Below are 72,089 nucleotides of genomic sequence, written 5' to 3'. Positions count from 1 at the left end.
ATATTCGAACAGGTAGTATGATATTAATTAAGTATGATCCTAGTTTAATTCTGTATTTAAATCCATAATATGATTGGTCAATTTTGATTAATTTATATATCGAAAAGCTCATGATGGTAACAACACATCCATGGGCTTGGATTTAGGGGGATTGATTTCTTTTCCACATTAAAAACAGTTTTAGTTATAAATTATGATAGTGATTCGGTTAGCCTTCAGCCAAATTGGTTATAGTTCAATTAGAGCTTCATCTAATTCAAAATTGTGTCCAAATTGCCTTGGCAATTGCACATATTGCTCAAGGAAAAAGTGGTTAATATTCTTCTTTCTCGAAAAGAAAATAAAAAACCTCAATTGAAAAGAAAATAGAATGGCTTTACTGATAAGGATATGGTGAGATATGGATAGAAATCTTATAAATTAGAAAACATATTTTCTTTTATACCAAGAAAAAAAGAAATTGTTGGGAATATTGACTCAAATCTCATAAGAGATTTGTTAGAGATTTGTTTGAGATTTGTCAGATATTGCTTGATGGACAAGAAGACTTGCAAGAGAAGAATTCTAAAAGGAAAGGGATTCTTAATAGGTAAGTTTGACTTACAGGAGAAGAATTCTAAGAGGAGAGGGATTCTTAATGGGCAAGTTTGTATGGTTATAAATAGGTGAAGTCTCTACAGAGTTAGGTATGAGAAAAAGATGTAAGAGAGTTGTAGGGTTTTGTGGGATAGACACCCCATAAGAGTATTGGGGCTCTACGTCTTATGAGTGTGTATGTTTGTTTGTGAGTGGACTAGAGGAGATTGAGAGGGTCCACATAGGTATGGTGTATGGGAGCATATGGGTATGTGTTTGGTTATGTTGAAAGGGTGCACAAGAGTTTGAGTTTGTGTTTGTTTGGGTTGAGAATACTTCATAGGACTAGAAGAGATTGAGAGTGTCTTATGAGTATTGATTGTTGAGTGAGGTTGATGATTTGATGTAAGTTTGTAATTCTCTACAACTAGTGGATCTTGTTTCTCATCAATGGATGTAGGTCAGTTGGACTGAACCACGTTAAATTGTTGTTTCTTATGTGTTTGATTTATTGTTTGATTTCGCTTCCGCTGGTGTGATTGGATTGGAGGCTTTTACCCCAACAAGTGATATCAGAGCTGAAGGTTCGAAACGTGAGAAGAGTTGAAGATTCAAGATGTGGGAAGAGCCGAAGGTTCGATATGTGAAAGAGCTGAAAGTTCGAGATGTGAGAAGTGCATGGTTTGAGACATGGGAAGAAGCAAGTTCAGAAAGCTCGATTCAAGAGAAAAGTTCGAGTTTAAGTTTTGAAGATTGAGGATTGGTTTGTATGAAGCGTAAAGACACAAGAGAAGAGAAGATGATTGTGAGACTTCCATTGTAGGTGGAGCCAAGCATGTCTAGCATGAAGACAGATGATTGATGAAATTTGAGTCAAGGTGGAGATTGTTGAGAATATTGACTCAAATCTCATAAGAGATTTGTTAGAGATTTGTTTGAGATTTGTCAGATATTGCTTGATGAACAAGAAGACTTGCAAGAGAAGAATTCTAAAAGGAAAGGGATTCTTAATAGGTAAGTTTGACTTACAGGAGAAGAATTCTAAGAGGAGAGGGATTCTTAATGGGCAAGTTTGTATGGTTATAAATAGGTGAAGTCTCTACAGAGTTAGGTATGAGAAAAAGATGTAAGAGAGTTGTAGGGTTTTGTGGGATAGACACCCCATAAGAGTATTGGGGCTCTACGTCTTATGAGTGTGTATGTTTGTTTGTGAGTGGACTAGAGGAGATTGAGAGGGTCCACATAGGTATGGTGTATGGGAGCATATGGGTATGTGTTTGGTTATGTTGAAAGGGTGCACAAGAGTTTGAGTTTATGTTTGTTTGGGTTGAGAATACTTCATAGGACTAGAAGAGATTGAGAGTGTCTTATGAGTATTGATTGTTGAGTGAGGTTGATGATTTGATGTAAGTTTGTAATTCTCTACAACTAGTGGATCTTGTTTCTCATCCATGGATGTAGGTCAGTTGGACTGAACCACGTTAAATTGTTGTTTCTTATGTGTTTGATTTATTGTTTGATTTCACTTCCGCTGGTGTGATTGGATTGGAGGCTTTTACCCCAACAAGTGATATCAGAGCTGAAGATTCGAAACGTGAGAAGAGTTGAAGATTCAAGATGTGGGAAGAGCCGAAGGTTCGATATGTGAAAGAGCTGAAAGTTCGAGATGTGAGAAGTGCATGGTTTGAGACATGGGAAGAAGCAAGTTCAGAAAGCTCGATTCAAGAGAAAAGTTCGAGTTTAAGTTTTGAAGATTGAGGATTGGTTTGTATGAAGCGTAAAGACACAAGAGAAGAGAAGATGATTGTGAGACTTCCATTGTAGGTGGAGCCAAGCATGTCTAGCATGAAGACAGATGATTGATGAAATTTGAGTCAAGGTGGAGATTGTTGAGAATATTGACTCAAATCTCATAAGAGATTTGTTAGAGATTTTTTTGAGATTTGTCAGATATTGCTTGATGGACAAGAAGACTTGCAAGAGAAGAATTCTAAAAGGAAAGGGATTCTTAATAGGTAAGTTTGACTTACAGGAGAAGAATTCTAAGAGGAGAGGGATTCTTAATGGGCAAGTTTGTATGGTTATAAATAGGTGAAGTCTCTACAGAGTTAGGTATGAGAAAAAGATGTAAGAGAGTTGTAGGGTTTTGTGGGATAGACACCCCATAGGAGTATTGGGGCTCTACGTCTTATGAGTGTGTATGTTTGTTTGTGAGTGGACTAGAGGAGATTGAGAGGGTCCACATAGGTATGGTGTATGGGAGCATATGGGTATGTGTTTGGTTATGTTGAAAGGGTGCACAATAGTTTGAGTTTGTGTTTGTTTGGGTTGAGAATACTTCATAGGACTAGAAGAGATTGAGAGTGTCTTATGAGTATTGATTGTTGAGTGAGGTTGATGATTTGATGTAAGTTTGTAATTCTCTACAACTAGTGGATCTTGTTTCTCATCCATGGATGTAGGTCAGTTGGACTGAACCACGTTAAATTGTTGTTTCTTATGTGTTTGATTTATTGTTTGATTTCGCTTCCGCTGGTGTGATTGGATTGGAGGCTTTTACCCCAACAAGTGGTATCAGAGTTGAAGGTTCGAAACGTGAGAAGAGTTGAAGATTCAAGATGTGAAAAGAGCCGAAGGTTCGATATGTGAAAGAGCTGAAAGTTCAAGATGTGAGAAGTGCATAGTTTGAGACATGGGAAGAAGCAAGTTCAGAAAGCTCGATTCAAGAGAAGAGTTCGAGTTTAAGTTTTGAAGATTGAGGATTGGTTTGTATGAAGCGTGAAGACACAAGAGAAAAGAAGATGATTGTGAGACTTCCATTGTAAGTGGAGCCAAGCATGTCTAGCATGAAGACAGATGATTGATGAAATTTGAGTCAAGGTGGAGATTGTTGGGAATATTGACTCAAATCTCATAAGAGATTTATTAGAGATTTGTTTGAGATTTGTCAGATATTGCTTGATGGACAAGAAGACTTGCAAGAGAAAAATTCTAAAAGGAAAGGGATTCTTAATAGGTAAGTTTGACTTACAGGAGAAGAATTCTAAGAGGAGAGGGATTCTTAATGGGCAAGTTTGTATGGTTATAAATAGGTGAAGTCTCTACAGAGTTAGGTATGAGAAAAAGATGTAAGAGAGTTGTAGGATTTTGTGGGATAGACACCCCATAGGAGTATTGGAGCTCTACGTCTTATGAGTGTGTATATTTGTTTGTGAGTGGACTAGAGGAGATTGAGAGGGTCCACATAGATATGGTGTATGGGAGCATATGGGTATGTGTTTGGTTATGTTGAAAGGGTGCACAAGAGTTTGGGTTTGTGTTTGTTTGGGTTGAGAATACTTCATAGGACTAGAGGAGATTGAGAGTGTCTTATGAGTATTGATTGTTGAGTGAGGTTGATGATTTGATGTAAGTTTGTAATTCTCTACAACTAGTAAATCTTGTTTCTCATCCATGGATGTAGGTCAGTTGGACTGAACCACGTTAAATTGTTGTCTCTTATGTGTTTGATTTATTGTTTGATTTCGCTTCCGCTGATGTGATTGGATTGGAGGCTTTTAGCCCAACAAATGGTATCAGAACTGTGGTATTCCCCAATAAATGGTATCAAAGCTGTGGTGTTCCCCAACAGAAATGAGAATACAAATTGGCGCAACGACCTTTATTTTCAAGTGTTCTTTTAAGCAAAAAAGAAAATAAAACTACTGCTAATATATGATTAATATAGATGATAACTCTTCATGAATTCAAAATAACTAGAAATTGTTATCATATATATATGTATGTATATATAGAAGAACGAAAATTTGTAGAAATGTTCAACTAGTATGTAATATAATTGTTGGCGAAAATTATACATAGCACTAAACTTTGATTGTACATCATCTCAAAGATTTACAAATTCACAGACAATATCCAACAAAAAATTTGGTCCTCCTCCACTATCTCAATTGAAAAGGGAGAAGAAACAAAAAAGGGAAGAAAAAATGTTGGTGTTTGACTCAAATATTCACCAATAAGGAGTTGCACTCTCAGATTTACTTAGAAGCTCCTCCAAATAATCAGCTCCTAAATCCTTAAACACCAGGATAATTTCCATCCCCATTTCCTTCTTTCTCGATCTTCATGTTCCCTGATCTTTTTGCTCTTCATGGAGTACCTTTTCTCAATTGTCAAAGTAGGAGAACAACTTTCTTCAAATCCATAGTTCATTTCTTGAAGTGAATCATAAACTGTATCCATTGGAAAATTGATTATCACCATCGGACCTCGCATTGCGAGTGTAGCTTGATCATACGCTAGCTGTAGCCTCATCTATATCCAAGGTTCCAGGCCAAAGTCTAACACCATTCCTTATGGAATCCCTTATCTCAACTGCATATTTTCCCCATGGCCTCTTCCTAACTCCTCTATACGAAACCTCCTTTCCTGTCTCATCTTCATTTGCATTCAACTTCACTTAATGATCCTTTCTAAAACTATTAACGGATGTGGTATCAAAAGTGTTTTCCTATGCTAGATTTAGGACTCCCAAAGGAACATTTCTTGGGAGTCATTTCCATTGAAAGGAAGGGTTTGGTTATGGAGATAATTGAATGATTCTGGTGAGAATTTTTTTGAGAAATATAGGAAGAAGAGGATTCAAGAGACAATTGGAGATTTGGGTAATGAAAAAATGAAGAGTCCATGCATGAAAATCAAGTAATTCTTATAATGGAAACGATTATTCTTCTTCGATCTTTTAATTAATTCACTTTGATTTTGCTTTTTGGTTTTGGTCATGGGAAATGAAATTTGAAGCCTAGTGATATATATATATATATATATAGTAATTACAAGCTAGGGAGGGAAATGCTACATTATTCAAATATTTATTTTAAAAATGTAAAAAAAAAAAAAGAAGAAGGAACAAATTAAAGAAACGATGGAAAGAGAGTAAAATTGTATGAAGATGTTATTAGCGTCCAACATCATTATTTGGTCGCAGAATCGACAGGTGAGTCAAAAGGAATACTCGTCGGGGCATGACGGCCAGGTCAAGTCAAAATTCTCTTTCATCACCCGTGATGTTTCGCTTTTATGTCCTACCTATAACTCATATTTTTAGCTAATTAAAATTGTAAATCATTATGCTTAGAGTGATCAATTACAATGTTAATTACCTTATATTGATGAACATGATTTGATTAATATAGTCGGGTTATAGTTAAAGTTTGTCATAATTTTATTTTTTATGCAAGAAAGATTATAATTTGAGAATTAAAAAAAGAATTATAGATGCATAAATTTAAATTTTAATCTAATCTAAAGTACTTTTTAAAATATTTATATAAATCAATTAGACTAGACTTTGAATTTATAAAAAGATTACTTTATATATATATACACTTTTCATTTAAATTATATGATATAATCATATTATTGAAAGGGGTTAATTTTAATTTTTCAAGTGTCACTAATAAGTGAATGCTGATGAAATAAAAATTTACCTATCTAATAATAATGTATAATATAGAATAAATAATCAATATATTTTTAAAAATATTATTTTATGGTGTGATTTTAATAAAACAAAAAAATATATTTTTTCATTGAATAATTATTTCATATAATCCTTCTTTTATTAATTATGTCAAAATTTATCGTAAATGAGTTTCTTAAAATAGCATAATTGATGTTATACTAATTTTTTGAATAGAAAATAAGATGTTATACTAATTGTTAATACATACATTGGTCATTATTTTAAATGTTTTTATCCATTACTAGAATTTCATCCCACTATTTTAGGTAAGTTACTTTTCATTGTTTTTAATATATTTATAATTATTTTTAATAAAAAAATAATAATAATTTTAACTCACTTGTTGAATCTTATAAATATATCAAAATTAAAAAATAATAATAATTTTTAACTCACATGTTACGCTTTTGTTGTTGGCTCTTTTGCTATGACATGAACTTTTATTTTTTATTTTCAAATTTATAAATTATTTGTTCAAATCTATGACGTTTTTCCAATTTAGTTTAAATTATAAACATTTTAAAACTTGTAGAAAAAAGAAAAAGAAAAATACAACTATATTTTTTTATGATGACTTACGTTTGATTTTTAATTTTTTGAATTTTTTTCTTTTTATATTTCTTTATTTATTATTATTTCAATTAAAAAATTTCAAAATTACATAAATTTGGATAAAAAAGACTATTTTGCTTGATTCATTCATGGGTTAGTAATGTGAAGTGAATTGACAAAATCAGGTTGATCAGATTCTTCCAGCTTTTATATATATATTTTTTCTCGTAAACCGACATTCTCCAATTTCTATATAATTGCAATAAAAGCTTTCAATTCCTTTGGATTTATAAAAAATTGTATTTTTTGAAATTTTACTTTTGAACAACAAATCAAAATCATAACGAAGACTAGAATAAGAAATATTTCAAATTAGAGGATTTATAAAAAAATTTTACCTTCAAGCCATATTGAATAAAAACTTGAACATAGGTCTACGAGTCAAATACATTAACACACACAATTTTATTTCATTTCAATAAATTATAACATGGAATACTACATCCATAAACCGAATACATGGATTAAATAAAAAGCTTGCAAATCAAGTTATTACATTACCAAACACACCGAAATGAGCTTCAATTACAAATAATTACATACCAATAGTAGCCCAAAACACGTATAGCTTATCACCAATTTGCTCCAGTTTTTGATAATAAGCAAACCTCCAAGACCTGACGAAAACCAGGGGAGCCACTACCCCCCAAAACCCCATCACAAATCCAAGTACTACGCTTACATAAAGCCAATTCACATTAGACCTTTTCTTTCCTCCACTCCTACCTCCATTTGTAACATCAGGTGTTTCGCCATTTCTGCTGCAATTTTTAGTGACTGGAGGTCCACAAAGATGATTGCCAATGTACGAAAACCTGTCAAAGCTTTGCAGCTGGGTGCCTGATGGGATTTGTCCTGTCAAGTTGTTGTAGGACAAGTTCAAGTGATTCAAGAAATTCAAATTGGAGAAACTTGAAGGGATTTCACCATGGAGTTGGTTCATCGATAAGTCAAGAGATTCCAACACCTCCATATTGCCAATGTTCTCTGGTATCTTTCCTGTTAGGAGATTCCCTGACAAATTTAATGACCGCAGTCCTATGAGATTACCAAGTTCTTCGGGGATCTCTCCTCTGAGACTGTTAACTGAAAGGTCTATGCCGACTACAAGTCCTAGTATGGTACTGTAATCATCCTCTCTTCCTTTCATCACCAATAATGCACCCAAAAGAAACAGGTTATTAGACTCGAATGACCAGGTACTGTTTCCCACGTGTATCTTGAGGGGTTTTATGGCCATGGCACTTAGGTTACTAAAACATTTTGGAATTGCTCCTGAAATGTTGTTATAACCAAGATCCAAGAACTGAAGAGAATTATGAGCACAAATTTGATCAGGAATATAGGCTTGGAAGTTATTTGAACGGAGGTTTAGAACCACAAGGTTTAAGAGGTTGTCTCCAATCCATGCTGGAATACTTCCCGTCAATTGATTTTCACTAAGATCAAGAATAAGCATGTCAACCAAATTCTGCAGTGTAGATGGTACTTCTCCAAGTAGGTTATTGTTACGAAGGTTCAATGACAGAACACGGCGCAAAAATCCCAAGGATCTAGGAATTTTCCCAGTTAGATTGTTGTTTCCCAAATTTAAGACTTTCAAAAATTGCCAATTTTCCCAACAATTTGGAATTTCACCAGATAGAAGATTTGATTCAATGTCAAGAATGGTCAAAGGTTCCAATTTAGTTGAGGAATTGCAAAGAAAATTGGAAAGTGTTCCTGAAAATAGATTCTTAGACAAAAATAAAAACATCAAATCTGAGGGTGCCTGTAGCAATGGACCTGTGAATAGGTTGGAACTCAAGTCAACAACCAAACTCCTAGGAAAATATGAAATCTTCCCCACTAGTTGGTTGTTGGAAAGATTTAGATATTCAAATTGAGTCGAAAGGTTCCAAAACCAAGTGGGAATGACACCTGAAATTTCAGCATGGGAGATATCTAAATGAAACAAGTTCTTTTGGAATTGTAGCCACTGAGGAAATTTCGGACCAAGATGACAGTTACCTAATTCAATATTTTCACAGTGGAAAGGAGGAATCCAACTTGGATTTGGTTTAAACGTTAACATGTTGTTAGATGCCCTGAAAATTCTCAATCTTGTGAGATTAGAGAAGTGCATTTCTGATATATTTCCTTCCAACATATTATTGCTAACGTCTAAATGTTCCAAATTCCCAAGTTGTCCTAAACTTTGAGGAAGAGTTGCATTCAATTGATTGTTTGAAACATCAAGCAACTTCAAAGATGATAGCTCCCCTACCGGAAGAGGTCCGGTTAATTGATTGTACGAAACATCAAGAACTTTCAATGATGACAACCTCCCTATTGAGAATGGAATGGGACCAGAAATGGAGTTTTCAGAAAGGGAAAGGTATGCCAGATTTTTAAATTGGCTGAGTTGATCAGGTAAATGGCCAGAAAGTTTGTTAGATTCAATATTTAATGACTCTAATCGATCCAAACTACATCTAGACAAACTCTCTATGATTTCTGATACCTTATGATCAATTCCGTTATTTGACAAATCCATCTCTCTCAGATTACAAAGACTCTCCAAACATTTGGGTTCTATAATTTCAAGCTGGTTATGTGAAACATCAAGATGAGTAAGAGAGCTTAAGTTTCTAATGGCACATGAAAAATTACCTTGCAGGCCGACACTGCTAAGACCAAGGAATTGAAGTTGGTTGAAATTAGACAACCAGCTGAGTGTCGATGAAGAAGAGAATGAATTCCTACTAAGATCAAGAAATTTGAGAGAAGACATATTTTGAAAACCATTGGGAATCACACCTTCAACTTCATTGGAGCTAAGATCAATGGACACAAGACTACGAAGACTGAATATCCATGTAGGCACCGAAGACAATGTATTTGTGGAAAGATCAAGAACAGCAAGAGATTTGTAATTAACACTGATTGGAGATGAATCATTATTTAGATTGCAGCCTGACAAGTGTAACTCTACCAAAGAAGGAAGTTTGTGTGTTGCCTGCAGCCAATCAGTTGCTTTACCAAGATCTGCAGAACTCAAATCAAGATACTGCAGAGAAGAAAGACCAGAAACCCACTGAAGAGTTTTAGCTTCAAATAGGGAATTGTATCCAAGATCAAGGCAATGCAAATTTGAGAGATTTCCAAGCATATGGGGAATTGTTCCTCGAAAATTTGCCCGAGAAAGGTTAAGATATGTCAAACTCTTCATCGAACCAATGAATTCGGGAATTGCCAGACCTCCAAAGTCGTTATTGCTTAAGTCTAGGAAATTGAGACATTTCAACTCGATCAAAGAAGGATTTACTCTGCCCCCTAGCTTTGAGCGAAAGTAAGCATCCCATTCAGCTGACCGAAAATAAGCATCCCACAGAGCAATTGGCTTATCCTCATGAGCATCCCTTTCAACGACTGGCACATCTTCAGCAGGACTTCTTGAAAGAAGCCCCAAGTGCAGCTCTTTGACGTGGCCAGTCAAGTTATTGCAGAAAACACCAAGCCACTCACAGCAATTCTCACCTTCAACCCAAGAAGATAGCCTGTTTGATTGATCAATGAGGTCTTGCTTGAACTTCAAAAGGGCTTGTCTCTCACGTTCAATGCAAAGCGCATTGGAATTCCCATTACAAAAGCCAATATCGATGGCTGCGATGGCAAGAAGAAATCCAAACAAGGAAATTGTAACCGCTCTCATGATTGCATATCGATCCTTGCTACCAACACCGAATATATAAAGTTAAAGAAAAATATTTTCCACCACATCAAGTGCTAGGAATTTTCTTCAAAGGCCTCCAATTTAAAATTCCAGCTTGAATTTTCCTCAAAAGCAATCATACGTATAAATTCGACAAGTGTAGAAAGAATATAAAAAGAACTTGACAAGAACTTTAAGTAAACCAAGTCTATGGAGCAAGTCTCACGGCCAGCTAATTAACTCTTTAGGTTTTAGAAAACAGGAAAAAATGAAAAGTTTAGAAAAAAAATAAAATTACATCAACTTTAGAAAAAAGTTAAATACTCTTTATCTTTATTTTTTTTCTATAGTTATTGCTTTTTTTTGTTAAATCAAATTTTTCTATATATTTTTAGCTAAAATTAAGCAAAATTGTTGAAAAAAGATAATTCAAGTACAACACTGGTTTTATATAAAAATAAAGTTATAATAATTTATGTACATGACTTTAAACATTTAATTTTGTAAATTTTTAATATATCTTTTATAGTTAACACAGTTATTATTTTTTCATTAATTTTTAATATAATTTTAATCACCGTTCATTAGCATCATTTTCTCAATTCATGGCTAAGTCTTAAACACGTAAATGATAAGATGAATGCATAAAAAAGTAACGAACACGGAGCACAAATAAGCCAGCTGATCTAACCCTTGAGGAAGAAAACTTGTGACCGTTGCTTTCAACTTTTGATAGTAGGCTAACCACCATGATTTGATGAAACACAAAGAAAGCTTGTGACCTCCAATTTCCCACTTGAATTTTCCACAAAAAGCATTTTATAGTCCATTAAAATTCAACAATTGTAGAAAGAACAAAAGACTTGATAAAGGAGTCACGTCCACCAAGTCTATGGAGTAAGTTGCACGGCCCAGCAATTAACTCTTTAGGTCTTAGAAAAGAGAAAAAATAAATAAAAAATAAAAATTGAGAAAAAAATAAAATTACAAAAAATTTAGAGAAGTAAAACTCTTTTTCTTTATTATTTTTTTGCTATAGGCTTTTTTTTTTAAAATCAAAATTTGCTATATATGTTTAGCTAAAATTAATGTAAAATAAGTGATGATGGTAATAATTAATGGTTAAAATAAGATATGATAATGTAAACTATATATTTTTTTTTGGTCAGTAAAAGTAAAATTAATGGTAAATAAGTGATGATGTTTATAATTAATTTAATATTATCAAGTTCAACTAATTTAAAAATAATATTTTTATGAATTATAATAAAGAAATTAAAATTTATATTTCGTGTTATCAGGGAGAACTGAAAACCTCCCACCACTAACCCAATCAACACGCACACGTTCTTCATCCTTACCACCTTCATTTGTAACAACTTTTCTGTTGTAGTTTACACTGACCGGAGGTCCACAAAGTTGATTGCCAATGTAAGAGAACTCGTCAAAAGTTTGGAGTTAGGTACTTGATGGGATTCTTCCCCCTCAAAATCAAGAGATTTTAGTATCCTCATTGTCACGCTCCAAACCCGAAGATTTAGAACTTAATAATACCGCATACTTATGAGACGAATCTTATAAGCGTATAAGGTAACAGATATCTAACTAAATTAAAATCTCCAATAATCTTCAAAATAATACTTTACATAATCTCAAGTCTATAAAATTATACTCTTTGTAAATTAGTCGAATATACTAAAGTTTTTATTAATAAATCTTTTAGAATCAATAATAAAATACTCACTTCAAAAGTAATACCAAATTAAAGACAAATTCTAATCTTGTTAATCAAAGTAGTTGTCAAGATTAAGTTTCCTATAACGCAAATATTGAAATTTGAAAAAGTAAAGAAAAATAAAGGAATGAGTAGAATGACTCAGCAAATAACTGATATCCCCTCAGTTGGATTAAGCATGCCACAAAACATTTAGGCCAAAACATTAACTAAGTGATTCAAAAATATTTTGGGTAATCTTGTGTTCAAACACATTTTCACAAATCATATTCTCAAAATCAAATTCTCAGATTACAAAATGAAATAAATATCACAAAATTATAAAATTTATTAGTTTCCTGTAACATACTACGATCACCTTAACCCTTGTAGTGTAGGTTAGAATCAGAAATTTTCCTTTAGTGCAATGAGACAAAAATATATCAGAAACAACTAGATCATTGCACTGACAATCATAATTAACCCGTTAGTGCAATAGGATAGAACAAAAATTATAGTAACCCCTTTAATGCAGTGGGATAGAAGTATATCACTGATGGTACGATGAACAAAAACTACTATTCTCAACCGATGGCATGGTGAACAAAAACCACTATTCTTAATTGGTGGCATGGTTTGAAACCAATATCAATATCACAAAATACATGTCGACATGGCCAACAATTAACCTCTATTGGCAGAGTCAAAATATAGTCATACTATGAGATAAAAACCACAATATATTTTCAGATTAGCCAAAATATACAAATTCAATATTTATAAATTTTTGCAAAACATAATCCATACATAGTAAATTCCATAATCATTCCAAAGCAACATTTCATATTCCAACAAACAATAGTTATATAAATATATTATTATGAAATCATATTTGAAAATCAAAACAATGTCAAACCATATTCCAAACTCATAACAAAGAAATCATATATATATTTTGCATACTCAACCCGATTTACAAAATAAACAAACAAAACTATATATATTATATATTTCAACTCTAAATATATTGAAGCTAACATTTATAGACATAAATTTCAAAGGGATATCAAATTACTTACATGATGTGCTAAACCAAAACTTAAGCGGTAAATCACTCAATTTTTTTAATATCCTAACAATTCAAGAAATATTTAAAAATCAAAATTTAACCCAAAAACATAAATTTAACAAGGTAAACCTTCCACAGATTATTCTAAGCAAATTGGGTTATGTGGCAACCTTTTCGACAATTCGAAACTATTTGAAAATATTTTTTTTAGTATATAAAACAAATTTTCTTTTAATATAGCAAAATGCCTAAAATTGAGTATAAATATGAAATTAAGGATTAAAACATAAAAAAAATCAGTAGGAATTTAAATTTTTACAAATATTTAATTTTTAACATTTAATAGTAATCATTTTTTTTTTATAAATCTAAATATAATTTAATAGTTCTTTAACAATGCCAATAACATGAAATTAATACAATAAAAATATATTAAAATAAGTAAAAATTCATTAAAAATAATATAACTAAAATTCAAGTATTTATAACTAAGTACATCAAATATTGGCTAAAAATAATTTTTAAAATAATTAAAAATGAGAATTTCTAAATTATAAAATTTTCACATTCCATGATCATTTGACTTAATTTGAGCCACAAAATCTTGAATATACTACAGTTCCTAGTGACAAAGAAAAGCATTAATTTAAAGAAAAAATGTAATACTACAGCTTAGAATTTTGTTTTGGCAAAAATGATTTTTAGAAGCCTAAGTTTTGAAGTCTAAAACTTGACAAATTATCACAAACAGCCCAGATTTTTTGAGTTTTTTTATTCATGAAACCTATTTTGGGGCTTTGATTCTCTTAGCCTATAAATAATTTGAACAAACCAGTTATATCACTAGAAAGTTCACATTTTGTACTATCAAAAGCACCTAACTTTTGACCAAATTGGCCATTGGAGTAGGGAATTCTGGTGGCTCAAAATTAGGCATTTGTAATTGCAAGAAACCTCAAAAATCAGAAACTTGAAACATTAAATTCTCCTACATTACTCAACTAACACACATACAATTAGAAAGATCTTGAAGAGACATTTCCATTGGTATCACAATTTTGTAGGATTGTCACCAAAAAATTGTCGGAATATTTTTGAAATTGAAAAAATATAAAAATATAAGTTGGAGTTTGTAGAAAATTACATAAAACATGAAAATTCTAAAAATTTTAAGCAAAATCTTACCTAAATCAGTGATTTCTAAGATTGATTTGCCCTATCTCTTCCTCTATTCTTCTTCTCAAGTATTTCTTAAAGTTTTCCCTTTTTTTCTATCAGAGAAAACTATCAACAAAAGTTGTTGATAAGTTTTCTTTTTATTTTCTTCTCCTTTATTTTTTTTTAACCAATGATACTTATTGGTTGGGTCACTGATATAATAACTTGGGCTTAGGTATTGCACTTATGTTGTCAATGTGGTCAGGTATCTTTCCTCCCAAGGAATTTCTTGATAAATTTAACGATTGTAATCTTGTGAGACTAGCTTGTTCTTTAGGGATCTCTCCAATGAGATTGTTGTACCCAAAAAAGAGTAATGTCATACAAAAATAGTACTAGGGAAAAAAACATAAAAGGTGAGTTTGGTGCAAATTTCATATGAAATGATCCTCTTATATATATATATATATAAGTAGACCTATTCAAGGATCGAGTTATCTGTCTAAACTCGAAGGTTTGCTCAAGTTTTGAAAGGGTTTGAATAAAAAATTAAAACTTGTTAAACATGGTTTGGACATAATTTTTAGATCCACTTAAATTTTGAATTGAATTTTAGACAAAAAATTTAAAACCCAAGTCCAGCCCAATTGAATTCACATAAATAGAAATTTTTTATTTTTATATATATGTAAATTATATATAAATTAATTTACGTATGTATAAAAATTATAAATATTTTATTAAACGTAATTGTTACTTTTATATAATTTTTATTTTTAATTTTTATAAATATAAATATATATTTTAATTTTTATATATATGTGAATTAAATATAATTTCATTGAACTTAATTTAATAACATTTTTTTCAAATTTTTGTTATAAAAAAAGTTTAATGAGTGTATTTGGGATTTATTTTTTTAATTTAAGTTAGGTTTGAAAAAATTTTGAGATTCGAATTTCAAGTCTGCTAGGTCTAGACAAGCATATAAGCTATTAATACCGAATCTGACCTGAAACCAAACCGATCTTACCCATGAACACCTTTATACATGAGTCTTGGATATTGTGTAAAAAAAACACAATAGTAGGGGGTAGTTTTATCTAAATTAAAGCATAAAAGATGTCATCTTGTGCAAATAACTAAAAAGAAAAAAGATCATATAACAAATTAATTGGATATTCAAATTGATAAGGTATTAGCTAATATTATTTCAATTTCAGTAATCAAAATTAAAATTCCAATGACTCAAATAAAAAATATTATCTTAAATTGGCGATATTTTAATTTGTGGAGATAAATTTCAAGGATAAATTTGCTATGTGATTTTGGACTAGTTATAGATTAATATTTGGTTTGAATCATATAACATTTCTGGTAATTATATTGTATGGTCTTACTTAACTCCTAAGAAGAGATTTAAACATTCCACCATAGAATGTCTACGTTTTCCAATTCTTTATCAAAGCAACTCCTTTCTTTATCAATTATTTGTTAGACAAAAATAAATAAGCGAAAAAAAAAAAACAATAGAAAAGAATTTTAGCTTTGAGGCATGAATAACATTTTTTTAAAGGCAATTATACCTTTAGGATACAACAAAGCCTTAAACTCTCCAATCAGAAATAGTGAAAATAGTCATACTAAAAGATTTATTTATAATGAATGAATAGACATAAACTTCTATTCAGATAGTTACGATCTTTTGTATAATCATGACCTTTATGAATAATAATCTATTTATATTCAAATAGTTATGACCATTTGTCATATGATATTTGTTTCTGTTCAAACATAATTATTTAAAATATGAATAAAATTAATACAAAAATTAATTTTATTCATCAATAATTAAATCTTTCTATCCAATGTGAAATTTACCATATTCTAAACTACCAACAATCCCCCACTAGTTTGGAATGTGGTGTTTAATTTTTACCTTTCACACAAATAAATATTATGAATACAAGAATGTATCTCTCGATTTAAACCTTCAATTAGCGTATATATCTTAGAATTCTAACAAAGTTGATAGTGTCCGCAGATTAAACCTTAACTCCTAGTGTTAGAATTAAAAATGTAACACACATAATACTTATTTATTCTTCTGTTAGAGGTTTATAACTGCTTTTAGCACTATTATGGTCATGTGCTTATCCTATTCATAAACATTTACAAGAGAAACCCCAACAATTCTTTTTTTTAAAGCGGCACCACTTCTATGTTTATATAGGTAGAGTTTCCATTATGTCTCAATTGCTTTAGACATTTAAAACTCCATTAAGAGAATAAAAACTCATCCTCCCACGCAATAGATCACACTAGTTTCTAAAATTTGAATGGATTTTACTAATGTTTAATAGACACATAACAATAACTTGTTTTCATCTATTAAACTTTGTAATTAGAGGTTACTAATTCAAAGTTGGGTTCCTATTATTGGTGTCTAATAGTAAGGGTTTAAATCCATTCTACTTGTAGTACTACTAACCAAATATCTTGGAATTTAATTTTCTTTTATGGTAATTACCCCCAATTGAGATCCAATTGAGATTGAATCTTTAATATAATCACTTCAATCTAATATGTCCAAATTTTTCATTTTGCATATCATTTATATGCTCCAGACATTATTACCTCATTATTATCATTTTAAGAAATAGTTAGTTTTGGTTGTGGCCACAACTCTATATTCATAACTTTCAACCATTTTATCTCCATACTTTTATACATCCTTAATACAATTATAATTCTAGTACAATTGGAAAAACTCAATGAATAAACCAAACTATTTTAGTCCTTTTTAATATATTTTTTAAGGACTTTTTTATGGCTTTAATTTAATAAGTGTTTAAACTTATTAGCTTGTATAATTTGCTCATAAAATTATACTAAAATCGTACAACATGATGGTGGTAATTTTTTTTTATTTCTTTTGATTCTTATCACCCCCACCATATGCAAGTATGCATTCCTTTATTAAAGAATATCTCATTCAACTATCAAGATATCATATATATACTTAATCAATTTGCCATTTCATTTATCTTTTTACTATTTAGTGGTTTTTTTTTTTTTAAGTAGGAGGCCTCCAAATCCACCCTTAGTGAAAGATAACTAGCCGATATCTTAATATTTCAATAAAAGTTTTAAAACTTTTATATTTTAACTCATTATAAGAGTTTGCATCAATAAGCTGATTTTAAATATAATCATGCTTCTATAGTCTCTTTTTAAGACTTTTATGTCAATTCATTTTATATGAATCTATTTCATCATGGACAAATTTTTTTTTTTATTACCATGAACAAAACCATTTCCATCAACCAAATGGATTAAAGAGCATTCCTTTTGCTATTATAAAAGTTTTCAAAATTAAAAGATTTTTGAATCACTCATGCTTCCAAAGTAAATATACTTTGAAATTTTCACTATATAAAACCATAGATGATAAATCATTTCTACAATCTATGAATTAGACCATATACATAACAAAAAATTACCACAATGTGATCAAGATTGTGGAATCAATTTTGGCTTATGGCTTTTCTAAGCCAACCATAATAATCTACCTCATACCTACAAATCATTTAGATTTGGCTATTAAAATTATCTCATTTATAATGATAGCTTTTAATGAAAACCAACTATCTCAAATGTTATCATGAGTTTTCAATGCATATAGTAATGGTCCAATGGCCAATTCCAAGTTCATGATTATTGAAACCTCTAAACTTGATTTTAAACTTTTATGAGAACTTTATTTCTCCACCATTGTGCAACTTATATATCTCTGTTATTTACCACTTTTAATTGGTTATAATATTTTTTCGATATATAATGAATTCAAACTTTACTCATAGGACCAATATACCTATGTAAAATAAGAGTTCATAATATATTTAACTCCAATTTTAATTACTTTCACAATCATTTTGTGATTAATACGTTCATATCGAGATCACCACTCTCAACAATAGTAGGAATTTCGATAGAACTTGGAGGTGAGCCAATATTTAAAGATGCTGAATTCTTGGACTCCTCCACAGAACTTCCTTTGGGATTGGAGTTACCACTGCGATGTCTGTAATGCCTGGAACACGATGACGTTCCAGATACAGAGTCATTATCCTTCTCAACAGAAAATGCTTGAACAGGAGTGGTATTTTGATTACCGATTAAGACAAGTTGTTCCACAGCATGAACCACACCCTCTCTAACAAACATTTTGGAGAAGGTTCCAGGAAGCTTCTCCATGAGGATCTCAGCAATTTGGAGGGAAAGAACCAGGACATATGGATCTTTCCATGCTATAACACCAGCCAAGAAACTTGATATGTTTGTCCCACTCAACCGCTTCTGAAGCATCTTTGCACTGCTGAAGTACATCAGTTTTCCAATAACTGAAAGACATTTGTAGCGAACAGTGCTATTGACACTAAAACTATAGATATGTATGAGAACAGGAAAGAGATCCATTCCAAACTGCTGAAGAAGTTTGGGTTGATCATTCAACAATTTTCACTTGGGCTGAAACCTCAGTAGCGTTTCCATTGGTGTCTTCTTGCTTGCCAGAGCTACTAGCAGAAGACTTCTTCACAATAGATCCTTTCAAAAATATATTTAAGCTGGCAGGGAGGGAGATGGTTCCTTGTGGCAATGGAGGAAGAAGCTCATTTGCTAGATTGTCAATCTAAAAGATCTTCTCTGCTGGTCTACTTAAAACTGGCGGAACAGATGAGTTGGAGGAAACGCCAGAACCTAATAGTATATCTTTAAGTATGCCACTGATCGCAAGCAAAAGTAAAGTTTTTTTTTTTTAGAGGAGACCCCCTTGCACATGCTGAAAAAAGTCAGCCTGAGTAACAAGTCCATGATTGCACAACTCATCTAATTTATCAGGGGAAGATGCAAAGGTTTCAGCAATGCGAGTCAAAAACATGAGTGTTTCTTTTGTAGAGAATCAATCCGTGAAGCCACATTAACTTAGAAATCTCTCCAGTAGCCACACTAGCAAGCAAATTCATTCCAGCATCATTCCTAACTGGTACGCATGCATTTGCTTCAGAGTACTTGACACAACTTTCAATTAAAGCATTAATGGAGCTGAAAGAAGCCTCCAGCAGTTTCCCTGATTTAAGTTCATTTCCAAAGATGGGGAAGCCATTTTTGTAACTTCAGTTGTTTTCCTGGCATCTTCTCCAGTTTTACAATTTTTATTTTATTTTATATGGAACAGCTGTGTGTGAACCATCTCCCTCATCAGACCCAATCAGCATATCTTTCAAGTTATTGTTCTGCCAAGATTCAGTATTCACATCAGCGATAATATTTGTCCAGCAAGTATCACTTTTCTCCTTCATGTTACAATCTAATTGTTCAGACTTCTCTGAAAGCATAGGAGAAGAAGCTCTGCTCAGACAGAATGATCTTCAAGAGATCATCCGCTGGCACTTTGTGCCGGACTTCTACCTTGATTTGGGATGTTAACAATGAACTTATGACTATTACCCTCAGCCATAAGAGCATCCATGGCCTTTTCACATGTTAAACCAGACTGATATTTTATGCAAAAGCAGACTTGCTTGCAGTCTCTCCTTGAGCAAGCTTAACCGAACCAGTTTTAGAAACAGAAAGTTAAGGTACTGAACTCTTCATGGCAACCTCAGATGACCCAGAGTACTTGCTTTCACTGTGAGAAACTTCAGTAAACCAAGGTCTTGCAGACCAGGTAACAGCCTGATTTGAACCAGACTTAGCATCCATCTCAGCATCAACTCATTTTTTTTTTATATATATCAACTAAACTCGCTTTCTTCTGTATTTTTATATTCTTGTGACTACGCAAATGATTCACAGACTTACCAATGTTACACATCTGTAGAGCTGTAAGATTTATAGGTAGCTTATCAAGTGCTCTTAGTAAGGTTAAAAGAAAATCGTCAACTGATCTGTCATCCTTGGCCTCATAGGTTGTTCTGTTTCCATTACCGTGGCTAATGCCTTACAAGGAGACGCTCCACCATATGGTTCATGACCTTCACTACCTTCTAAACTCTCCACGTGCTCACATTTCTTTTGGGCAGTGACAGTTTCCCACTTAGGTTTTTGTTTCTCATTATGACTGGCATGACTACGTGCATCAGTCTCAACATCCTTTTCATCTTTCACTGCATCAACATTTTCCAAAACCATATCTTTAGCAGAAGCATGCTTCAGCACCTTTGACTCATTTAGCCTTTTCTAATATTAATCTCCAAATCATGCCAATTTCTTTTCTTTATATCTTCCTTAGGCAAAATTAAATTTTCTTATATAATTGCCTTTAAATTGTTAGAGAAAAATACATAAGAGAAAAAAAATAATAGAAAAGAATTTTGGCTTTGAGACATAAAGAACATTTTCTTAAAGACAATTATACCTTTAGGATACAACAAAGCCTCAAACTCTCTAATCAAAAATAGTAAAAATGATCATACTGAAAGATTTATTTATAATGAATGAACAAACATAAACTTATATTCAGATGGTTATGACCTTCTGTATAATCATTACCTTTATGAATAATAATTCATTTATATTCAAATAGTTGTGACCATTTATCATATGATATTTATTTCTGTTCAAACATAATTATTTAAAATATGAATAAAATTAATACAAAAATTAATTTTATTCATCAATAATTAAAATTTTCTATTCAATGTGAAATGTATCATATTCTAAACTATCAACGTTATTCCTTTCATCTATGTTTGGTTATCTGCATATGTTTAGAGTTTCCAGAAACTGAACCCTTTATTTTCTACGATAAACAATCCTTATGAATTTGATTAATATGTAAATGTTACATATTATAATGATTTATCATTCAAAAACAAAAGAATAAATAAATAAATAACAAAAATAGTCAAGAATGATTCGGTTCTTTTTATTTGTTCAATATGAAATCATGGATTTGTATGCAAAATTATTATTGACCAATATTTTCCAGGCCTGAAAATTTTGCAACAATCATGTTCCATTTGGACGGCCTCTCGGACGTCAAAATGAATAGTTTCAATGTGATTCGATGAAAATCTTTATTATTATTCATTCAAATGAAGCATTATTTTATGATGGTTTAATTGGTACAGGTCAACTATTTTCTACATTTGGTCTTGTAAAATTATAGTAGAGCATTCAGTTACCCCCCAAAAGGTTTCCAAATTTCAAGTTTCAACCTATCAATTACCAGATAAGCAAGCAAATTAATCAGTGAATCTTCTATTTCTATATTTTCTGGTTTCAGAAAAGCTCGTCAAAAAATGATTAATATAACAGGGCTTTAAAGTTTAAACTTCACCCCCCCCCCCAAAAAAAAAAAAAAAAACTTGGTCAAAAGTTTTAAGTGAGAGTTCTTAAATATTCAATTTTAATAAAATGCTACTTGCTTTTTCTACTGTGTAGAGTTTAGGGTTGTGTGTAATTTGAACTTTTATTCTAAAATCTTGTTATTGTTCATAATTTTTGGATAAAAATAATGATCGGTGAAAATTTATCCATTAATTTGTAAATAATATATATAATTCTTATAACTTTTATAACAAATTCAAATACAAATTTATTCTTTTAATTTTATTTTTCAAAACAATTAAAAATAATAAAAATGATTTAAAATATGCTAAAAAAAAAGAAAAGAAAATGCATAAGCAAAAGGATAAAAATGAAAATAGCCAAATAGGGATAGCACGTAAAGACCTCCACTTAAAGACGGCAAAGGCTCGAGTAAAGACTAGTTTATATTCGTTTTAACTTTGATCATATTATTATTTTTTATACTCGATGCCAACTTGATATATATATATATATATATATATAATCTGTATTAGGTTTACCTTGACCAAGAATCAATTCAATAATATAACATTAATAATTATAATTTTGAATATAAATTATATCTTAATTATTAACATAAATTATTAATATAACAAATAAAAATAAAATTAAATAATATATATTCTTATATATATACCTTGAGACGAGGTAGAATAAAGTATCTTAAACCTGGTTTCGACTCGATTTTGATCTTAAAAAAAAAAAAATCATCCTACTTCGATCCGATTTTGATTTTAAAAATTGTCCCTATTATATTGATGGATTGAAACCAATCAAATATGTGTTATTTTGACATCTCAACCTCCAATGACTTCATTTTTTACAAAATTTATTTTATTAAAAAAAGAAAAAATAATAAAATAAAACAAAGGAAAGGAAAGGAAAGGGCTGAAAAAAAAAAGAAAAAAAAAACTAAATGGGATGCCACATGAACACTTCTACTGCCAATTTAGTTCTCCAAACATAGATAAAAAAAAATAGATAATTAAAAACAAAAAAAAAGCCAAAACTTAAAAAACAACCCAAAAAAAAAAAAAAAAACAAATTAATAGGGGTGCCTGATGAATACATCCATTTAAGGATGACAACTTGTCATGACATGTTTTTATTCACCCTGACTTTGATTTATCTTTTTAATAATTCAATCCAACTAAAAGGATTTATAAAAAAAATTGTACCTTCAACCCAATTTAAATAAAACTTGAATACACATCTATGAGTCAAATACATTAACACACATAATTTTATTTCATTTCAATAAATTATAACATAGAATACCACATCCAAACCCGAATACATGGATTAAGTAAAGAGCATACAAATAAAATTATTATATTACCAAACACACCAAAATGAGCTACCATTTCAAATAATTACATACCAATAGTAGCCCAAAACACGTATAGCTTGTCACCAATTTGCTCCAATTTTTGATAATAAGCAAACCTCCAAGACCTGATGAAAAACAAGGGAGCCACTACTCCCCAAAACCCCATCACAAATCCAAGCACTATGCTTACATAAAGCCAATTCAACTTAGACCTTTTCTTTCCTCCACTGCTACCTCCATTTGTGACATCAGGTGTTTCACCATTTCTGCTACAAGTTTTAGTGACAGGAGGTCCGCAAAGATGATTGCCAACGTAAGAAAACTTGTCAAAGCTTTGGAGCTGGGTGCTTAATGGGATTTGTCCTGTCAAGTTGTTGTAGGACAAGTTGAAGTGATTTAAGAAATTCAAATTGGAGAAACTTGAAGGGATTTCACCATGGAATCGGTTCATGGACAAGTCAAGAGATTCCAAAACCTCCATACTGCCAATGTTCTCTGGTATTTTTCCTGTTAGAAAATTCCCCGACAAATTTAATGACCGCAGCCCCATAAGACTACCAAGTTCTTTGGGGATCTCTCCTGTGAGACTGTTAACTGAAAGGTCTATGATGGTAACAAGTCCTAGTGTGTTACTGTATGCATCTTCTCTTCCTTTCATCACCAATAATGCAGCCAAAGGAATCAAGTTAATACGGTCGAGTTCCCAGGCGAAGTTACCCACATATTGGTAGAGGGTTTTTGTGGCCATGGCACTTAGGTTACTAAAACATTTTGGAATAACTCCTGAAATGTTGTTATAAACAAGATCCAAAACTTGAAGAGAATTAATAGCACAAATTTGATCAGGAATATAGGCTTGAAAGTTATTTGAACGAAGGTTTAGAACCACAAGGTTTAAAAGCTTGTCTCCAATCCATGCTGAAATACTTCCCGTCAATTGATTTTCACTAAGATCAAGAATAATCACCTCAACTAAATGCTGCAATGTGGATGGTACTTCTCCAAACAGGTTATCGTTTCGAAGGTTTAATGACCTAATGCTACGCATAGATCCCAAAGATCTAGGAATTTTCCCAGTTAGATTGTAGTTTCCTAAATTTAAGACTTGCAACATTTGCCAATTTTCCCAACAATTTGGAATTTCACCTGACAGAAGATTTGATTCAATGTCAAGAATGGTCAAAGCTTCCAGTTTAGTTGAGGAATTACAAAGAAAATTGGAAAGTGATCCTGAAAATAGGTTCTTAGACAAAAATAAAAACCTCAAATATGAGATTGGCAGTGGCAATGGACCTATGAATAGGTTGGAACTCAAGTCAACCGTCCTCTTCATCGGTAAATATGAAATCTCTCCAATTAGTTGGTTATGGGAAAGGTTTAGATATTCCAACTGAGTCGAAATGTTCCAAAACCAAGTGGGAATGACGATTGAAATTTCAGCATGGGAGATATCCAAACGAGACAAGTTTTTTTGGAATTGTAGCCACTGAGGAAATTGCGGACCAAGATGCCAGTTACGCAATTCAATACTTTCACAGTGGAAAGGAGGAATCCAACTTGGATTTGGTTTAAACGTTAACATGTTGTTAGATGCCCTAAAAAATCTCAACCTCGTGAGATTAGAAAAGTGCATTTCTGATATATGTCCTTCCAACATATTGTTGCAAACGTCTAAATGTTCCAAATTCCCAAGTTGTCCTAAACTTTGAGGAAGAGTTGCATTCAATCGATTGTTTAAAACATCAAGAAATTTCAATGATGACAACTTCCCTATTGAGAATGGAATGGGACCAGAAATGAAGTTTCCAGAAAGGGAAAGGTATGCCAAATTTTTAAATTGGCCGAGTTTATCAGGTAAATGGCCAGAAAGTTTGTTAAATCCCATGTTTAATGACTCTAATCGATCCAAACTACATCTAGACAAACTTTCTATGATTTCTGATACCTCATGAACAATTCCATTATTTGACAAATCCAACTCCCTCAGATTGCAAAGACTTTCCAAATATTTTGGTACTATAATTTCAAGCAAGTTACCTGAAAGATCAAGATGAGTAAGAGAGCTCAAGTTTCCAATGGCACTTGAAAAATTACCTTGCAGACCGACGCTACGAAGACCAAGAAATTGAAGCTGGTTTAAATTAGACAGCCAGTTGAGTGTCGATGATGAAGAGAATGAATTCCAACTAAGATCAAGAAATTTGAGAGAAGACATGTTTTGAAAACCATTGGGAATCACACCTTCAACTCCATTAAGGGTAAGATCAATGGACACAAGACTACGAAGACTGAATATCCATGTAGGCACCAAAGACAACTTGTTGGCAGACAGATCGAGAACAGCAAGAGATGTGTAATTAACACTGATTGGAGATGGATCATTATATAGATAGCATCCTGACAAGTGTAACTCTGCCAATAAAGGAAGTTTATTTGTTATCTGCAGCCAATCAGTTGCTTTACCAAGATCTGCATGACTCAAATCAAGATACTGCAGAGACGACAGACCAGAAACCCATTGAAGAGTTTTATCTTCAAATAGGGAATTGTGTCCAAGATCAAGATAATGCAGTTTTGAGAGATTTCCAAGATTATGGGGAATTGCTCCTTGGAAATTTGCCCAAGAGAGGTTAAGATATATCAAACTCTTCATGGAACCAATGAATTCGGGAATTGCCAAGCCTCCAAAGTCGTTGTTGCTTAATTCTAGGAAACTGAGATGTTTCTGTTGGGATTTGCCTTGAATCTCAGAATCCCACATCAAAAGTTAAGTGAGTTTGAGTTTGTCTTGTATCCCACATCGGGAGTTTAGTAAAGGTATAAAGGGTTTCACCCTTTATAAATAAAATGTTTTGGTTTTAGTTTAGTAACTCCAGAGAGTTAGACACCAAGAGAATAGCTAAGTGAGTAGGCTATTAAAAGGGTGTAATTGGGTTTTGGGTTAAGTTTTGAGTAAAGAGTTTTAGGAGACTTTTCTCATTCTAAAAGTCTCACAATTGTAAAGATTTATTTGATAGTGGATTAGGTTTGGAGTAGGTCATTTTGAGTTGGGCCGAACCAAATATATTTGTGTGTTCTTATTCTTGATTTGAGCTTGTTATTTTGTGTGTGTGGTTGCTGCGCGTGGGATGCCAGTTTGAAGCTTGGAAGGGTCAATGAAAATTGAGGCTACAGCCCATCGCAAGTCCTTTTTCTTTTCAACTAAAGGACAGACCAGACAGAGCTTAGCCCCTCTCTTTTACTTTTATTGATTCTATCTCCGATCCCGATCCTTAACTTAGTACAGTCCAGCCAGCCTGATAGTAAGTCATTCGGAAAGATAGGGAAGCGTGTTGTAAGACAATCAATCAATTCCTCACCTCAAGTGCGGTGCGTTTCAATATGCATCCAAACCTAAGGCCTATGTCCTATAGTTAGTATGTTTCGATCTAGAGTTATCATTCTTCGCTCAATGGTTTCGAAAGGAAAGCAAGTTCTGAAGCCAACGAGTTACATAAAAGGAACGACTGACTAAGAGTAAGAGAGGGAAGATCATTTGTGTGTTCTTATTCTTGATTTGAGCTTGTTATTTTGTGTGTGTGGTTGCTGCGCGTGGGTATTGTGGTATTTCCCAACAAGTGGTATTAGAACGAGGTTCGAGGTTCGTGGGTCCAAGAGATCGTGAAGCAGTGTTTGAAGATGTCTGAAGAAGGTATGTCTGGTATGTCTATGCCTAAGTTTGAGATTCCGTTATTTGATGGAAAGAGTAATTTTATGTTATGGCAAAGTACGATTCAAGATCTGTTAGTACAACAAGGGTTGGATCAGGCATTAGAGAGTAGTAAGCCTTAGGGAATGTCTGATGCTAATTGGAATAGGATTCAGAAGAAGGCTGTTAGTACTATTAGATTGGCGTTAGCTCTAGAAGTAAAGTACAGTGTGTTGACTGAGAGTACTCCAAAGAGTTTGTGGGATAAGCTTGAAGGTATTTATGCTTCGAAGTCGTTGACTAATAGATTATGTTTGAAGATGGATCTGTATTCTCTGAAGATAGAAGAAGGTATGAGTCTTCATAATCACTTGAATGAGTTTAATAAATTGGTTTCTCAATTGCTAGCGATTTCTGTTGATGAGTTAAAAGATGAAGAGAAGGCTTTAATTTTGCTGTCATCTTTACCCAAGTCTTATAGGCCTTTAGTTCAGACTGTGTTGGTAAGCAGGTCTACTTTGAAGTTGGATAATGTGACTGCCCTGTTGCGTGAGAATGAAAGGTTTATGGGGGCTTATAACTCATCACCTGAGGGGAGTACACTAGCTGTAGAGGGTTTTGATCAAGGGAGGACTCAAAAGAGGATTGATGGATCGAGATGGAGATCTAAGTCAAGAGACAGAGATTACAGTGATGTAGAATGTTATTATTGTGGTGAGAAGGGACATATCCAAGTACGCTGCAGGAAGTTGAGAAGGGATATGGCTGCTTTCAAAAGGGCGAATGATGAGAAGAAATCAGATGAAGAAAAGAGTGATACTGCTGCTGTCGTGTCTGATGATGATGATGTTGTTTTGACAACTTGTGTGGATGAGACTCAGACTTTGAAAAGTGATAAAGGTTGGGTTTTAGATTCAGCTGCTACAGTTCATGTTTGCAATGATAGGAGCTGCTTTGTGGAGTTGAATGAGAATGAAAAGTATGGGGATATTGTGGTTGCTAACGAAAAAAAAGTGTAGATTCAAGGCATTGGGAGTGTTCGCCTTAGATCTCACAATGGTGTTATTAGGACATTTCGTCATGTAAGGTATGTACCAAATTGTCACTACAATTTGATTGCTTTGGGTGAGTTAGCTTCTCGGGGGTACACATTTTATGGTAGTAATGATTGGTTGAAAGTGTATAAGAATGATAGTGTGATTCTACAAGGGAATAAGGTCAATCACTTGTACATGTTTGATGGAGGCTTAGTTGCTGGAATACTTGTGATGAAAGAAAAGAAGAAAGGTAAGCATGTTAGCTTTGCAGATACTGTTGAAGTGTTTGGAGATTCAAGTCAAGGGAGGATTTGTTGGGATTTGCCTTGAATCTCAGAATCCCATATCAAAAGTTAAGTGAGTTTGAGTTTGTCTTGTATCCCACATCGGAAGTTTAGTAAAAGTATAAAGGGTTTCACCCTTTATAAATAAGATGTTTTGGTTTTAGTTTAGTAACCCCAGAGAGTTAGACACCAAGAGAATAGCTAAGTGAGTAGGCTATTAAAAGGGTGTAATTGGGTTTTGGGTTAAGTTTTGAGTAAGGAGTTTTATGAGACTTTTCTCATTCTAAAAGTCTCACAATTGTAAAGATTTATTTGATAGTGGATTAGGTTTGGAGTAGGCCATTTTGAGTTGGGCCGAACCAAATATATTTGTGTGTTCTTATTCTTGATTTGAGCTTGTTATTTTGTATGTGTGGTTGCTGCGCGTGGGTATTGTGGTATTTCCTAACAGTTTCAACTCGATCAAAGAAGGATTTATTTTGCCTCCTAGTTTTGACCGAATGTAAACATCCCATTCAACATCCCATTCAGCATGCGGTGCATGCACATCAGGTCTACTTGAAAGAAGCCCCAAATGCAGCTCTTTGACATGGCCAGTCAAGTTATTGCAGAAAACACCAAGCCATTCACAGCAATCCTCACCTTCAACCCAAGAAGATAGCCGGTTTGATTGATTAATAAGGTCTTGCTTGAACTTCAAAAGGGCTTGTCTCTCACTTTCAATGCAAAGCACATTGCAATTCCCATCGCAAAAGCTAATAATGGTGACTGCGATGACAAGAAGAAATCCAAATGAGGAAATTGTAACCGCTCTCATGGTTGCATACCGATCATTGCTACCAACACCTAATATATAAAGTTAAAGAAAAATATCTTCCATCACATCAAGTCAAGTCAAGCAAGTCTATGGAGTTTGAATTTTCCACAAAAACCAATTTCCAGCTTGAATTTTCCACGGAAAGCATTTATGGTCCGTTTAAATTCTACTATTGTAGACAGAAGAACAAAAAAAACTAGACAAATAAATCAACTCTATGGAGTTAGAATTTTCCACAAAAACCAATTTCCAACTTGACTTTTCCACGGGAAGCATTTATGGTCCATTTAAATTGCATATATGGTCCATTTAAATTCTACAATTGTAGAAAGAACAAAAAAGACTTAACAAGTAAGTCAAGTCAACCAAGTCTATGGAGAATTTTCCACAAAAACCAACTTGAATTTTCCACGGAAAGCATTTACGGTCCATTTAAATTCTACAATTGTAGAAAGAAGAACAAAAAAAGACTTGACAAGTAAGTCAAGTTCACGGTCAAACAATTAACTCTTTATGTCTTAGAAAACAGAAAAAATGAAAAAAAATGAAAATTTAGAAAAAAATAAAATTACAAAAAATTTAGAGAAGCTAAGACTCTTTTTCCCTATCATTTTTATGCTATAGTTACTTTCTTTTTTTTCTTTTAAATCAAGTTTTAATATATGTATGGCGCCTAAAATTAAGAAATTTGTCAAAAAAAGAATATTAATTGAAATATAAAAGTGGTTTTATATAAAAATCTATGAAAGTAAAACGTTTAATTTTGCAAATTACAATTTCAGTTTTATCTTTCATAGTTAACACAATTATTTTTTTATCCATTAACCTTTAATACAATTTTAATTACCAAATATTAGTATGATTTTCACAATTCATAATTATAGGTGTTAAAATTTGAATTTTAAATTTATTGAATGTTATATTTTAAAAATAATTGTACAAATCAATTAAATTGAATTTTAAATTTTTAAAACAAGATTTCAATGCGTGATTTGATTGTACTTAGTATGATCATATAGTATCACCAAACCCTTTTTTTTATATCCAACTAGCAATGGAACTAACCCCTCATAGAAGCCATGGGAAAAAAATTCTTTTAAATTATAAAGAGAGAATTTACAAATTTTAATAACGTGTTGTATTTTGATTGATTGAATCTACATTTGATGTAATAAAAGATGTAATAATTTTTTTACATAATTGAACGATATTAATTTAAGTAATTATAATTTTATTATTTCGTATTAAATGATATATGAACTCGAGTTGTATAATTTAAATGATATATATTTAAATATAAAAGTGTTAGGCTAGTTTTGTTTTGCCTTATACCACCAAGCAAATGGGGTATTAGAATTTTGACAGGCCTAAACAACCCTGCTGCTGCTAATAAACAAAATAAAGCCTTCCCCTTCTCCCTCCTTCCTACAAATATCTTCTACATCTATTTTTCCTCGCCATGCTCTCATCAACCTCTCTTAAACCCATCGCCAATTGCCAAAATCCTTTATTTTCTTCATTTTTGAACCAACACCATCTCTTTTTTCCCTTCACCTCCCTTTCCCACATTCTAAAACACATCTCAGCGATTCTAATCCCCAGCAACCCCCCAAACCTCTACAGCAACAACTTTACTAACCTTTTCGGCCACCCCCATCTCCATTGCCTGCCCGATTCCGTTCGCTTGACCCATGAATAAGAGTCCTCGACTATGTTCTGTTAATTGTGATCAAGTATAATTCAAGTATCACGCGATGGAAATAAAATTGTGATCCAAGTATAATATAAATGAAATTGATCAGTTCCTCTCCTAACCAAAAATGTATAATCTGATAAAACATGACACTGAAGCAATTTTTCCTTCAGGAGTGCCTCAAATTTCTATTGTAACGTACATTAGCAGTGACTAACAAAGTGGACAGAGTCCAAATTGCCATGTAGAAACATAAAAAAAAAAATACAGTACTTCATCATTCCCAGGTTCTCCATCAATTTCTTTTGGCTGACCACAGTCATCGATCACAACTGGTTGCAAAGTCCTCCCACTGTCTGAGCCAGCTTTTTCCATCTCCTTGACAACGCTTATCCATCCACTACTTTACCAAACACAACTTGCTTTCCATCAAGCCATGGAGTCTTCTCCGTGCGTATAAAGAATTGGGAGCCATTGGTGTTTGGTCCTGCATTGGCCATTGACAAACAACCAGGTCCAGTATGTGTAAGCTTGAAATTCTCATCTGCAAATTTCATGCCATAGATTGCTTCTCCTCCAGGGCCATTCCCCTTTGTGAAATCTCCACCTTGACACCTGAAGCTCGGGATGGTTCGGTGAAATGCTGAGCCTTTACAGTGCAATGGCTTCCCAGACATTCCGTAACCCTTTTCCCCAGTGCAGAGTGTTTGTAATTATATCGTGGGCTAACACAGTCAGTCAATTAATCCGGATTTAGGTCAATTAATGTCAAATTACAAATAATTATAGTGGTATCATATTGTAATATATTCAAACATATAGTACGATATTAATTAAGTATGATCCCAATTTAATTTTGTATTTGAATCATAATGTGATGGATCAATTTTGACTAATATATATATATATATATATATATATATGAAGCCGGTCCATTAGATTCTATAACTTTAATTTGATAGGTAAATAGCAGTTCTCACTTTTTTTATTATGCAAGTCGTTGATTGAGCTCGATAGGCAGCATAAAAAAGCTCATGATGGTAAAAACACATCCATGGGCTTGGATTTAGGGGGATTGAGTTCTCTTCCACATTAAAAACAGTGTTAGTTATAAATTACGATAGTGATTCGGTGAGTTTTCAGCCACATTCAATTAGAGCTTCATCTGATTCAAAATTGGGTCCAAATTGCCTTGGCAATGGCACATATTGCTCAAGGAAAAGCTGGTTAATATTCTACTTTCACGAAAAAGGATGTGGTGAGATATGGACAGAAATCTTATAAATTCGAAAAAAATATTTTCTTTTATACCAAGAAAAAAAGAAATGAGAATACAATTTGGCGCAACGACCTTTATTTTCAAGTGTTCTTTTAAGCAAAAAGGAAAATAAAACTACTACTAATATATGATTAACATAGATGATAACTCTTTATGAATTCAAAATAACTAGAAATTGTTATCATATATATATGTATATATAGAAGAATGAAAATTTGTAGAAATGTTCAACTAGTATGTAATATTATTGTTGGCTAAAATTATGCATAGCACTAAACTTTGATTGTACATCATCTCAAAGATTTACAAATTCACAGACGATATCCAACAAAAAATTTGGTCCTCCTCCACTATCTCAATTGAAAAGGGAGAAGAAACAAAAAAGAGAAGAAAAAATGTTGGTGTTTGAACTCAATTATTCACCAATAAGGAGTTGCACTCTCAGATATACTTAGAAGCTTCTCCAAATAATCAGCTCCTAAATCCTCAAACACCAGGATATTTTCCCTCCCCATTTCCTTCTTTCTTGATCTTCGTGTTCCCTGATCTTTTGCTCTTCATGGAGTACCTTTTCTAAATTGTCAAAGTAGGTGAACAACTTTCTTCAAGTCCATAGTTCATTTCTTGAAGTGAATCATAAACTGTATCCATTGGAAAACCGAGTATCACCATCGGACCTCGCATTGCGAGTGTAGCTTGATCATACACTAGCTGTAGCCTCAGCTATATCCAAGGTTCCAGGCCAAAGCCCAACACCATTCCTTATGGAATCCCTTATCTCAGCTGCCTATTTTCCCCATGGCCTCTCCCTAACTCCTCTATACTAAACCTCCTTTCCTGTCTCATCTCCATTTGCATTCAAGTTCACTTAATGATCCTTTCTAAAACTATTAACAGATGTGGTATCAAAAGTGTTTTCCTATGCTTGATTTAGGACTCCCAAAGGAACATTACACGGGAGTCATTTCCATTGAAAGGGTTTGGTTATGGAGATAATTGAATGATTCTAGTGAGAAATTTTTTGAGAAATATAGGAAGAAGAGGATTCAAGAGACAATTGGAGATTTGGGTATCGAAAAAATGAAGAGTCCATGTATGAAAATCAAGCCATTCTTATTATGGAAACGATTCTTCTTCGATCTTATAATTAATTCTCTTTGATTTTGCTTTTTGGTTTTGGTCATAGGAAATGAAATTTGAAGCTCAGTGTTATATATACAGTAATTACAAGCAAGGGAGGGAAAGGCTATATTATTCAAATATTTATTTTAAAAACGTTAAAAAAAAAAGAAAGAAAGAAAGAACAAATTAAAGAAACGATGGAAAGAGAGTAAAATTATATGAACAAGTTATTAGCGTCGAACATCATTATTTAGTCGTTAATAGTAGAATCAACAGCTGAGTCAAAAGGAATACTTGTCGGGGCATTGTGGCCAGATCAAGTTAAAATTCCCTTACATCACCCATGATGTTTCACTTTTATGTCCTGCCTATAACTTATATTTTTAGCTAATTAAAATAGTAAATCACTATGCTTAGAATGATCAATTACAATGTTAATTACCTTTTATTGATGAACAAGATTTGATTAATATAATCAGGTTATAGTTGAGTTTGTCGTAATTTTATTTTTATACAAAATAAATTAAATTTGAGAATTAAAAAAAGAATTACAAGTGCATAAATTTAAATTTTAATCCGATTAGAAGTACTTTTTAAAATATTTGTATAAATCACTTAGATTAGACTTTGAATTTATAAAAAGATTACTTTATATATATATATATGCTTTTCATTTAAATTATATAATATAATCATATTATTGACAAGGGTTAATTTTAATTTTTCACGTACCACTAATAAGTGAATGCTGTTTAAATAAAAATTTACCTATCTAATAATAACGTATAATATAAAATAAATAATCAACATTTTTTAAAAATATTATTTTATGGTGTGATTTTAATAAAATAAAAAGATCTATTTTTACATTGAATAATTATTTCATATAATCCTTCTTTTATTAATTATGTCAAAATTTATCATAAATAAGTTTCTTAAACTCGCATAATTGATGTTACACTAACTTTTTGAATTGATAATAAGATGTAAAAAGTCAGTGGTCACTTTCTAGGTGCCATTATAGGTTAGTTTTACCTCTTCCCTCAAGTGCTACCTTTTTTTCTTTTTTTTTTTCTTCAAATTCACACCCTACATAACCATAACCTTCCAGCCTTCATCGGATGATTTGCCACTCTTTAATTAGTCTCTAATATTTTGTTGGCCAAAACTTTGATTGTTCATATATACATTGGTCATTATTTTATATGTTTTTATCCAATACTAGAATTTGATCCCACTATTTATAATTATTTTTAATAAAAATAAAATAAAATTTTAACTTACATATTGAATCTTATAAATATATCAAAACTAAAAATATTTAATTTATTATGGTATCGTTTTTTGTTGTTGGCTTTTTTTGCTATGATGTGTACTTTTATTTTTTATTTTCAAATTATAAATTATTTGATCAAATCCAAGATTTTTTTAATTTATTTTAAATCATAAACATTTTTTAAAACTTTTAGAAAAAGAGAAAGAAAAATGCGATTAAATTTTTTTATGATGATTTAGATTTAAAAGAAAAATACGACTAAAATTTTTTATGATGATTTAGATTTGATTTTTAATTTTTTAATTTTTTTTGCCTTTTTATATTTTTATATTTATTATTATTTTCAAATTTTTGATAAATAGAACTAAAAAAATACATAAAATAGGGTAAAAAGTATTAGGCTTGATTCACTAATGGGTTCGTAAGGTGGGGTGAATTGACAAAAACGGGTTGGTTAAATCCGGCCCATTTCGCATGCTTTTTTTTTTTTTTTTTCTGTAAACCAATATCCTCCAATTTTTGCATAGTTACAATAAAAGCTTTCAATTCATTTGGATTTATAAAAATCTGTAGTTTTTGAAATTTTACTTTTGAATAACCAAAATCATAAATAAGACTAGAATAAGAAATATTTCAAAATAAAAGATTTATAAAAAATTATACCTTCAACTCATATTTAATTAAATTCAAACACACATATATGAGTCAAATACATTAACACAATTTTATTTCCTTTCGATAAATTACATGTAATCCTACTTCCAAATCCGAATACACGGATTAAGTTAAGAACATGCAAATCAAGTTACTGCATTATCAAACACACCAAAATGAGCTGCCATTACAAATAATTACATACCAATAGTAGCCCAAAACACGTATAGCTTATCACCAATTTGCTCCAGTTTTTGATAATAAGCAAACCTCCAAGACCTGATGAAAAACAGGGGAGCCACAACTCCCCAAAACCCCATCACAAATCCAAGCACTATGCTCACATAAAGCCAATTCACCTTAGATCTTTTCTTTCCTCCACTGCTACCTCCATTTGTAAAATCAGGTGTTTCGCCATTTCCGCTGCAATTTTTAGTGACTGGAGGTCCGCAAAGATGATTGCCAATGTAAGAAGACCTGTCAAAGCTTTGGAGCTGGGTGCCTAATGGGATTTGTCCTGTCAAGTTGTTGTAGGACAAGTTGAAGTGATTCAAGAAATTCAAATTGGAGAAACTTGAAGGGATTTCACCATGGAGTCGGTTAATCGACAAGTCAAGAGATTCCAACACCTCCATATTGCCAATGTTCTCTGGTATCTTTCCTGTTTGGAGATTCTTCGACAAATTTAATGACCGCAGCCCCATAAGATTTCCAAGTTCTTTGGGGATCTCTCCTGTGAGACTATTAACTGAAAGGTCTATGCTAGTAACAAGTCTAAGTGTGGTACTGTATTCATCCTCCCTTCCTCTTGTCACCAATAACGCACCCAAATAAAACAGGTTATCAAAGTCTAATTCGAAAGCCCAATAACTTAGGTGTTGGTCGGAGGGTTTTGTGGCCATGGCACTTAAGTTACTAAAACATTTTGGAATAGCTCCTGAAATGTTGTTATAACCAAGATCCAAGACCTGAAGAGAATTAAGAGTACATATTTGATCAGGAATATAGCCTTGAAAGTTATTTGAACGGAGGTTTAGCACCACGAGTTTTGAGAGCTTGTCTCCAATCCATGCTGGAATACTCCCCGTTAATTGGTTTTCACTAAGATCAAGAATAAGCGTAACATTTAAATGCTGCAATGAGGATGGTACTTCTCCAAATAAGTTATTGTTACGAAGGTTTAATAACTCAATATGAACCATACATCCCAAGGATATAGGAATTGTCCCAGTTAGATCGTTATTTCCTAAATTTAAGACTTGCAAACTTCCCAAAATTTTCCAACAATCTGGAATTGCACCTGACAGAAGATTTGATTCAATGTCAAGAATGCTCAAAGTTTCCAGTTTAGTTTGGGAATTACAAAGAAAATTAGATAAGGATCCTGAAATTAGATTGTTAGTCAAAAATAAATACTCCAAATCAGAGGATGCCTGCGGCAATGGACCTGTGAATTGGTTGGATCTCAAGTCAACCATCGAACTCATCAATAAATATGAAATCTCCCCGCCTAGTTGGTTATGGGAAAGGTTTAGACATTCAAATTGAGTTGAAAGGTTCCAAAACCAAGTGGGAATGACACCTGAAATTTCAGCACAGGAGATATCTAAAAAAGACAAGTTCTTTTGGAATTGTAACCACTGAGGAAATTGCGGACCAAGATGCCAGTTACCCAATCCAATACTTTTACAGTGAAAAGGAGGAATCCAACTTGGGTTTGGTTTAAACGTTAACAAGTTGTTAGATGCCCAAAAAAATTTCAATCTCGTGAGATTAGAAAAGTGCGTTTCTGATATATTTCCTTCCAACACATTATAGCTAACGTCTAAATCTTCCAAATTCCCAAGTTGTCCTAAACTTTGAGGAAGAGTTGCATTCAATCGATTGTATGAAACATCAAGAACTTTCAATGATGACAACTTCCCTATTGAGGATGGAATGGGACCAGAAATGGAGTTTCTAGAAAGGAAAAGGTATGCCAAAATTTTAAATTGGCCAAGTTGATCAGGTAAATGGCCAGAAAGTTTGTTAGATGCAATATTTAATGACTCTAATCGATCCAAACTACATCTAGACAAACTCTCTATGATTTCTGATACCTCTTGATCAATTCCATTATTTGACAAATCCATCTCCCTCATAGTGCAAAGACTTTCCAAACATTTAGGTTCTATAATTTCAAGCTGGTTATGTGAAACATCAAGATGAGTAAGAGAGCTTAAGTTTCCAATGGCACTTGAAAAATTACCTTGCAGGCCGGCACTGCTGAGACCAAGGAATTGAAGTCGGTTTAAATTAGACAACCAGCTGAGTGTCGATGAAGAGAAGGCATTCCTACTAAGATCAAGAAATTTGAGAGAAGACATGTTTTGAAAACCATTGGGAATCACACCTTCAACTCCATTAGACCTCAGATCAATGGACACAAGACTACGGAGACTGAATATCCATGTAGGCACCGAAGACAACGTGTTTCTCGAAAGATCAAGAACAGCAAGAGATGTGTAATTAACACTGACTGGAGATGGATCATTATTTAGAGAGCATCTTGACAAGTGTAACTCCACCAAAGAAGGAAGTTTTTGTGTTGATTGCAGCCAATCAGTTGCTTGACGAAGATCTACTTCACTCAAATCAAGGAAATGCAGAGACGAAAGACCAGAAACCCATTGAAGAGTTTTAGTTTCAAATAGGGGATTGTGTCCAAGATCAAGATAAAGCAATTTTGAAAGATTTCCAATATTATGGGGAATTTCTCCTTGGAAATTTGCTAGAGAAAGGTTAAGATATGTCAAACTCTTCATCGAACCAATGAATTCGGGAATTGTCAGGCTTCCAAAGTCGTTGTTGCTTAAGTCTAGGAAACTGATATGCTTCAACTCGATCAAAGAAGGATTTATTTTGCCTCCTAGCTTTGACCGAAGGTAAGCATCCCATTCAGCAACCGGCTCATCCGCATCAGGTCCTCTTGAAAGAAGACCCAAGTGCAGCTCTTTGACATGGCCAGTCAAGTTATTGCAGAAAACACCAACCCACTCACAGCAATCCTCACCTTCAACCCAAGAAGATAGCCTGTTTGATTGATCAATGAGGTCTTGCTTGAACTTCAAAAGGGCTTGCCCCTCACTTTCAATGCAAAGCACATTGGAATTCCCATCACAAAAGCTAATAACAGTGGCTGCGATGACAAGAAGAAATACAAACAAGGAAATTGTAACCACTTTCATGGTTGCATACTGATCATTGCTACCAACACATAATATATAAAGTTAAAGAAAAATGTTTTCCAGCACATCAAGCGTAGGAAATTTCTTCGACGACCTCCAATTTAAATTTCCGACTTGAATTTTCCACAAAAAGCATTCATATGTATGAATGAAATTCAACGTGTAGAAAAAACATAAAAAGAACTTGACTAGGATATCAAGCCAATCAACTCTATGGAGTAAGTCTCACGGTCAGCCAATTAACTCTTTAGGTCTTAGAAAAGAGGGAAAAAATGAAATAAAAAATGAAAAATTTAGAAAAAAAATATAAAATTACATAAAATTTAGAGAAGTTAAGACTCCTTTTCCTTTTTTTTTTTTTTTTTTGCAATAGTATTTTTCTTTTTTTTTTTTGTTAAATCAAATTTTGCTATATATGTTTGGCTAAAATTAAGCAAATTGTTGAAAAAAATATTAATTCAAATACAACACAGGTTTTATATAAAAATGAAGTTAAAATACTTTATGTATGTGATTTCAAACGTTTAGTTTTGCAAAAATTTTAATTTATCTTTAGTAATTAACACAATTATTATTTTTTATTAATTTTTAATATAATTTTAATCACCGTTCATTAGCATCATTTTCTTAATTTATGACTAATCTTAAACACGTAATGATAATGATAAATGTATTGAAAAGTAACAAACACGAAACATAAATAAGCCAGTTGATCTACCCCGCAAGGAAGAAAGCATGTGACCTATGCTTTCCAACTTTTCATAGTAAGCTAATCACCATGATTTGAAAGAAAATTTGTGACCTCCAATTTCCAGCTTGAATTTTCCACAAAATCCTTTTTTATGGTCCATTGAAATTCGACAATTCTAGAAAGAAGAAAAAAAAAAAAACCGGACAAGTAAATCAAGTCCACCGAGTCCATGGAATACGTCCCACAGCCAGGCAATTAACTTTTTAGGTCTTAGAAAAGAGAAAAATAAATAAATAAAAAATAAAAATTTAGAAAAAATAAAATTACAAAAAATTTAAAGAAGCTAAGACCCTTTTTTCTTATTATTATAGTTTTTTTTTTGTTACATCAAAATTTTGCTATATATGTTTGGTGCCTAAAATTAAGAAAATTATTGAGAAAAGAATTTAATTCAAATATAAGACATGATTTTATATAAAAATGAAGTTATATAAAAATCTATGAACGTAAAACGTTTAATTTTGCAAATTAAAATTTCAGTTTATCTTTCATAGTTAACACAATTATTTTTAGCTAATTAAAAATTGTGTAAATCACTATGCTTGTTCAATTACATAGTTAATTAACTTATATTGATGAACATGATTTGATTAATATAGTTGGGTTATAGTTAAGTTTCCCGTAATTTTATTTTTTATGCCAGCTAATTAACTTGTTAGGTCTTAGAAACGAGGAAAAAATGAAATGAAAAATGAAAAATTTAGAAAAAAAATTACGTAAAATTTAGAGAAATTAAGACTCCTTTTCATTATTATATTTTGCTATAGTTTTTTTTTTTTTGGTTAATTCAAATTTTGATATGTATGCTTGGCTAAAATTAAGCAAATTGTTGAAAAAGAATATTAATTCAAATACAACACTGGTTTTATATAAAAATAAAGCTATAATACTTTTTATATATATATATATATGTCATTTTAAACATTTAATTTTGCAAAATTTGAATATATCTTTCGTAATTAACCCAATTATTTTTTTTATTAATTTTAAATATAACTTTAATCACCGTTCATCAGCATCATTTTTTCAATTCAAGACAAAGTCTTAAACATGTAATGATAATGATAAATGCATTGAAAAGTAAAGAAGGAGCCTAAACCAACTTATCTACTCTGTATGGATGAAAACTGGTAACCAATGCTTTCCATCTTTTCATAGTAAGCTAACCACTTTGATTTGTTGAATTACAAAGAAAACTTGTGACCTCCAATTTTCAACTTGAATTTTCCACAAAAGGCATTTGATGGTCCATTGAAATTTGATAATTCTAGAAAGAAGAACAAAAAAGACTTGGCAAGTTACGTCCATCAATTTTATGGGAGTAAATCCCACGGCTAGACTATTAACTCTTTAGGTCTTAGAAAAGATAATAAATAAATAAATAAATACATATTTTTTTAAAAAAGTAAAATTACAAAAAATTAGAGAAGCTAAGACTTTTTTCCTTATTATTTTTTGCTATAGTTACTTTTTTTTTGGTTAAATCAAGTTTTACAATATATGTTAGACGCTTAAAATTAAGAAAATTATTGAAAAAACAATATTAATTCAAATATAAAACATGATTTTATATAAAAATGAAGTTATATAAAAATCTATGAAAGTCAAACGTTTAATTTTGCAAAAATTAAAATTTAGGTTTATCTTTCCTAGTTAACATAATCAATTTTTTTATCCACTACAACTTTAATCAGTAATATTAGTTTGATTTTCACAATTCCTAGTTACAGATATTAAGATTTGAATTCTAAATTTATTAAATGTTACTTTTTAAATGTGATTATATAAATTTGAAATGCAAGGGTACCAAGGCATTTATAATTTGGAAAAAAGGTAATCACATGGAAAAAGTTATGAGTGATGGTTTATCTCATAATCCTTTCTCCTTGAAGCCAAGATCTATTCTTGCGTCCTTTCTATTGGGAATAGTGATTGAAATCCTATAAGAGATTTATTTGGGATTGATTAGATATTGTTTGATAGACAAAAAACTTGTAGAAAAAGAATTTTAAGAGAAAAGAGATTCTTAATAGACAAGTTTGACTTGTAGAAGAAAAAGTTCAAGAGAAAAAGGATTCTTAATAGGCAAGCTTTTATACTTATAAATAGGTAAAGTTTTTATAGGGTTAAGGATGAGAAAAATATGCAAGAGAGTTATAGGTTTTTATAGGATAAACACCCCATAAGACTACTAAAGATTTACATCTTATGGGTGTGTATGTTTGAATGTTTATAAATGGGCTAGAGGAGACTGAGAGTGTCCACATAAGTATGATACATGGAAGTGGATTAGAGGAGATTAAGAGGGTCCATATAGGTATGATGTATGGATACATATGGGTATGTGTTTGTTTGTTTTAAAATGGTGCACATGGGTTTGTATTTGTTTAGGTTGAGAATACTCTATAGCACTAAAGAAGATTGAGAGGGCCTATGTGTATTAATTGTTGAGTGCTTGATTTGATGTATGTTTGTAATTCTCTACAACTAGTGAATTTTTTTCTTATCCATGAATGTAAGTCAATTAGGTCGAACTACGTTAAATTATTACCTTTTGTGTGATTGATTAATCATTTGATTTTGTTTCTGCTAGTGGGATTGGATTAGAATTGAAGATTCAAGACGTGAGAAGAGTTGAAAGTTCAAGCCATGGGAAAAGGCACGCCTAGAGGAGCTCGATTTAAGAGAAGAGTTCGAGTTCAAATTTTGAAGATTGAGGATCGATGTGCGTGAAGCGTAAGGACACATAAGAGAAGATGATTGTGAGACTTTCATTACAGATAGAGCCAAGCATGTCTAGTATGAAGACAGATGATTTGATGGAATATAAGTCAAGGTTGAGATTGTTGGGAATAGTGACTTAAATCTCTAAGAGATTTGTTTGGGATTGATTAAATATTACTTGATGGACAAGAAGACTTGCAAAAGAAGAATTCTAAGAGAAAATTGATTATTAATAGGCAAGTTTGACTTGTAGAAGAAGAATTCTAAGAGGAAAGGGATTTCTAATAGGCAAGTTTGTATACTTATAAATAGGTAAATTCTTCATAGGGTTAAGTATGAGAAAAATATGTAAGATAGCTATAGGGTTTTATGGGATAGACACCCTATAAGACTATTGAAGATTTACATTTTATGGGTGTGTATATTTAAATGTTTATGAGTAGATTAGAAGAGACTAAGAGAGTTCAAATAGGTATGATGCATAGGTACATATAGGTACGTGTCTGTTTGTGTTGAAAGCAAGCACATGTGTTTGTGTTTGTTTTGGTTAAGAATACTCCATAAGACTAGAAGAGATTGAGAGGGCTTATGGGTATTGATTGTTGAGTGCTTGATTTAATGTATGTCTGTAATTCTCTACAATTAGTAAATTTTTTTCTCATCCATAAATGTAGGTCAATTGAGTCAAACCACGTTAAATTACTATTTTTTATGTTATTGATTAATTATTTGATTTTACTTCCATTATTGTGATTGGATTGGGGTTTTTAGCCCAACACTTTCCTGATTTAAAAGCATCTGCTATTGAGAAATCATCTAGTCTTAGTGCAGCGATAGCTGGTACATGAGCAGCAGTTAAGCAGTTCTCTTAAGGCCAAAATCTTCGTACAAATACCATCCACAATAGTACACCTGATTCGACATCAAGTACAATGCAGACGATATTTGTAGAAGACAATAACATACCTGATAGTAACTTAAAGGAAGGATCTATAAAGTCAAATTCAGCCTTAGAACAAAGCAACTACTTTGAGGAAGAGGGAAGCAGTAGCTACAATCAACTTCCTGCACATCAGAAACATCATCCTGATTCCCTTTCTATTCCATTGCTTGATTAAAGTCCATGATGTAGGTGTTCTACCGGCCCATCAGCCGTATAATTGAACATTGAATGGGGGTGAGGTGGAAGAGGATATATAGAATGGTAATTGGCATTCTTAATATATTGTCATTTTCTTATTAATTTTCTCAATGTCTTAAATAATAAAATATTTAAGACATTCAAAACAATATAATATTCAAAGATCTCAACTGCCCTCTCAAAGCTACCAAAATTGAAAGTAGTAAAATTATTAGAACAATATAAAACTACTCTTCATATTCAGGGTTGCTTGATTGTAGATAAACCACTTTTTCCTTCAAAACCAGCATGTGCAAATGCCCTGTAACAGAAATGCTTATAATCTTCTGAATTTTTCGTAGTTTATAATTCTCATGCATGGCATTGAACTGTATATGATTTCAAACTTCAATTAGAGCCATGACTCAATCCACAATGAACAGAAAAAATTAATAAAAAATGCATTATTTTGATGCTTTCAAATTTTCTGAGTTATATTCTAGAACTTAAGGGAGGTGATTGTAAAAATCCAGTCTATTTGATTGTTGTGGCAGAAAAACTGGGAAACCAATCCCAATCAAAAGGCCTTCCCCAATGCCGAGCGGACCCGTTCATATGTCTGTTCCTCCAGCACCGTCTGACTGTTCAAGAGTTCTGCTGCTGCTTCCACCACCCACCAACACCACCTTATAATTCATGAATTCCACACATTACCTTTTTATTATTATATTTTTAATTTTTCCTCTACCTGATGAATAGTTTTGTGTAATTGTTAAATCTTCGATTTTTTTTTTAATGTTTTCCTGGTAATATCTGCTATTTGGACTTTATATATAAAATGTTTTCAGCAGTGTGATTGGCTGATTGCTGTTGGTCAAAGAAACAAATACCTTTATCTTTATAATCAATGAAATAATGAAAAATGGAATTGAAGTTTCCAAAGGCTCCAATAAAAAATAGTTAGATTAGAATTGAACTTTCGAATATTAAACTTTCAATCTGATATTTTGGAAAGATCTTATATTTATGTTTTTAGAATGGTCCAGACCACTTCAACACTTCCCATCACATCTATCACATGATATAAACTTTACGTGTAATGTTAATAGGCCCATCACGAAAGGGTCAACAAAAGGAGATTCAAGTCTTTATAGAAATGAAATGGAAAAGATACATCCTTTCAATTCCACTTCCACTTCCATAAGTAATTAACTTCTTCCATGTTTTTTTTATTTATTTGAAATTATCAAAAATTAAATTTTAATAATTGAAAATAAGAGTTTAACACTTTATCATCATCTACTGCCTTACATAATTCAGCCATTAAAAACCAAAATTAGCGAAGAAAGTAAAATCATGATTCCTTGGCATCTAACCAATTAACAGTTGGCAATTTGACTAATGGGGTTTTCAAACAATGACCAATTGGAGAACTTAGGATAGGAAAGGAGAAAAATAAGATACAAATTAATTAACACCAACATGTCTTAAAAAAGTATGGAATGTATTATCTAGAGGTGGAAATACCCTATGTATTAGGGGTAGACTTTCAAACATGTTTCCCTTCCTTCTTTGTTTAAGAAAAAAGAAAAAAAAATATATAAACATATAACAAAAACCTAAAATTTAATTAGCTCAAACTATTTCTCATTTTCCGTGTTTTTTTATACATAAAGAAGTCGTAATTTATGTATAAAAAAATAGGTTGTAGATGATAAGATTTGAATATTCTATTTACTGAATATTATATTTTAAAAATGATTATATAAATTAACTAAATTAAGTTGTAAGTTTTCGTTTTTCTTTTTTGTTCTTCTCCGAGACCTATAGTTAAGTTTTACTCAAAAGTATAGTTGGCAACGGCAGCACTCCCTAGAAGTATCTCCCCTGTAAAGGCGGTTTGAGATTGAACATAAGAAATGTTAACTTTGCTAATAGATTAATAAAAAAAGCTATTAAAGTCATCTCTTCTATCTTCTACAAGATACACATTATTCAATAGATATGAATTATGCTTACCCCGTAATTGAATCAACACTTGACATCATAAAATAATTAGTTATCAATTTTGAAGAAAATCATTAGGGGCATTTGATGGTCAAGAGGCATAATGGTTTTTTTTTTTTTCTTTGAAGCTTTCAGTAAATAATTAGAGATACTTTTATCATTTATGCTAATTTGATATATCGAATTAATCTGATACGTTCAGTGTCACATCAATCCAGTATTATCCTTATTGTCCTCTAATGATCCCTCATAATTTATTTATAAATATGAAGGTCCCAACATCATTAAGAGAGCTTGATACTACTTCATTTTCTCTCATTCCCACTTCATTTCCAACGTGAATCTTTTTGACATACGTGTCGGAATGCAAACACAAGAAATTTATCCTACATTTGCCTCTAACCGCCCTTTTCTTCCCCATTGCCTTTCCAAAAACACCCCAAGGTCAGAGCTCAGCCATAACAAAAATATTAAGAACTTTCTAATTAAGCTTAATAATTTACAATTTAATTAAAAAAATCCATCTATTCCTATATATATAAAAGCCAAAATGGTAATAGGCTTCCACAATCAGAATGAAGGCATCCTTATCCATGATTGTAACTCCGTTGCTCTTAGTAGTTATTGATGGAATCAGTGCTAGAATGTGTTACGGCAGGGATATTCTGCTGCATTTTCATCAAATCCACCGTGAAAGAATGGCTTTGCAAGCTGTCACACGGTTGAAATCCACAGGGTTTCCATCGAACACTCTATATCCACCACCAGCGGCCATTATAGAAAAGTTCAAACTGCACCAATTCCAAAGATATGGCTACTACAACTGCCACCATCACCGCCGCCACCATCCTCCTTTGGGATCCGCTTAGGTGATGAAAGAAGTGGTGTCAGAGGAGGCTGAAAGTGTAATCTCCAGTATTTTTAAAGACGAGGGCCTTATTCTTCAATACCTCCTCATCGATTAGAAGTGATAATAATTTGGATCAAATCAAATTTGATTCAATTTTTCAAATATTATATAATATTAAAAATTTTTAAAATTTAATCTAAATTCGAACCGATTTTTTGTACAATTTAATTTGAATCGAATCGAATTTTATTAATTTAATTCAGTTCAATTTATCAATTTTTAAAATTTAATTATTTATATATATTATTTTAATATAAAATTTTATATATTTAAACAAATTTTCATATACAATTATTATTTTTATTTTATAAAAATTAAAAAATATATAAACTAATAAAAATATATAATTTTGTTCAATTCGATTTTTTTTGTTTTTATTTTTTGATTTAAAATTGGATCCTAACCTAATATATATATATATATATATATATATATAAATATATATAATATTCAAGCTGAATTAAAAAAATCAATACAAACCAAATCAAAACTATTATTATAAATTGATTTTTAATTTTTTCAATATTTTCACCTTAATACCCAACCCAATGTAGTAGAAAAGGTCTTCAAATCCATAAAAAAAAAAAAAGGAAAAAATTGATCATAGCTATCATTTTCTCCCCTTTCTCTGACCACATTTTGATTACACAATTAATAAAATTGACAATGATATATAATTAATATGGTCTCTAATATGTTATTGTTCAAAAATGTGATTGTTCATATATTTTTTATGTTTTTATCCATTACTAGAATTTGACCCCCCACTACTTTAGGATAAGTTATTTTTCATTGTTTTTAATATATTTATAATTATTTTTAATACAAAAAAAAATACTCACATGTTGAATCTTATAAATATATCAAAATTAAAAATAATTAATATACTATGATTACGTTTTTGTTGTTGGTTTGTTTTTTTCTATGAAGTGAACTTTCATTTTTTATTTTTAAATTTATAAACTATTTGATCAAATCTATGACCTTTTTTCAATTTATTTTAAATTATGAACATTTGAATCTTATAAATATATCAAAACTAAAAATAATTAATATATTATGAATACGTTTTTGTTGTTGGCTTTTTTTGTGCGATGATGTGAACTTTTATTTTTTATTTTTAAATTTATAAATGATTTGATCAAATCTATCCCGTTTTTTCAATTTATTTTAAATTATAAACATTTTAAAAACTTTTAGAAAAAGAGAAAGAAAACTACGAAAAAAAATTGTTTTCCCTTGTAAAACGACACTCTCTAATTTCTATATAATTGCAATAAAAGCTTTCAGTTCCTTTGGATTAATAAAAATTTTAGTTTTTGAAATTTTAATTTTGAACAACAAATCAAATCATAAATATGACTAGAATAAGAAATATTTCAAATAAGAGGATTTATAAAAAAAGGCACCCAACTCATATTGAATAAAACTCCAACACATATTTATGAGTCAAATACATTAACACACATAATTTTATTTCATTTTAATAAATTATAACATGAAATATCACTTCCAAATCAGAATACATGGATTAAGTAAAGAGCATGCAAATCAAATTATTACATTACCAAACACACCGAAGTGAGCTACCATTACAAATAATTACATACCAATAGTAGCCCAAAACACGTACAGCTTGTCACCAATTTGCTCCAATTTTTTATAATAAGCAAACCTCCAAGACCTGATTAAAAATAGGGGAGCCACTACTTCCCAAAACCCATCACAAATCCAAGCACTATGCTCACATAAAGCCAATTCACCTCTGATGTTTTCTTTCCTCCACTACTACCTCCATTTGTACCATCAGGTGCTTCGCCCTTTTTGTTGCAATTTTTAGTGACTGGAGGTCCGCAAAGATGATTGCCAATGTAAGAAAACTTGTCAAAGCTTTGGAGTTGGGTGCTTGATGGGATTTGTCCTGTCAAGTTGTTGTAGGACAAGTTGAAGTGATTCAAGAAATTCAAATTGGAAAAACTTGAAGGGATTTCACCATGGAGTCGGTTCATGGACAAGTCAAGAGATTCCAACATCTCCATATTACCAATGGTCTCTGGTATCTTTCCAGTTAGGAGATTCCCTGACAAATTTAATGACAGCAGTCCCATAAGATAACCAAGTTCTTTGGGGATCTCTCCTGTGAGACTGTTAACTGAAAGGTCTATGCCGGTAACAAGTCCGAGTGTGGTACTGTATTCATCCACTCTTCCTTTCATCACCAATAATGCACCAAAATAAAACGAGTTGTCAGGGTAGAATCTCGAGAACCAATTAGCCACGTGTGGGTTGAGGTTTGTGGCCATGGCACTTAGGTTACTAAAACATTTTGGAATAGCTCCTGAAATGTTGTTATAACCAAGATCCAAGACATGAAGAGAATTAAGAGCACAAATCTGATCAGGAATATAGTCTTGAAAGTTATTTGAACGGAGGTTTAGAATCACAAGGTTTGAGAGCTTGTCTCCAATCCATGCTGGAATACTTCCCGTCAATTGATTTTCACTAAGATCAAGAACAAGCATATTAACTAAATGCTGCAATATGGATGGTACTTCTCCAAACAGGTTATTGTTACGAAGGCTTAATGACTCAATAAGACGCATAGATCCCAAGGATCTAGGAATTTTCCCAGTTAGACTGTTGTTTCCTAAATTTAGGACTTCCAACATTGGCATATTTTCCCAACAATCTGGAATTTCACCTGACAGAAGATTTGATTCAACGTGAAGAATGTTCAAAACTTTCAGGTTATTTGAGGAATTACAAAGAAAATTAAAAAGTGATCCTGAAAAAAAGTTCTTGGACAAAAATAAATCCCCCAAATCTGAGAATATTGCCTGTGGCAATGGACCTGTGAATAGGTTGGAACTCAAGTCAGCAATCCGACTTATCGGTAAATATGAAAACTCCCCGACTAATTGGTTATGGGAAAGGTTTAGATATTCAAATGAAGTCGAAAGGTTCCAAAACCAAGTGGGAATGACACCTGAAATTCCAGCATGGGAGATATCTAAACTATACATGTTCCTTTGGAATTGTAGCCACTGAGGAAATTGCCGACCAAGACGCCAGTTACCTAGTCCAATACCTTCACAGTGAAAAGGAGGAATCCAACTTGGGTTTGGTATAAACGTTAACATGTTGTTAGATGCCCAAAAAGATCTCAATATCGTGAGATTAGAAAAGTGCGTTTCTGATATATTTCCTTCCAACATATTATTGCTAACGTCTAAATGTTCCAAATTCCCAAGTTGTCCTAAAATTTGAGGAAGAGTTGCATTCAATCGATTGTATGAAATATCAAGAACTTTCAATGATGACAACTCCCCTATTGAGAATGGAATGGGACCAGAAATGGAGTTTCGGTTAAGGTAAAGGTATGCTAAAGTTTTAAATTGGCCAAGTTGATTAGGTAAATGGCCAGAAAGTTTGTTAAATGCAATATTTAATGACTCTAATCGATCCAAACTACATCTAGACAAACTCTCTATGATTTCTGAGACCTCATGATTAATTGTATTATTTGACAAATCCATCTCCCTCATATTGCAAAGACTTTCCAAATATTTGGGTTCAATCTCAAGCTGGTTATTTGAAAAATCAAGATGAGTAAGAGAACTTAAGTTTCCAATGGCACTTGAAAAATTACCTTGCAGGCCGACACTGTTAAGACTAAGGAATTGAAGTTGGTTTAAATCAGACAACCAGTTGAGTGTCGATGATGAAGAGAATGAATTCCAACTAAGATCAAGAAATTTGAGAAAAGACATGTTTTGAAAGCCACTGGGAATCATACCTTCAACTCCACTAGAGCTAAGATCAATGGACACAAGACTACGAAGATTGAATATCCATGTCACCGAAGACAACATGTTTTGAGAAAGATCAAGAACAGCAAGAGATGTGTAATTAACACTGATTGGAGATGGACCATTATTTAGAGAGCATCCTGACAAGTGTAACTCCACCAAAGAAGGAAGATTGTGTGTTGCCTGCAGCCAATCAGTTGCTTTACTAAGATTTGCAAGGCTCAAACCAAGATACTGCAGAGATGAAAGACCAGAAACCCATTGAAGAGTTTTAGCTTCAAATAAGGAATTGAGTCCAAGATCAAGATAATGCAGTTTTGAGAGATTTCCAAGATTATGGGGAATTGCTCCTAGGAAATTTGCCCAAGAGAGGTTAAGATACGTCAAACTCTTCATCGAACCAATGAATTCGGGAATTGCCAGGCCTCCAAATTCATTATTACTTAAGTCTAGGAAACTGAGATGTTTCAAATCGACCAAAGATGGATTTATTTTGCCTCCTAACTTTGATCGAAAGTAAGCATCCCATTCAGCAGCCGGTGCATAAACATCAGGACTAGTTGAAAGAAGCCCCAAATGCAGCTCTTTAACATGGCCAGTCAGGATATTGCAGAAAACACCATGCCATTCACAGCAATCCTCACCTTCAACCCAAGAAGATAGCCTGTTTGATCGATCAATGAGGTCTTGCTTGAACGTCAAAAGGGCTTGCCCCTCACTTCCAATGCAAAGCACTTTGGAATTCCCATCACAAAAGCTAATAATAGCGGCTGCGATGACAAGAAGAAACCCAAACAAGGAAATTGTAACTGCTTTCATGGTTGCGTACTGATCATTGCTACCAACACCTAATATATAAAGTTACAGAAAAATGTTTTCTACCACATCAAGCATTAGGAAATTTCTTCGAAGACTCCAATTTAAATTTCCAACTTGAATTTTCCACAGAAAGCATTCATATGTATGAATGAAATTCGGCGTGTAGAAAGAACATCAAAAGAACTTGACAAGGAGGTCAAGTCAAGTCAAGTCAACCAAGTATATGGAGTTAAAAATTTCCAGAAAATCCAATTTCCAACTTGAATTTTCCACGGAAAGCATTTATGGTCCATTTAAATTCTACAATTCTAGAAAGAAGAACAAAAAAGACTTGACAAGTAAGTCAAGTCCACCAAATCTATGAAGTAAGTTCCACGGCCAAACAATTAACTCTTTAAGTCTTAGAAAAGAGAAAAAATATAAATAAAAATGAAAATATAGAAAAAAAAAACTACAAAAAATCTAGAGAAGCTAAGACTCTTTTTTCTTTTCTTTTCTTTTTTTTTTGCTATAGTTACTTACTTTTTTTAATATATGTATGGATCCTAAAATTAAGAAATTTGTCGAAACAAGAATATTAATTCAAATTTAAAAAGTGGTTTTATATAAAAATCTATGAGAGTAAAATGCTTAATTTTGCAAATTAAAATTTCAGTTTATCTTTCATAGTTAACATAATTATTTTTTATCCGTTAACTTTCAATACAACTTTAATCACCAAATATTAGTATAATTTTCACAATTCATAATTACAGATATTAAGATTTGAATTTTAAATTTACTGAATATCATATTTTAAAAATATTTGTATGAATCAATTAAATTAAATTTCAAAATTTTAAAACAAGATTTCAATGCTTGATTTGATTGTACTTAGTATGATTTATATAGTATCACCAAACTTTTCTTTTTTTATATCCAACAAGCAATCTAACCCCTCATATAAGCCATGAAAAAAACATTCTTTTAAAATTATAAGGAGGGAATTTGTAAATTTTAATGACATGTATTTTGATTGATTGAATCTATAACTGATGTAATAAAAAATGTAATAATATTTTTGCATAATTGAACGATATTAATTTAAGTAATTATAATTTTATTATTTCGTATTAAATTGTATATAAACTCTAGTTGTATAATTTAAACGATATATATTTAAATATAAAAGTGTTGGGCTAGTTTTGTTTTGCCTTCTACCTCCAAGCAAATGGGGTATTAGAATCTTGACAGGCTCAAACTGTTAGGAAAATGTGGTCCAACCTCATGTAAGTGGTTTTGGACTAAGTAAAGGCCATGGGCCTTGATCTTTCATTTTACACAGAGCCCTAACTACTTAATAAAAAAGAAGTGAGATTGTTTTAAGGGTGTGTCAAAAACCAAGTAGAGAAAGAAGAAAAGCCAGAAAAAGCAGAGAGAAAAAGAAGAAGGAAGAGTTGGTTGAACGAAAGTCGATCCGTGGTTCAATTAAGTTGAAACCTTGTCAGGAGGTTTATGATTTAGAGTTTTACATTCTAACGGTAAAGATCGAGTTTGAAGCTCTCTAGGAATAAATCTATGGTGTATTTGTTGAGTCACTTATTTGGTGAGATTTCTCCAATTGTTTCTCTAATTGTTGATTAGCTCTAGTTTTAGCTAGAGAAAAACTTTGTATACCTATTATTTGATAGTGAAGATTTTTCTGGTGGTCCGTGATTTTTTCTTTCTACACTGAAAGATTTTTCACGTAAATCTTGGTGTGCTTTATCTTTCTTGCGTTTTTTATTATTGATTGTTGTCTATTGCTTCTGTATTGTTGTGATTATTGCTTCAGGTGTAACAAGTTATATCAGAGCGAGGGTTATTTTGAGACATCGATACAAAAGTAACCCAGGATATAAGTAAATTTTGTTTGAGATCATGAAGGGTGATACAGGTTCTATGATAAAATTAACAGCATCAAATTATTCAATTTGGAAGCCTATGATGAAGGATCATCTATACTGCAAAGATTTGTATGAGTTAGTATTGAGTGATTTGGCTAAACCAACAGATATGAAAGATGAAAGCTGGAAGAAGCTAGGTAGAAAGACGCTAGCTACAATAAAAAAATGGGTTGATATCAACGTGTTCCATCATGTAGCGCAGGAGTCAGATGCTCACATTGCTTGAGAAAAATTGGCAGCATTGTATGAGAGAAAAATAGGTATGAATAAAGTTATGCTTGTTAAAAAACTTACAATTTTACAGTACAGGGATGGACGATCTGTTATTGAGCACTTGAGTGATTTTCAAGATATATGTAATCGGATGACTACTATGGAGCTTAAGATAAATGATGAAATAAAGGCATTATTTCTTTTGGGTTCATTGCCAAACAGTTGAAATACTCTAGTTGTGACTGTTCTTAATTCTGCTCCTGATTATAAGGTGACATTGAAGATGGTAAATGATAGTATACTTAATGAAAAAGCAAGGTGAAAAGATGTAGACTCTGAAAATCAAGCTCTGGTCACAGAGAACAGGGATAAAAATATCGATAGAGGTCAGGACTCAAAATGCCGTGGTAAGTCTAAACATAGATCCAAGTCTAGAGGTAAAGTGAAATGTTTCTATTATGGTAAGATGGGTTATATAAAATGAAACTGTAAAATCTTGAAGCAAGAATGAAAAGATGAGAAAGCCAAGAGTTCAAATGATGATAATATTACAGCAGTGAATTCAGATAGTGATTCAGTTACTTTGATTTATACACATGATGATTGTAATCATGTTAGTGATCCCGGCATTGAGTGGATAGTTGACACATGAGCGATATATCATTGTGTTCCTAAAAGAGAGTTGTTTACAACTTACAAAGCAGAAGACTTTGGTTGTACCAAGATAAGAAATAAGAATGTGTCACAGATTGTTGGGATTGGTGATATTGATGTACAAACTAGTACAGGTTGCATATTAACTTTGAGGGATGTTAGACACATTTCAGATATGAGAATAAACTTGCTTGCTATTAATGTCCTTGATAAAGAGGGATATGAAAGTCGATAAAAAAATGGACAGTGGAAGCTTCTCAAAGGATCTATGATAGTTGCAAGAGGAAAACTATGCTACACAATGTATAAGACATGGATGCAATTAAACGGTAACTAGGTAAATGCCGTTGAAAATGATGCTTCAGCAAACTTGTGACATAAGAGGCTGGCACACATGAGTGAAAAGGGGTTACAGGTTTTGACAAAGCAGTCTCTTATTTCTTTAACCAAAGGTATGTCTCTTGATTTATGTGATTATTATTTATTTGGTAAGCATCATAGAGTTTCTTTTCGTAAAAGTTCTTAGAGAAAAGAAAATAGATTAGAATTAATTTATTTTGACGTATGTGGTCTCATTGAGGTTAAGTCATTAGGTGGTAGCAGATATTTTGTTACTTTTATTGATGATGTTTCACGTAAGACTTGGGTGTATATGTTAAAATACAAAAGTCAGGTACTGCAGTATTTTTAAAAATTTCATGCCATGGTTGAAAGGATGATAGGATTACCCTTGAAGTGTATTCGAACTGATAATAGTGAGGAATACACATCTAAAGGCTTTGAAAAGTATTGTTCAAAGCATGAGATCAGGCATGAGATGACAGAACCTGGAATATCACAGCATAATGGTATAGCTGAAAGAATGAATCATACCATTATAGAAAAAGTCAGATGTATGTTGATGATGGCAAAATTACCAAAGCCATTTTGGGGTGAAGCAGTCAACACAGCTTGTTATTTACTTAACAGGTCACCATCAGTTCCTTTGGGCTTTGACATTTCAGAAAGAGTGTGGACAGGGAAAGATACTTCATACTCTCACTTGAAAGTTTTTGGGTGTAAAGCATTCATGCATGTGTCGAAAGAGCAGAGATCAAAGCTTGACAGTAAAGCCATACAGTGTGTGTTTGTAGGATATAGTGATGAAGAATTTGGTTACAGGGTATGGGATCCAGTAAAAAAAAAGACAGTCAGAAACAGAGATGTGGTCTTTTATGAAAAAGAAACCATAACAGACCTTGAAAAAAAGGAAAAGATTACACGAGTTACTGTTGAGTGTGATATTTCAACATCGACAGAGATTTCACAAGAAAGAGCCACAGATGGTGGAAACAAGCAAGAAACAAAACTTGGGGATATGAATGAGCCAGCCATAGTTGGTGATGAGCTAGATGTAATTAGTTTTGAGCAAGGGGAGCAATCCTCTCTACTTGAGGGTGTTGAGCAGGCGGAGCTACCTTCGATATCAAGTGATGTAGAGTCTCAGCCCAGGAGATCTACTAAAGAGCGCAGGCCATTTACCAGGTATCCAAGTTCAGATTTTATTTTAGTTACCAGTGAATGAGAGCCAGAAAGCTTCTAAGATGTGCAGACAACTCTGGATATAGAGCACTGGTTAAAAGTAATGAAAAAAGAGATTGAGTCATTACGAAAGAATGGTACTTATGATCTTGTTAAACTTTCAACAAGGAAGAGGCCATTAAAGAATAAATGGGTGTTCAAGTTGAAAAAAAATGGTGACAAACTAGTGAGGTACAAAGCTCGATTGGTAGTAAAAAGTTTTTCTCAAAAATCAGGTATCGATTTTGATGAGATTTTTGCTCCAGTTGTAAAGATGAGTTCTATTCGAGTAGTACTGGGATTAGTAGCTAGTTTGAATCTTGAGCTTGAGCAACTTGATGTTAAAACTGTATTTTTGCATGGTGATTTGTAGGAGGACATTTATATAAATCAACCTGAGGGTTTTGAAGTGAAAGGGAAAGAGCACTTAGTTTACAAATTGAAGAAAAGCTTGTATGACTTGAAACAAGCTCTGTAACAGTGGTACATGAAGTTTGATTCTTTTATGGTGAGTCTTAACTATAAAATAACAGCAGCAGATTCTTGTGTGTATGTTAAACAATTTCCTAATGGTAACTTCATTATCCTATTATTATATGTTGATGATATATTGATTGTAGGATAAGATGCTAGTATGGTTTGCAGGTTGAAAGAACAATTGTCTAAGTCTTTTAATGTGAAGGATTTAAGTCCAGCAAAACAGATTCTTAGTATGGACATTATCCGAGATAAGAGAGCTGGAAAACTATGGTTATCACAGGGAAAGTATGTTAAACGAGTGCTTGGTAGATTCAACATGCAACATACTAAATCAGTTAGCAGTTCACTTGCCAATCATTTTCATCTAAGTAAGAAATCTTATCCAGTGTCTAAGGAAGAGCAACTAGCTATGTCTATTATTCTTTATTCTTCTACAGTCGATTTTTTAATGTATCTTATGGTTTGTACAAGGCTTGACATTTCTCATGCAGTTGGTGTAGTGAGTAGATTTTTTTTTAATTCAAAAAAAGTTCACTGGGAAGCAGTGAAATAGATTTTTAGATATTTGAGGGGTACTTCAAAAATGTGTTTGACTTATGGAGTTTCACAACCAGTTCTAGAAGGGTTTACTGATGCTGACATGACAGGCGATCTTAATGGTAGAAAATTTACTTCAGGGTATTTGTTCACTTTTATAGGATGAGCTGTATCTTGGTAATCTAAGTTACAGAAGTGTGTTGCTTTATCAACTACAGAGACTGAGTATATTGCAGCAATCAAAGCATGTAAAGAAATACTTTGGATGAAACATTTTCTTCTTGAATTGGGATTGAATCAGAAAGAGTATGTGGTATTTTGTGATAGCCAAAGTGCTTTAGATTTGAGTAAGAATATCATGTACCATACTAGAACAACGTACATTCATGTTAGATATCATTTGTTACGTTCAGTGATTGAAGAACAGCAGATGCTATTGAAAAAAGTCTATACTAATAAGAATGTAACAGATATGTTGACTAAGATACTTCTTAGAGAAAAGCTTGAGCTTTGTAGTAACTTGGCCGGAATGAGTTCCTTGGCCAAAGTAAGTTCCAAATGAAACTGCTATGGTGATGAATCTCTTTCTAATGGGGTTGGAGGGGAGATTGTTAGGAAAGTGGAATCCAACCTCATGTAAGTGGTTTTGGACCAAGTAAAGGCCATGGGCCTTGATATATCATTTTACACAGAGCCCTAGCTACTTAATAAAAAAGAGGTGGGATTGTTTTAAGGGTGTGTCGAAAACCAAGTAAAGAAAAAAGAAAAGCCAGAAAAAGCAGAGAGAAAAAGGAGAAGGGAGAGTTGGTTGAACGAAAGTCGATCTGTGGTCCGATTAAGCTGGAACCTTGTCATGAGGTTTATGATTTAGAGTTCTACATTCTTACGGTGAAGATCGGGTTTAAAGCTCTCTAGGAACAAATCCATGGTATATTTGTTGAGTCACTTATTTGTTGAGATTTCTCCAATTATTTTTCTAGTTGTTGATTAGCTCTAGTTTTAGCTAGAGAAGAACTTTGTATACCTATTATTTGATATTGAAAATTTTTCTGGTGGTCCGTGGTTTTTTTCCTCTACACTGGAGGGTTTTCCATGTAAATCTTAGTGTGCTTTATTTTTTCTACGTTTTTTATTATTGATTGTTGTCTATTGCTTCTGTATTATTGTGATTATTGCTTCAGGCGCAACATAAACAACCCTACTGCTGCTAATATACAAAATAAAGCCTTCCCTTGCTCCCTCCTCCCTCCTCCCTACAAATATTTTCTATCTCTATTTTCTTCACCATTCTCCCATCACCAATTGCCAAAATCCTTTCTTTTCTTCATTTTTGAACCAAAAGCTATCTCTTTTTTCCTTTCACCCCCTATTCGCACCTTCTAAAACCCTCCCAAAACACATCTAAGCTATTCCAATCCCCAGAAACCCCAACCTGTACAGCAACAACTTTACTAACCTTTTAGGCCACCCCCATCTCCATTGCTTGCCCAATTCCATTCCTTTGACCCATGAATAAGAGTCCTATGTTTTGTTAATTGTGGTCATGAATAATAAAAGTATCATGTGTCGGAAATAAAATTGTGATCCAAGTATAATAAGGTAATCAAATATATCATAAAAGAAAGGTAAAGGGGTGAAAAAAAAAAACCCCATGAACTAAAATTCAACATTTTTTTTTATCAATTAAGCCCTTGTTAGAGAAAAGCTAGTTAATTGTTTTCGTCCAATAAAGAGCTTAATTGAATGAAAACAGATGTATAAAAGTTTAATTGAGTGAAAAAATATATGTAAAGGTTTAATTGATTTGAAATAGAAGATTTAGAGCTTGATTAATTGCAATTAAATATTAGGAACTTAAATGATTGTTAAATTGTTGTCTAAGATTTTTTTAAAACCTTATCCCTAAAAAATTCAAAAAAAAAATTACATAAAATTTAGAGAAGTTAAGACTCTTTTTTCTTATTATTCTTTGCTATAGTTTTAAATCAAATTTTGCTATATACGTTTGGCTAAAATTAAGCAAATTGTTGAAAAAGAATATTAATTCAAATACAACACTAGTTTTATATAAAAATGAAGTTATAATACATTATGTACGTGATTTCAAATGTTTAATTTTGCAAAATTTTAATATATCTTTCGTAGTTAACATAATTATTTTTTTTTCACTAACTTTTAATAAATTTTAATCACCGTTCACTAGCATCATTTTCTCAATTCGTGACTAAGTCTTAAGCACGTAAATAATAATGATAAATATATTGAAAAGTAACAAACACGACGCATAAACATGCCAATTGATCTACCCCGTAAGGAAGAAAGCTTGTGACCTATGCTTTCCAACCTTTCATAGTATGCTAACCACCATGATTTGATGAAATACAAAGCAAGCTTGTGACCTCCAATTTCCAACCTGAATTTTCCACAAATAGCATTTTATGATTCATTGAAATTCGATAATTGTAGAAAGAAGAACAAAAGACTTGACAAAGGAGTCAAATCCACCAAGTCTGTGGAGTAAGTCCCACAGCCCGATAATTAACACTTTAGGTCTTAGAAATGAAAAAAAAATTACAAAAAAATTACAAAAAATTTAGAGAAACTAAGACTCTTTTTATATAGTATCACCAAAATTTTTCTTTATATGTCCAACAAGCAATGGAACTAGCCCCTCACATAAGCCATGGGAAAAATTTTCTCTTCAAACTATAAGAAAAGAATCTACTTAATGACGTATTATATTTTGATTAATTGAATTTACAATAGACGTGATAAAAAATATAATAATTTTTTATTATTTTGATGAGTTTTTTTTTTTTTTTTAAATTTTATAAACAAATTTACATAATTGAACCATATTAATTTAAGTAATTATGTTTTTATTATTTCGTATTAAATGTTATATAAATTCAGTTTGTATAATTTAAAAACTCCAGGTGATATATATATATATTAAATATAAAAATGTTGGGCTAGTTGAGTTTTGCCTTAATACCACAAAGCAAATGGGTTATTATTAGAATCTTGACGGGCCTAAACAAAATAGTCTTCCTCTTCTCCCTCCTCCGCGCAAATATCTTCTACCTCTATTCTTCCTCACCATGGTTTCATCATACTCTCTTAAACCCATCACCAATTGCCAAAATCCTTTCTTTTCTTCATTTTTGAACAAAAACCCATCTATTTTTTTTCCCTTCACCACCTTCTAAAACCCATCTCAGCTATTCTAATTGTTGCGCCTGAAGCAATAATCACAACAATATAGTAGCAATAGACAACAATCAATAATCAAATACGCAGGAAAAATAAAGCACACCAAAATTTACGTGAAAAACCCTCCAGTGTAGAGGAAAAAAATTACGGGCCACCAGAAAAGTCTTCACTATCAAATAATAGTTATACAAAGTTCTTCTCTAGCTAAAACTAGAGCTAATCAACAACTAGAGAAACAATTGAAGAAATCTCACCAAATAAGTGACTCAATAAATACACACTGGATTTGTTCCTAGAGAGCTTCAAACCCGATCTTCACCGTTCAGAATGTAGAACTCTGAATCATAAACCTCCTGACAAGGTTCTAACTCAATCGGACCACGGATTGACTTTCGTTCAACTAACTCTCCCTTCTCTTTTTTCTCTCTCTATTTTTCCTGGTTTTTCTTCTTTCTCTGCTTGGTTTTCGACACATACCTAAAACAACCCCACCTCTTTTTTATTAAGTAGCTAGGGCTCTGTGTAAAATAAAAGATCAAGGCCCATGGCCTTTACTTGGTCCAAAACCACTTACATGGGACTAAACCCCATTTTCCTAACAATCTCCCCCTCCAGCCCTATTAGGAGGAGATTCATCACCATAGCAGTTTCATTTGGAACTTACCTTGGCCAGGGAACTCATTCTAACCAAGTTACTGCAAAGCTCAAGCTTTTCCCTGGAAAGTATCTTAGTCAACATATCTGCTACATTCTTATCAGTATGGACTTTCTTCAATAGCATCTGCTGTTCTTCAATCACTGAACGTAACCAATGATATCTAACATCAATATGCTTTGTTCTAGCATGGTACATGGTATTCTTACTCAAATCTAAAGTACTCTGACTATCACAAAATACCACATACTCTTTCTGATTCAACTCCAATTCAAGAAGAAAACGTTTCATCCAAAGCATTTCTTTACATGCTTCGGTTGCTGCAATATACTCAGCCTCTGTAGTTGACAAAACAACACACTTCTGTAACTTAGATTACCAAGATACAGCTCCTCTTGCAAAAGTGAACAAATACCCTGAAGTAGATTTTCTACCATCAAGATCGCTTGCCATGTTAGCATCAGTAAACCTTTCTAGAACTGGTTGTGAAACTCCATAAGTCAAGCACATTTTTTAGGTATCCCTCAAATATCTAAAAATCCATTTCACTGCTTCCCAGTGAACCTTTCCTGGATTAGAAAGAAATCTGCTCACTACACTAACTGCATGAGCAATGTCAAGCCTTGTACAAACCATAAGATACATTAAAGAACCGACTGCAGAAGAATAAGGAATACTAGACATAGCTAGTTGCTCTTTCTTAGACACTGGACAAGATTTTTTACTTAGATGAAAATGGTTGGCAAGTGAACTGCTAACTGATTTAGCATATTGCATGTTGAATCTACCAAGCACTCGTTCAACATACTTTTCCTGTGACAACCACAGCTTTCCAGCTCTCCTATCCCGAATAATATCCATACCAAGAATCTACTTTACTTGACCTAAATCCTTCATATCAAAGGACTTAGACAATTATTCTTTCAACCTGTAAACCATATTAGCATCTTGTCCTACAATCAACATATCATCAACATATAATACTAGGATAATGAAGTTACCATTAGGAAATTGTTTAACATACACACAAGAATTCGCTGCTGTTCTTTTATAGCTATGACTCACTATAAAAGAATCAAACTTCTTGTACCACTGTCGCGGAGCTTGTTTCAAGCCATACAAGTTTTTCTTCAATTTGCAAACTAAGTGCTCTTTCCCTTTCACTTCAAAACCCTCAGGCTGATTCATATAAATGTCCTCCTGTAAATCACCATGCAAAAATGTAGTTTTAACATCAAGTTGCTCAAGTTCAAGATTCAAACTAGCTGCCAATCCCAGTACTACTCGAATAGAACTCATTTTTACAACTGGAGCAAAAATCTCATCAAAATCGATGCCTGGTTTCTGAGAAAAACCTTTTACTACCAATCGAGCTTTGTACCTCACTAGTTTGTCACCATTTTTTTTCAATTTGAACACCCATTTATTCTTTAATGGCCTCTTCCTTGTTGGAAGTTTAACAAGATCATAAGTACCATTCTTTCGTAATAACTCTATCTCTTCTTTCATTACTTTTAACCAGTGCTCTCTATCCGGAGTAGCCTGTACATCTTGAAAGCTTTCTGGCTCCCCTTCACTGGTAACTAAAATAAAATCTGAACTTGGATACCTAGTAGATGGCCTGCACTCTCTAGTAGATCTCCTGGGTTGAGACTCTACATCACTTGATGCTGAAGGTAGCTCTCCCTGCTCAATACTCTCAAGTAGAGAGGATTGCTCCCCCTACTCAAAACTAATAGCATCTGGCTCATCACTAACTGTAGCTGGCTCATTCATATCCCCAAGTTCTATTTCTTGCTCATTTTCACCATCTGTGATTCTTTCCTATGGAATCCCTGTCGGTGTTGAAACATCACACTCAACAGTAACCTGTGTAGTCTTCTCATTTTTCTCAAAGTCTGCTATGGTTTTTTTTTCATGAAAGACCACATCCCTGCTTCTGACTGTCTTTCTCTTTACTAGATTCCATACCCTGTAGCCAAATTCCTCATTACCATATCCTACAAACACACACTGTGTAGCTTTACTGTCAAGCTTTGATCTCTGCTCTTTCGGCACATGCATGAATGCTTTACACCAAAAAACTTTCAAGTGAGAGTATGAAGTATCTTTCCCTGTCCACACTCTTTCTGGAATGTCAAAGCCCAAAGGAACTGATGGTGACCTATTAAGTAAATAACAAGCTGTGTTGACTGCTTCACCCCAGAATGACTTTGGTAATTTTGCCATCTTCAACATACATCTGACTTTTTCCACAATGGTGCGATTCATTCTTTCAGCTATACCATTATGCTGCGGTGTTGCAGGTTCTGTCCTCTCATGCCTGATCCCATGCTTTGAGCAATACTCTTCAAAGCCTTTAGATATGTATTCCCCACCATTATCAGTTCGAATACACTTCAAGGGTAACCCTGTCATCCTTTCAACCATGACATAAAATTTTTGAAAATATCGCAGTACCTGACTTTTGTATTTCAACATATACACCTAAGTCTTACGTGAAGCATCATCAATAAAAGTAACAAAATATCTGCTACCACCTAATGACTCAACCTCAATGGGACCACATACGTCAGAATAAATTAATTCCAATCTATTTTCTTTTCTCTGAGAACTTTTACGAAAAGAAACTCTATGATGCTTACCAAACAAACAATAATCACATGAATCGAGAGACATACCTTTGGTCAAGGGAATGAGAGAGTGCCTTGCCAAAGCCTGTAACCCTTTTTCACTCATGTGTGCCAGCCTCCTATGCCACAAATTTACTGAAGCATCATTTTCAACGGTATTTACCTGGTTACCGTTCAATTGCATCCATGTCTTATACATTGTGCAGCATAGTTTTTCCTTTACAACTACCATAGATCCTTTGAGAAGCTTCCATTGTCCATTCTTTTGTCGGCTTTCATATCCCTCTTTATCAAAGACATTAATAGCAAGCAAGTTCATTCTTATATCTGGAATGTGTCTGACATCCCTCAAAGTCAACATGCAGCCTGTACTAGTTTGTACAATAATATCACCAATTCCAACAATCTGTGACACACTCTTGTTTCCCATCTTAGTACAACCAAAGTCTCCTGCTTTGTAAGTTGTAAACAAATCTCTCTTAAGAACACAATGATATGCCGCTCCTATGTCAACTATCCACTCAATGTCGGGATCACTAACATGATTGCAATCATCATGTGTACAAATCAAAGTAACTGAATCACTATCTGAATTCACTGTTGCAACATTGCTATCATCTAAACTCTTGCCTTTCTCATCTTTTCGCTCTTGCTTCAAGATTTTATAGTTTCGTTTTATATGACCCGCCTTACCACAATGGAAACACTTCACTTTACCTCTAGACTTGGATCTATGTTTAGACTTACCACGACCTTTTGAGTCCTGACCTCTGTCGATGTTTCTACCCCTATTCTCTGTGACTAGAGCTTGATTCCTAGGGTCTACATCTTTTCACCTTCCTTTTTCATTAAGCATACTGTCCTTTACCATCTCCAATGTCACCTTATAATCAGGAGCTGAATTAAGAACAGTCACAACTAGAGTATTCCAGCTGTGTGGCAATGAACCCAAAAGAAATAACGCCTTCATTTCATCATCCATCTTAAGCTCCATAGTAGTCATCCGATTAAATATATCTTGAAAATCACTCAAGTGCTCTGTAACAGATCGTCCATCCCTGTACTGTAAAGTTACAATTTTTTTAACAAGCATAACTTTATTCATACATGTTTTTCTCTCATACAATGTTGCCAATTTTTCTCAAACAATGTGAGCATCTGACTCCTGCGCTACATGATGGAACACGCTGATATCAACTCATTTTCTGATTGTAGCCAGCGTCTTTCTACCTAGCTTCTTCCAGCTTTCATCTTTCATATCTGCTGGTTTAGCCGAATCACCCAATACTGGCTCATACAAATCTTTGCAGTATAGATGATCCTCCATCATAGGCTTTCAAATTGAATAATTCGATGCTGTCAATTTTATCATAGAACTTGTATCACCCTCCATGATCTCAAATAGAATTTACTTCTATCCTTGGTTGCTTCTGTATCGATGTCTCAAAATAACCCTCGCTCTGATACCACTTGTTGCGCCTGAAGCAATAATCACAACAATACAGAAGCAATAGACAACAATCAATAATCAAATACGCAGGAAAAATAAAGCACACCAAGATTTACATGGAAAATCCTCTAGTGTAGAGGGAAAAATCACGGGCCACCAGAAAAGTCTTCACTATCAAATAATAGTTATACAAAGTTCTTCTCTAGCTAAAACTAGAGCTAATCAACAACTAGAGAAACAATTGGAGAAATCTCACCAAATAAGTGACTCAACAAATACACCATGGATTTGTTCCTAGAGAGCTTCAAACCCGATCTTCACCGTTCAGAATGTAGAACTCTGAATCATAAACCTCCTGACAAGGTTTTAACTCAATCGGATCACGGATCGACTTCCGTTCAACCAACTCTCCCTTCTCTTTTTTCTCTCTCTGCTTTTCTTGGCTTTTCTTCTTTCTCTACTTGGTTTTCGACACACACCTAAAACAACCCCACCTCTTTTTTATTAAGTAACTAGGGCTCTGTGTAAAATAAAAGATCAAGGCCCATGGCCTTTACTTGGTCCAAAACCACTTACATGGGACTGGACCCCATTTTCCTAACACTAATCCACAGCAACCCCCCAAACCTCTACAACAACAACTTTACTAACCTTTTAGGCCACCCCCATCTCCATTGCCTACCCAATTCAATTCGCTTAACCCATGAATAAGAGTCCTTGTCTATGTTCTGTTAATTGTGATCTAGTATAATTCAAGTATCATGTGTTGGAAATAAAATTGTGATCCAAGTACAATATAAATGAAATTGATCAGTTCCTCTCCTAACCAAAAATGTATAATCTGATAAAACATGACACTGAAACAAATTTTCCTTCAGGAATGCCTCAAATTTCTATTGGAACGTACATTATCAGTGACTAACAAAGTGGATAGAGTCCAAATTGCCATGTAGAAACATAAAAAAGATACAGTACTTCATCATTCCCAGCTTCTCCAATTATCTTTTGGCTGGCCACAGTCTTCGATCACAACTGGTTGCAAAGTTCTCCCACTGTCTGAGCCAGCTTTTTCCATCTCCTTGACAACGCTTATCCATCCACTACTTTACCAAACACAACATGCTTTCCATCAGGCCATGGAGTCTTCTCAGTGCAAGTAAAGAATTGGGAACCATAGGTGTTTGGTCCAGCATTGGCCATTGACAAACAACCAGGTCCGGTATGTTTGAGCATGAAATTCTCATCTGCAAATTTCGTGCCATAGATTGAGTCACCACCAGTGCCATTTCCCCTTGTGAAATCTCCACCTTGACACATGAAACTCGGTATGATTCGGTGAAATGCTGAGCCTTTATGGTGCAAGGGCTTCCCAGACATTCCGAAACCCTCCTCCCCAGTGCAGAGTGTTTGCAATTATATTGTGGGCTAACACGGTCAGTTAATCCGGATTTAGGTCAATTAATTTCAAATTACAAATAATTATAGTGGTATTATGTTGTAATATATTCGAACATGTAGTACGATTTTAATTACATATGATCCTAGTCTAATTTTGTATTTGAATCTATAACATGATGGGTCAATTTTGACTAATATATAAATATATATAAATATATATACGAAGTCGGTCCATCAGATTTTATACTTTTAATTTGAGAGGTAAATAGCAGTTCTCTCCTTTTGTACTATGCAAGCCGTTGATTGAGCACAATAGGCGGCATCGAAAAGCTAATGATGGTAACAACACATCCATGGGCTTGGATTTAAGGGGATTGAGTTCACTTCCACATTAAAAACAGTTTTAGTTATCAATTACGATAGTGATTCGGTAAGCCTGCAGCCAAATTGGTTATAGTTCAATTAGAGCTTCATCTAGTTCAAAATTGGGTCCAAATTGCCTTAGCAATTGCACATATTGCTCAAGGAAAAAGTAGTTAATATTCTTCTTTCCCGAAAAGAAAATAAAAAACCTTGATTGAAAAGAAAACAGAATGGCTGTACTGATAAGGATGTGGTTGAAATATGGACAGAAATCTTATAAATTCGAAAAAATATTTTCTTTTATACCCAAAAATAAAAAGAAACGAGAATACAAATTGGCACAATGACCTTTATTTTCAATTGTTCTTTTAAGCAAAAAAGAAAATAAAACTACTACTAATATATGATAAATATAGATGACAACTCTATGAATTCAAAATAACTAGAAATTGTTATCATATATATATGTATATATAGAAGAATGAAAATTTGTAGAAATGTTCAACTAGTATGTAATATTATTGTTGGCTAAAATTATGCATAGCACTAAACTTTGATTGTACATCATCTCAAAGATTTACAAATTCACAGACGATGTCCAACAAAAAATTTGGTCCTCCTCCACTATCTCAATTGAAAAGGGAGAAGAAACAAAAAAGAGAAGAAAAAATGTTGGTGTTTGAACTCAATTATTCACCAATAAGGAGTTGCACTCTCAGATATACTTAGAAGCTTCTCCAAATAATCAGCTCCTAAATCCTCAAACACCAGGATATTTTCCCTCCCCATTTCCTCCTTTCTTGATCTTCGTGTTCCCTGATCTTTTGCTCTTCATGGAGTACCTTTTCTCAATTGTCAAAGTAGGTGAACAACTTTCTTCAAGTCCATAGTTCATTTCTTGAAGTGAATCATAAACTGTATCCATTGGAAAACTGAGTATCACCATCGGACCTCGCATTGCGAGTGTAGCTTGATCATACACTAGCTGTAGCCTCAGCTATATCCAAGGTTCCAGGCCAAAGCCTAACACCATTCCTTATGGAATCCTTTATCTCAGCTGCCTATTTTCCCCATGGCCTCTTCCTAACTCCTCTATTCTAAACCTCCTTTCCTGTCTCATCTTCATTTGCATTCAAGTTCACTTAATAATCCTTTCTAAAACTATTAACGGATGTGGTATCGAAAGTGTTTTCCTATGCTTGATTTAGGACTCCCAAAGGAAGATTACACGGGAGTCATTTCCATTGAAAGGGTTTGGTTATGGAGATAATTGAATGATTCTAGTGAGAAATTTTTTGAGAAATATAGGAAGAAGAGGATTCAAGAGACAATTGGAGATTTGGGTATTGAAAAAATGAAGAGTCCATGTATGAAAATCAGGTCATTCTTATTATGGAAACGATTCTTCTTAGATCTTATAATTAATTCTCTTTGATTTTGCCTTTTGGTTTTGGTCATAGGAAATGAAATTTGAAGCTCAGTGTTATATATACAGTAATTACAAGCAAGGGAGGGAAAGGCTATATTATTCAAATATTTATTTTTAAAAAGTTTAAAAAAAAGAAAGAAAGAAAGAACAAATTAAAGAAACGATGGAAAGAGAGTAAAATTATATGAACAAGTTATTAGCGTCGAACATCATTATTTAGTCGTTAATAGTAGAATCAACAGCTGAGTCAAAAGGAATACTTGTCGGGGCATTGTGGCCAGATCAAGTTAAAATTCTCTTACATCACCCATGATGTTTCACTTTTATGTCCTGCCTATACCTTATATTTTTAGCTAATTAAAATTGTAAATCACTATGCTTAGAATGATCGATTACAATGTTAATTACCTTATATTGATCAACAAGATTTGATTAATATAGTCAGGTTATAGTTAAATTTGTCGTAATTTTATTTTTTATACAAAATAAATTATAATTTGAGAATTAAAAAAGAATTATAAGTGCATAAATTTAGATTTTAATCCGATTAGAAGTTCTTTTTAAAATATTTGTATAAATCACTTAGATTAGACTTTGAATTTATAAAAAAATTACTTTATATATATATATATGCTTTTCATTTAAATTATATAATATAATCATATTATTGACAAGGGTTAATTTTAATTTTTCATGTACCACTAATAAGTAAATGCTGTTGAAATAAAAATTTACCTATCTAATAATAACATATAATATAAAATAAATAATCAACATTTTTTAAAATATTATTTTATGGTGTGATTTTAACAAAATAAAAAAGATATATTTTTACATTGAATAGTTATTTCATATAATCCTTCTTTTATTAATTATGTCAAAATTTGTTATAAATAAGTTTCTTAAACTAGCATAATTGATGTTATAATAACTTTTTGAATTGATAATAAGATGAAAAAGTCAGTGGTCACTTTCTAGGTGCCATTATAGGTTGGTTTTACCTCTTCACACAAGTGCTACTTTTTTTTCATTTTTTTTTCTTCAAATTCACACCCTACATAAGCATAACCTTCCAGCCTTAATTGGATGATTTGCCACTCTTTAATTAGTCTCTAATATTTTATTGGCCAAAAATTTTATTGTTCATATATACATTGGTCATTATTTTATATATTTTTATCCATTACTAGAATTTGATCCCATTATTTATAATTATTTTTAATAAAAATAAAATAAAATTTTAACTTATGTAAATCTATCAAAATTAAAAAATATTTAATTAAAACGTCACTAAATTAGCGGCATGTCAAAGATACAAATGCGATTAATATAATGACATTTTTCAAATATAAAATTTTTCAGATACAAACACTATTAATATAGCGACGTTTTATAAAAAACATCCTTATTTTTCATGACGTGTGCATAGGCGACATTCTTACTAGCATTTTTCGCAAACGTTGTAAATTTTTTAGTGACGTTTATAAACGTCGCTAAACGTAAAAAAAAAATTATACTAAAAATCAAAATCCTTGTAGTGTACAAATTAAATCTTATAAATATATCAAAAATAAAAAATATTTAATTTATTATGGTCACGTTTTTTGCTGTTGGCTTTTTTTGCTATGATGTGTACTTTTATTTTTTATTTTCAAATTTATAAATTATTTGATCAAATCTAAGATTTTTTTAATATATTTTAAATCATAAACATTTTTCAAAACTTTTAGAAAAAGAGAAAGAAAAATGCGACTAAATTTTTTTATGATGATTTAGATTTAAAAGAAAAATACGACCAAAATTTTTTATGATGATTTAGATTTGCGTTTAATTTTTTAATTTTTTTTCCTTTTATATTTTTATATTTATTATTATTTTCAAATTTTTGATAAATAGAATTAAAAAAATACATAAAATAGGGTAAAAAGACTATTAGGCTTGATTCATTAATGGGTTTGTAGGGTGGAGTGAATTGACAAAAACGGGCTGGTTAAATCCGGCCCATTTCCGAATACTTTTTTTTTTTTCCCGTAAACTCTACAATTTTTATATAGTTACAATAAAAGCTTTCAATTCCTTTGGATTTATAAAAATTTGTAGTTTTTGAAATTTTACTTCTGAATAAAAAACCAAAATCATAAATAAGACTAGAATAATAAATATTTCAAATTAAATGACTTATAAAAAATTGTATCTTCAACTCATATTGAATTAAATTCAAACATACATGAGTCAAATACATTAACATAATTTATTTTATTTCAATAAATTACAACATGTAATACCACTTCTGAATCCGAATACATGGATTAAGTAAAGAATATGCAAATCAAGTTATTACATTACCAAACACACCGAAATGAGTTGCCAATACAAATAATTACATACCAATAGTAGCCCAAAACACGTATAACTTATCACCAATTTGCTCCAGTTTTTGATAATAAGCAAACCTCCAAGACCTGATGAAAAACAGGGGAGCCACAACTCCCCAAAAACCCATCACAAATCCAAGCACTATGCTCACATAAAGCCAATTCACCTTAGATCTTTTCTTTCCTCCACTGCTACCTCCATTTGTAAAATCAGGCGTTTCGCCATTTCCGCTGCAATTTTTAGTGACTGGAGGTCCACAAAGATGATTGCCAATGTAAGAAGACCTGTCAAAGCTTTGGAGCTGGGTGCCCGATGGAATTTGTCCCGTCAAGTTGTTGTAGGACAAGTTCAAGTGATTCAAGAAATTCAAATTGGAGAAACTTGAAGGGATTTCACCATGGAGTCGGTTCATTGACAAGTCAAAAGATTCCAACACCTCCATATTGCCAATGTTCTCTGGTATCTTTCCTATTAGGAGATTCTTTGACAAATTTAATGACCGCAGCCCCATAAGATTTCCAAGTTCTTTGGGGATCTCTCCTGTGAGACTATTAACTGAAAGGTCTATGCTAGTAACAAGTCTAAGTGTGGTACTGTATTCATCCTCTCTTCCTCTTGTCACCAATAATGCATCCAAATAAAACAGGTTATCAAAGAGTAATTCGAAAGCCCAGTAACTCAGGTGTTGGTCGGAGGGTTTTGTGGCCATGGCACTTAAGTTACTAAAACATTTTGGAATAGCTCCTGAAATGTTGTTATAACCAAGATCCAAGACCTGAAGAGAATTAAGAAAACATATTCGATCAGGAATATAGGCTTGAAAGTTATTTGTCCGGAGGTTTAGAACCACGAGTTTTGAAAGCTCGTCTCCAATCCATGCTGGAATACTTCCCGTCAAATGGTTTTCACTAAGATCAAGAATAAGCATATCAGATAAGTTATCCAATGTGGATGGTACTTCTCCAACTAGGTTATTGTTACGAAGGTTTAATAACTCAATAAGAAGCATAGATCCCAAGGATATAGGAATTGTCCCAGTTAGATTGTTGTTTCCTAAATTTAAGACTCGCAACCTTTGCAAATTTACCCAACAATCTGGAATTGCACCTGACAGATGATTTGATTCAATGTCAAGAATGCTCAAAGTTTCTAGTTTAGTTGGTGGGAAATTACAAAGAAAATTAGATAAGGATCCTGAAATTAGATTCTTAGACAAAAATAAAAACTCCAAATCAGAGGATGCCCGTGGCAATGGACCTGTGAATTGGTTGGATCTCAAGTCAACCATCGAACTCATCAATAAATATGAAATCTCCCCGCCTAGTTGGTTATGGGAAAGGTTTAGATATTCAAATTGAGTCGAAAGGTTCCAAAACCAAGTGGGAATGACACCTGAAATTTCAGCACTGGAGATATCTAAAAAAGACAAGTTCTTTTGGAATTGTAGCCACTGAGGGAATTGCGGACCAAGATGCCAGTTACCCAATCCAATACTTTTACAGTGAAAAGGAGGAATCCAACTTGGGTTTGGTTTAAACGTTAACACGTTGTTAGATGCCCAAAAAAATTTCAATCTCGTGAGATTAGAAAAGTGCATTTCTGATATATTTCCTTCCAACACATTATAGCTAACGTCTAAATCTTCCAAATTCCCAAGTTGTCCTAAACTTTGAGGAAGAGTTGCATTCATTCGATTGTATGAAACATCAAGAACTTTCAATGATGACAACTTCCCTATTGAGAATGGAATGGGACCAGAAATGGAGTTTCTAGAAAGGGAAAGGTATGCCAAATTTTTAAATTGGCCAAGTTGATCAGGTAAATGGCCAGAAAGTTTGTTAGATGCAATATTTAATGACTCTAATCGATCCAAACTACATCTAGACAAACTCTCTATGATTTCTGATACCTCATTATCAATTCCATTATATGACAAATCCATCTCCCTCATAGTGCAAAGACTCTCCAAACATTTAGGTTCTATAATTTCAAGCTGGTTATGTGAAACATCAAGATGAGTAAGAGAGCTTAAGTTTCCAATGGCACTTGAAAAATTACCTTGCAGGCCGGCACTGCTAAGACCAAGGAATTGAAGTCGGTTTAAATTAGACAACCAGCTGAGTGTCGATGAAGAGAAGGCATTCCTACTAAGATCAAGAAATTTGAGAGAAGACATGTTTTGAAAACCATTGGGAATCACACCTTCAACTCCATTAGAGCTAAGATCAATGGACACGAGACTAAAAAGACTGAATATCCACGTAGGCACCGAAGACAACGTGTTTCTGGAAAGATCCAGAACAGCAAGAGATGTGTAATTAACACTGATTGGAGATGGATCATTATTTAGAGAGCATCTTGACAAGTGTAACTCCACCAAAGAAGGAAGTTTTTGCGTTGATTGCAGCCAATCAGTTGCTTTACGAAGATCTACTTCACTCAAATCAAGGTACTGCAGAGACGAAAGACCAGAAACCCATTGAAGAGCTTTAGCTTTAAATAGGGGATTGTGTCCAAGATCAAGATAAAGCAATTTTGAGAGATTTCCAATACTATGGGGAATTTGTCCTTGGAAATTTGCCAGAGAAAGGTTAAGATATGTCAAGCTCTTCATCGAACCAATGAATTCGGGAATTGTCAGGCTTCCAAAGTCGTTGTTGCTCAAGTCTAGGAAACTGATATGCTTCAACTCGATCAAAGAAGGATTTATTTTGCCTCCTAGCTTTGACCGAAGGTAAGCATTCCATTCAGCAACCGGCTCATCCGCATCAGGTCCTTTTGAAAGAAGACCCAAGTGCAGCTCTTTGACATGGCCAGTCAAGTTATTGCAGAAAACACCAACCCACTCACAGCAATCCTCACCTTCAACCCAAGAAGATAGCCTGTTTGATTGATCAATAAGGTCTTGCTTGAAATTCAAAAGGGCTTGCAC

The 72,089-nt window shown here is 32.6% G+C and overlaps 4 protein-coding genes and 6 pseudogenes across 4 annotated transcripts in view; all 10 read right to left on the bottom strand.

Moving 5' to 3' along the window:
* Positions 1-4,323: 4,323 nt before the first annotated feature.
* On the bottom strand, positions 4,324-5,264 carry LOC111306635 (ethylene-response factor C3 pseudogene; annotated as a pseudogene).
* Positions 5,265-7,247: 1,983 nt separating this feature from the next.
* LOC111306640 (receptor-like protein EIX2) lies at positions 7,248-10,406 on the bottom strand. Its single transcript, XM_022904426.2, has one exon. The coding sequence runs from the start codon at positions 10,404-10,406 to the stop codon at positions 7,248-7,250; it is 3,159 nt and encodes a 1,052-aa protein (XP_022760161.2).
* A 12,623-nt stretch (positions 10,407-23,029) lies between these two features.
* Positions 23,030-28,909, bottom strand: LOC111296345 (receptor-like protein EIX2). Its single transcript, XM_089768946.1, has 2 exons — positions 28,519-28,909; positions 23,030-25,780 (listed from the first exon to the last, which is right to left on the bottom strand). The coding sequence occupies exons 1-2, from the start codon at positions 28,878-28,880 to the stop codon at positions 23,098-23,100; spliced, it is 3,045 nt and encodes a 1,014-aa protein (XP_089625072.1). The 5' UTR covers positions 28,881-28,909; the 3' UTR covers positions 23,030-23,097.
* A 1,332-nt stretch (positions 28,910-30,241) lies between these two features.
* On the bottom strand, positions 30,242-31,341 carry LOC149515524 (peptidyl-prolyl cis-trans isomerase 1-like; annotated as a pseudogene).
* Positions 31,342-32,035: 694 nt separating this feature from the next.
* LOC149515523 (ethylene-response factor C3 pseudogene) lies at positions 32,036-32,945 on the bottom strand (annotated as a pseudogene).
* A 2,079-nt stretch (positions 32,946-35,024) lies between these two features.
* Positions 35,025-38,355, bottom strand: LOC149515522 (receptor-like protein EIX1). Its single transcript, XM_089741587.1, has one exon. It carries the CDS (start codon positions 38,129-38,131, stop codon positions 35,102-35,104), a length of 3,030 nt encoding a protein of 1,009 aa, XP_089597713.1. The 5' UTR covers positions 38,132-38,355; the 3' UTR covers positions 35,025-35,101.
* Positions 38,356-47,158: 8,803 nt separating this feature from the next.
* Positions 47,159-50,932, bottom strand: LOC111296068 (receptor-like protein EIX2; annotated as a pseudogene).
* A 13,638-nt stretch (positions 50,933-64,570) lies between these two features.
* LOC149515521 (peptidyl-prolyl cis-trans isomerase 1-like) lies at positions 64,571-65,004 on the bottom strand (annotated as a pseudogene).
* Positions 65,005-65,881: 877 nt separating this feature from the next.
* Positions 65,882-66,793, bottom strand: LOC149515520 (ethylene-response factor C3-like; annotated as a pseudogene).
* Positions 66,794-69,026: 2,233 nt separating this feature from the next.
* The window catches only part of LOC111286957 (receptor-like protein EIX2), a 3,168-nt gene continuing 105 nt past the window's right edge, over positions 69,027-72,089 (bottom strand). The window contains exon 1 of the mRNA XM_089768944.1: positions 69,027-72,089. This exon is cut by the window's right edge and continues 105 nt beyond it. Within this exon, the coding sequence (XP_089625070.1) occupies positions 69,162-72,089 (2,928 nt within the window). The 3' untranslated portion in view covers positions 69,027-69,161.

The sequence above is a fragment of the Durio zibethinus genome, chromosome 12 (genome assembly GCF_047325235.1).
Source record: "Durio zibethinus cultivar Kanyao isolate XHJ-2024 chromosome 12, ASM4732523v1, whole genome shotgun sequence".
Lineage (NCBI taxonomy): Eukaryota > Viridiplantae > Streptophyta > Magnoliopsida > Malvales > Malvaceae > Durio > Durio zibethinus.
Note: the sequence above shows the minus strand (reverse complement) of the source record. Positions and strands in the feature narration are given on the sequence as shown.

Bases quoted from the DNA above. Each gene is read 5' to 3' on its own strand.
- LOC111306640 (XM_022904426.2), bottom strand. From the start codon at position 10,406: ATGAGAGCGGTTACAATTTCCTTGTTTGGATTTCTTCTTGCCATCGCA.
- LOC111296345 (XM_089768946.1), bottom strand. From the start codon at position 28,880: ATGAGAGCGGTTACAATTTCCTCATTTGGATTTCTTCTTGTCATCGCA. The intron at 25,781-28,518 runs GAAACTGTTAGG...CAAATCCCAACA, and splicing joins AATCCTTCTTTGATCGAGTT to GAAACATCTCAGTTTCCTAG.
- LOC149515522 (XM_089741587.1), bottom strand. From the start codon at position 38,131: ATGAAAGTGGTTACAATTTCCTTGTTTGTATTTCTTCTTGTCATCGCA.